General features: G+C 37.8%; 1 pseudogene; it reads left to right on the forward strand.

The window, feature by feature from the left end:
- The first annotated feature begins 19,307 nt into the window (after window positions 1-19,307).
- Window positions 19,308-21,328, forward strand: LOC118020201 (annotated as a pseudogene).
- The last annotated feature ends 50,761 nt before the right edge of the window (window positions 21,329-72,089 follow it).

Raw genomic sequence — 72,089 nt, forward strand, 5'->3', positions numbered from 1 at the left:
CTTTGTATTACTTCTATATTTCTCAGTGAAATCCAAAGCAAGTTCACCTACTGAGAATGTCAGAAGAAAAGCAAAGAACAGAAAATATCTTCTCTGGAAGTGGGACAGTGATTGAAATGTAGAAAGAGGGTAGAGGAAAATGTAGGAAATTGCATTCTTAAAAAATGGAGTAAGATTCACATTTCCATGTCTCCATGTTTTGTTCAAATCATTAGCTTCACAGAAGACCTATGTATTTCACAAAGGGCTGAAAACCCTGAGGAAGAACTAAACTATCTGTTCCAATTTTGGAATAAACTAGAATATGAGTTCCATGAGAGAAGGAACTGTTGTCTGTTTTGCTCACAGCTAAATCACTGTGTAAAGAACATTGTTTGTAGAGAATAGATAGAGGGCAGAGTTCAAAATTATAAGCTCTCAAGGAAAAAGAATACACAAAACTTGGAGTTTTAATTTCTCATATTCTATTATTCTGCTTTAATTTCTCATATTCTAAAACTTGAATAGAGGTCCAAGTTAGATTAAAGGAACAAAAATTTTAGGATAAACTTCCAAGTTTGTTATATACTGAAAGACTCTTAAACCAAAATCCCTGTAAAGAGTCTGGCTTGCAACCATAATTTTTTTATTAAAATGTTTTATTTATCTACAGCAGCAACAGTAGAAATTTTAACTATTTCTAATTATTTCATAGAAATGGATGACTTTGTGTGGTTACGGAATAGAGACAAACAGAAGTTCTGCTACTCTTCAACCACTGGAGAATATTAATCTCATTCTCTCCCAGAAAGCTGGTCAATAAGCGTCTGAAAAATATATGATTTTTTCTAGCAAACACAGCAATGAAAATAAAAGCAATAATGCAACATTTTCATCTACTAAAAAGACAATCAACATCCCTAAGCATATATGTTTCCCATATTTTTAAATTATTGTCTTAGGATAAAGTTTTCAGTATGGGATTACTGGATGAAAAGCTATGAGCAATGTTATGGCTTTGGAAATGTATAGTTAAATTACTTCTGAGAAGTGTTACAAATTACTATAGTGAGAGTATGAATTTTATAACATCCTGCCAGTGTTAGCTTCTTGGCATTAAAATGGTTTTTTTTTTTTTAAAGATTTTTTATTTATTTATTTGAGACAGAGAGAATGAGAGGGAGGAGGGTCAGAGGGAGAAGCAGACTCCCTGCCGAGCAGGGAGCCCGATGCGGGACTCGATCCCGGGACTCCAGGATCATGACCTGAGCCGAAGGCAGTCGCTTAACCAACTGAGCCACCCAGGCGCCCCTTAAAATGTTTTTTTTAATTTAATATACAGTAAAATGCACTTTTCTGGGTATATGTTCTATGAGTATAAACAAATGTATATAGTCATGTAACCATGCCACAATCAAGATACAGGACAGGTCCATTACTCCCAAAACTGCCCCTTTGTAGTCAATCCTCTCCCTACTCCAGCTCCTGGAAACACTGATCTGTTCTCTGTTCTTATAATTTGCCTTTTCCAGAATGTCATATTTTTGAGCATAAACTCCATGAAGTCTTTTGAAGCTGCCTTATTTTATTTAACATGAAGCATGTGAGATTCTCCCATATTGTTGCATGAATCAATAGTCTGTTCCTTTTATAGTGGAGTAGTAAACTATTGTGTGGACATACCACAGTTTGCTTATTCACAGTTGCTTATTTGCAAAAAAAATTGTTTGCAACTTTTGGTGATTATGACTAAATCTGCTATACACATTTCTGTACAAGTTTTTATGTGAATCAGGGATTATTTCTGTTGCATTAGTTGGTTTTGTATCTTGTGTGCATTTGTTTTGTTTTGTTTTGTTTTGTTTTAACAATTACTTATCCCATATTTATTCTGAGGTTTTTAAGTTCCCTCGGCACAAATTCCAGTTCTCTCAGGGAATTCTGGTAGCCCAATTTGAGCAACATAGGCTTAGGTGAAGCCATATCCAACATAATGTACATAAAGCTCCTAGCACTTAGTTAAAGTTTGGAAAGTACTAGAGATACAAAGATACTTGCATAAATAAAAGTGTAAAGGCTTAAAATATTCAGACTGGTCATGTGTGTTCTTTTTTAAAGAGTGTTTTCAACTTTCAAAACTTACATTGAGTGCTTCCGCTGGTTTTGAGGAAACATGTAAAAAGACACAAAAACTTCTCAAATTAAAAAATTGTCCTAAATAACTTTAAATCTGAATGATCCACATCAATTTCCAACAATCTTTGTAATGCTAAAAATAAAATAATAATTGTCCCTGCCTGCAAGGAGTTTACAGATTCTCTAGAAAAGATTTCCTTGTGTCTGGAGAGATACACAACGAGCTAGGACAGAAGGCTAAGAATTAAAAAAAGGAGTGCAACAGTTAGTAAGTACTAAAGGAGTTCCGAGTTGGGACTTGGGGGAAAGACTTGTGGGAGATAAAGGTAAGGGTGAAATTTGCTGTATTTTGAAGGAGAGACAGGACATTTCATTTGAAGTTGTAGACTTCTCCTATCATCAGTCTACGTTGGAGTGTAAAGGCAATTTAGACAGACTTTTTGCACTGATTCCTTTCCCTGTCCTTGTACAGAGCTGTAATGAATCATAACACCACCTAAGATAATTAGAAAATCCTTTTAACACCCAAATGGCCAAATATAGTTGTCTGCACATCCAGAAATCATGGTTAAGTGTCCTCTCCTAAATCTGTCTGATATTATCCACACAACAGATTACACAACACTGCTATTAAATTTGGAGAATATTAACAAAGAAGGAGGAAGGGCTAATGAGTCATTCCAAGTAAAGCCGTCTGATTCCATTTGGACAGCAAACTAATCAAAGTCAGATGTAGCTAAGTCCCAATTCACATGTGATTTTGCAGGCAGAAAATAATAGTGTTTTCTGTAATACCAAGGAGAATACATTTTTAGCAAATTTCCCAAAATATGCCCACCTGGCATATTGTATTAAAAAAATCACAAATTCATATAAAAATATTTTGGCACCAAAAAAAGTACATGAAAAAATACATATCCCTTTCTGTTTTTCATCTAGCATTCTTTTTACATTTTTATTCCTTCCTGCTTCTCCATCTCCACCCCTCTCACTCGATAGTAGAGGTCATGGAGCCTTCCCCCAAGAGGTCCTCTATGGCAGAGCCTGCTAGAGTTCACCAACATTCTTTCTGCTTTTTGCTTCCTGGGCACACAGCTAAATCCCAAACCCTGCCTTCCTTTGCTGATTGCTTGGCATCATGAAGCCAAGTTCTGGGAAAATGGAAGGTGGACTGAAATGATATATTCTGCTTCTAAACCTGGCCTATAAAAAAATCTTCCATACCCAAAGCTTTCCCATTCTATAATGATTAAGATATTGGAGGTGGCAGTACCATGAGATGGAAGCAACCTGGGTTCCAGAATAGCTGCTTGGAGCAGAGTCCCTTCACCAATCGACACTGGACTGGGACATGAGCATAAAATAAACCTATAGTGTGTCAGGCCTCTGAGATTTTAGGATTGTGTCATTACAGCAGTCACCCGAGCTTAGAGGTCTCTCCAAACACTAACCCTATACTCCCCAGGTATGTATTTTTGACTTGGCTTTTTATCAGTATACTGGATATTATTTGAGTCTATCAGTACACTCAGCAGCATGACTAATCTTTACCACCTTCATAAAAGCCTGCTACCCCCATAGCTCTATACCAACTGACTGGAACTGAACTTCTGTGTCTCGTTATACATCTGCTCTGGACAAGGAAATCTTAGCTCCAAGTCCTCAGGCCTTTCAGAAAGAAAAAAAAATCTCCTAAAAGGGCATTGACATTTATGCACACTGCTAGAGACTTCTTCCTGGATATTGTTTATTATTTTCCTTAGTCATTTGAGTATTTTTCTCATCTTTCTTTTCCTCTTCACTACTGTTGCTTCCTTCAATCAGAAAGCAAGTTTTCATTATGCAGTTAGAATAGTAAGTAATCACAATTTATTGGTGTATGGTTTAATACAGATTAATTATTTTTAGCAAGAAAACCACCATATTAAACTTCTATTTTAAAATTGTTTTAAATGTATGTATCTAGTTTTATTAGAATGTATCTAATAAAAATATCCAAAAAATATCAATGCTTATTGTAAAACTTGAAAAAATACACATAGATTAAAAGAAAAAATAATCTCTTCTCTATTCTCCCTAATTCCCATCAGCCACAACCAACTTAAACTTATTACTTTCTACCTTCAAAATTCACTTTATTGGATTTTTTATTACAAAAGGTAAACATGCTTTCTGAAACAAGTAAAACAATTCAACAGTATATGAAGATAATAATCTTTCTTTGATCCTCCTAATCCCACCTCCTGGGATTAACCAAATTAGTAATGTAGTATATATCCTTTCAACCTTCCCCCATGCTCAAATAACTGAATACAAACTTTTTTTTTCACTTTTTATGAAACATAGTCCATATTTTTTTATTATAAAGTATAGTTTACATACAACGATATCTTAGCGTCAGGTGTACAACATAGTGATTCAACAATCCTATACATTACTCAAGGCTCACCACAATAGGTGTAGTAGCTATCTGTCACTATATTGCTATTACAATATTATTGACTATATTCCCTATGCTGTACTTTTCATCTCTTTGACTTGCTTATTTTATAACTAGAAATTTGTACCTCTTAATCCTCTTCATCTACTTTACCCATGCCCCCCCAGCAACCACCAGTTTGTTCTCTGTATTTATGAGTCTATTTCTGTTTTTTTGTTTGTTCATTTGGTTTATTTTTTAGATTCCACATATAAGTGAAATGATATGGTATTTGTCCTTCTCTTTCTTACTTATTTCACTTAACAGTATCCTCTAGATCCACCCATGTTGTTGCAAATGGCAAGATCTCATTCTTTTTTATAGCTGAGTAATGTTCTATTGTATATATATACCACATCTTCTTTACTCATTCATCTATTGATGGACACTTAGGTTGCTTCCATAAATTGGCTATTGTAAATAATGCTGCAATAAACATAAGGGTGCATATATCTTTTCCTATTAGTATTTTTGTTTTCTTTGGGTATATACTTAGCAATAGAATTACTGGATCATATGTTATTTCTATTTTTATTTTTTTAAGAAATCTCTACACTGTTTTCCACAGTGGTTGCACCAATTTACATTCCCATCAAGAATGCATGAGGGTTCCCTTTTCTCTGCATCCTTGTCAAAACTTATTATTTCATCTTTTTGGTACTAACCATTCTGACTGGTATGAAGTGATACCTCTTTGTGGTTTCAACTTCCATTTCCCTAATTATTAGTGACATTGAACATCATTGCATGTGTCTTTGGCCATCTGTATATCTTCTTTGGAAAAATGTCTCCTCAGGTCCTATGCCTACTTTTAAATCAGATTGTTTTTTGGGTTTTTTTTCATGTTGAATTATATGAGTTCTTTATATATTTTGAATATCAACCTCTTATTGGACATATCATTTGCAAATATCTTCTCCCATTCAGTAGAATTGTCTTGTTTTGTTTTGTTTTGTCTTTTCGTTTGTTTGTTTTTGGGTTTTGGGTTTTTTAATGGCTTCCTTTGCTGTGCAAAACTTAACTTTGGCATAGTCCCAATAGTTTATTTTTGCTTTTGTTTCCTTTGCCTGAGGAGACATATCCATAAATATGTTGCTAAGGTTGATGTCCAAGAGATCACTGCCTATGTTTTCTTCTGGAACTTTTATGGTTTCAAGTCTCACATTTAGGTCTTTAATCCATTTTGAATTTATTTTTATGTTAGAAAGTAGTCCAGTTTCACTTTTTATATTTAGCTGTCCAGTTTTCCCAGCACCTTTTATTGACGAGACTGTCTTTTCCCCATTGTATATTCTTGCCCTATTGTATATTTCCCCATTGTATATATAGGTTAATTGACCATATAAGCACAGGTTTATTTCTGGGCTCTATATCCTCTTCCACTGATCTATTTTTGTGCCAGTGATTTTGATTACTATAGCTTTGTAGTATATCTTGAAATCTGGGATTGTGACAGCCCCAATTTCATTCTTCTTTCTCAAGATAAATTTGGTCCATATTTTTTTAAGATTTTATTTATTTATTTGAGAGAGAGAGAATGAGAGACAGAGAGCACGAGAGGGAAGAGGGCAGAGGGGGGAAGCAGACCCCGCGCTGAGCAGGGAGCCCGATGTGGGACTCGATCCCGGGACTCCGGGATCATGACCTGAGCCGAAGGCAGTGGCTTAACCAACTGAGCCACCCAGGCGCCCTGGTCCATATTTTTATATATAACTTGCTTTTGTTACTTAAATACAGATCATGGATATCCCTCAAGGATAGCAGATACAGCTATAATTCATGCTTTTAAATAGTGATCTCATATTTCATGGTAGGAATGAAACAAATATACATAAAAGGCTTAGAAAGTCACCTGAGAAACAGTAAAACAGTAAAAATCCAATAAATATTTGCTATTGTTATCATTATTATTATTTTGTGTAGTTGGCTTTAAAGATTTTATTTATTTATTTGAGAGAGAGAGAGAGAGTGTGAGAAACAGCATGAGAGGTGGGAGGGTCAGAGGGAGAAACAGGCTCGATCCCAAGACTCCGGGATCATGACCTGAGCCAAAGGCAGTTGTTTCACCAACTGAGCCACCCAGGCACCCCTGTATAGTTGGCTTTAGAAGATAAAATATTTAGAAAGCATTTTATCACAAGTGGCTAGAATATATATCACTTGGGTCTAAAAGAAGTGTGCTTCAGTTATCTGAAAAATCTGCTTATATGGAATTTCTCACTCTACTGAAGTCAAATTAATGATACATTAGTGTCCCCATTTCATAGATAAGGAAACAGACAAAGCTGAAATGAGGAGCTGATAGCCCCTCAAGAAGTCTATCCTAAATTCCAGAACTCCTGCTCACTAATAAAATCTACAGAAGGATTTTATTGTTCTGTTTGCCCCTCTGCACCATTCTTTCTTGAATGGTGTCTTCGAGTATTTCTTGCCAATCTGGTCTTCCTGTAGCTGTCTTCTTATATCCTTAATTTCCTTAAGTTTGTGGTTTAAAATATTCTGACATTTCTTCCACTCACTATTTATGGGATATTAAAATCAAAGGGCATCCCTTACAATCTAAAGATTTGAACAACTTTCCAAATAATCATTTGGGAGCAGTAAATCTCTTCCAGAATCTATTGAGACTATTGAGCTATTCTCCATAAAAAATGCATGTGTGCATTTGTGTATAATTTCAGGGGAGTCATGTGGATTTCCCCTAAGCTACTGATATATCAGTGAGAGCATCCATGAACCACAGTTTAAGAAGCTTTGATCTAAAGACATTAGTAAGGTATGACTTCCTAGAGAAATAGATTGTACTTTTTCATTTGTCTTCTTTCTAAAAATCAATTGCTAATACCACACATCCAGTTTATGTCCCCCAGAACTGAGCCAGAATCGTCATCATATGTGTCTATTTTCTCTAATCTGTATGTTTCTATAGCTATTCTTGAATTGTCAAGGCATTCTTAGATTTGACCCTCATGTAATTGTAGAATCTGTCTTCCAGGATTATTTTCCAAAATTTAATTTCTGTTTGGGATTCGATTTTTAGCCAACAACTCATATATTCAAGATATAATACTCTCACAGAGTTTTCTCAAATGATTTCAGTTCTGCTTCTAGCTTTACTTTCTCCATAGTGTTCCTGGAGAATGAAATGCCCTTTGCTTAAACCCAATTATGTTTTGTTTGCTTAGAAGAATCTATGGTTGTAGGCCACACATCAGAAGAAGAAACACATCTTATAAATTGCTAGAATTTGGTTTATTCATTAAAAAGATGTCAGTTATACATCTCCCCAAAAATTTAATCTATATCCCCATCCTTAAGTTTTCTAAATTTGCTATAAATGGTATTTATTTATTATATTTTACTTATAAAATAACATTTTATTTATAGATCTATTTCATTTTCCCTAAAAAATTGACCAACTGCCCTAAAAGACAGAAATGGAGAAACATATGATCCATGAAGGGAACATAAAAGTTAGGGCTTAAAGACACATTAAAGATTGTTAGTCGAACACCTTCATTTATGTATAAGGAAACTGGGGCCTAAGGAATTTCAACAGCTTGCCGAGGTAAAGACCTAGTGGAGGAATTGTGATGGACAGAATTGGTACAAAGAAAGATGCAATGAAATGCTTGGTTTGCCAGTTTTTCTTTAATGATGAACACAAAAGTTTTTCACATCTAAACTTCTAGTGTGGCAAATAGTTTCTTCCTAAATTCATTGTCTCAAAGTCCATTTAGTTATTCTACTCTTTGGAGAGGATGGAGGAAATATGATCAAAATTTCCCCATCTATACAAGTCTGACTGTGTTCTTTACTAACATTTCTGTTTAAGTTTCTTAACATACTGTTGCCAGAGGGGAGGGGGGTAAGGGTATGGGCAAAATAGGTGAAGGGGATTAAGAGGTATGAACTTCCAATTATAAAATAAATAAATCATAAATCACAGGGATGTAAAGTGCAGCATAGGGAATATAGTCAATGACGTTGTAATAACTTTGTATGGTGACATATGTAACTACACTTATGGTGGTGATCATTTCATAATGTATGTAAATGGAGAATCACTATGTTGTACGCCGGAAACTAGTATAATATTGTATGTCAACTACACTTCAATTAAAAAAAAAAGGTCTCAGGGCACCTGGGTGGCACAATCAGTTAAAGCATCCAACTCCTGGTTTCAGCACAGGTCGTGATGTCAGGGTCATGAGATCGACCCCCACATCAGGCTCCGCACTCAGCATGGAGTCTACTTAAGACTGTCTCTCCCTCTCCCTCTGACCCTCCCCACTGCGTGCGTGCACTCTCTCTCTCTCTCAAATAAAAAAATCTTTTAAGAAGTCTCTTAACATGCTAATAATAGCAACCTTAAAATCTGAATAAATATAGTCATTCATTGGGGAGAGTCCAAAAGCTGGTTTTTCTTTATACAGACTATAAAAATTTCACTTTCCTGAGTGAGTTAAAAGCAGGGATAGAGATGAGAGTTTTACACCCCAGTATTACTTAAAATTCCTGCTGATTTAATCTCAACCCCTTATTTCTTACTTCCCCTATCTTCTTTTCAATCATCATCTGAATCCTTGAAGAATTCAATGAAATTTTTCCTTCTTCTCTAAGCCTGTATCAGCTGCTATTTTGGCAGTGATGTGGCATGCTAAGGAATGGAGAAGATTTAGCAAAAGTAGAAGATTTAGTAGATTCAGTAGAAAGTTGTTTTACTAGAACATAAAGTTGTTTTACTAGAAAGTTGTTTTTATCCAGCACGATGAACTACCCCAGTGTCTGGAACCACCAGGCCCCTAATGTTAAATTACCACAAACAGACCCGTCATCCCATGCCTTTGAGATATGGCCATATATAAATATATTTGTTCATTTTCTTGATGGTTGATGCAAAGCCATAAATTTTTATCAGAATCTTTTTTTAAGATTAAAATGGGCATATTGTAGGTTAGACAACTTAGACATCCATAGGACTGGCATTAGACTTCACACTTCAGTGTTAGATGTTTATTGAACAGTTTTTTTCCCAGGAAAATAGAAATGGGGCTGCTCATGTTCTAATGTTGACAAACTCTGAGTGTCATTATTACTTTCTCCTAGAGTAACTATGATTTTACCTTTCCTATAGCACCAAGGACAGTGAATAGCCTTCTTTAATGGTAGTAGCTTGTAAACACTGAGTTGCCAGGGGCGCCTGGGTGGCTCAGTCGTTGGGCGTCTGCCTTCGGCTCAGGTCATGGTCCCAGGGGCCTGGGATCAAGCCCCGCATGAGGCTTCCTGCTCAGCGGGAAGCCTGCTTCTCCCTCTCCCACTCCCCCTACTAGTGTTCCCTCTCTTGCTGTCTCTCTCTCTCTCTCTCTCTGTCAATTAAATAAATAAATAAATGAAATCTTAAAAAAAAAAAAAAACACTGAGTTGCCGAGAACTTAAAAATCCACTCTCCAAAGGTTGCACTCTTATTATGTCTTACTATCAGCCAAAAAAAACCCCAAAAAACAAACAAAAATACTACAAAAATCCATAGCTTTGATAATAACTTTAATGCATATCATCTATCTCCCTATAATTACTCCCAAGAAACCCTTCTAAAAGACTTATTAATTAGCACCATTATCACCTTTTCTTATGAAACACAAAATTCATGCAGTATGTGCGTCCATCCACCCATAATAGTCTTAAATAGGGCCATTTAACACCTGGCTGCCAGGGGAAGTTGAAATATCCTGCCTGGCATCTGGCTGTAACATAAAAACCATTACAAATTATCAAGCATGTGGTTAACTGGTGAACTGCTCTCAGACCTTCAGTAAATGACAGGAAGCCATTAACTGCACAGCAACAGATTAAGGTTAGCAAGGCAGGGACCAGAACTGCGGGATATTCAGGTGAAACAGCCACCTCCACTGACTTAGAGTTAGGCCATATGGGAAACCAGTCTTCCAAGGACCACTGACCACCTGTAAAGAGCACAAATGACCATATCCTACCAATAGCAGAAGAGGACATTTTCAAAGGTCAGCTGTCATGGCAGTTCTGAAAATCTTAGACAACACAAGCTTGGCTCTCCCTGAGTCCACAGAGTATTTTCACCTTTTGCCTTTTTTTTTTTTTTTTAATTCTGGTGGGAAATTGGTCATTTGAATGTCTTCAGAAAGACATGTACTCCCCCTCAGGACCAAATAATTGAAGATATTTATCTCTTTTACACCTGACAAGGTGGTTATTTTAAGAAAGAGATTTGACAAATAAAAATGCAAAAGAAAGAATAAGAGTTTGGTTCAAGAAAGCCTTTCCATGTCATACTTTATAAATAAATACAATGAATGGAATAAGGCAATGGTTTGTTGGATCTCGAAATCCCAACCATCGTTCATAAAGGGTCCAAAAGACAGCTGTGAAAACCTCAAGCAATAAGAAATGTGGGGCTAAGATCAATAGTCTATCTATTTGTGGAATAGGCACAATACTTTCCTTTCTGAACACTGTTAGCTTTTTTATCTGAGCACCTGTCACTGCCCCCTGATGGTCCAGGGATTCCTGCAACAGAGCCCTTTTCATCCCCCCCAATAAACACTCACAGGACCCCTGTCCCCAGGGTCCTGCTTTCTTCTTTCCAAAATTACAAAAGAAGATTTAAAAAAATTTTAAAAATAGTTTATATATGACACTAATTTTCAAGCCAAAACAATAGTAACAACTACAACAAATGTTTATAAAACGTGGTCATTTTAAGTAAAACAATCTTATATTTATGGATTCTACTCACATTTTGTTTCATTTTATTTTGGTTGTGTGTGTGTGTATGCACATATATGTATGTGTGTATATGTATATATATTATGTCATATATATATATAATCACAGTAGAAGCCACCATTTGTTGAATACTTACTAGATTCTGGTGTTCCTACTGCATCATCGAATCACAAGGATTCCACTGGTTATTTTACAGATGAAGATACAGACTAAAACACATGCTCTTGGATCTGGATCCTGAAAAACAAGGATATATGAGGTACAGAAAGATGAAAGAAGGAAGAGAATGGAAAGATATAAGAGGAGTTCAGGATAAATGATATTTTTCTCCACAGGGTCTGGACAACTTTCTTAAATAGGGATTTTCTTTATGAACTTAACGTTTAGAGAGGTCAAGTCCAAGGTCACACAATAAATGCAAAACCCACAGTTGGACCCAGATTCATCTGAATACAAAGCTTCTCAGTTGTTATGATGGTGATTATAATAGAATTTGGCCAGAGGACCCAAGAACCCCCAAATCTTGTCCTCAACAAGCCACCTCTTCTCCCATGGGGCTCCTTAGAGAATTTTATACACAAACAAAAATGGCTGGCAGAAGAACTATTGATGCAAGCTGAAGTTTTTTTAGCTTGCTGAGCTAAGCTGGATGACACAGAGACTTTTTGTGTTTGGGCTGGAAGTAGCCTAGAGAGAGACACAACAATCTACAGAGCATTTTTCTGGGTCCTCAGAAAAAGGAAATGTGAGATGCAGGAAGAGTAAAAAAGGAAGAGATGGCGAAGAAAAAGAGTTGCTGCAAGAGAAAGAGCTCTTCTCTACATCATGGGTACAAGATCTAGACAACTTTTTTATTTTTATTTTTTAAAGATTTTATTTATTTATTTGTCAGAGAGAGATACAGAGAGAGAGCACAAGCAGGGGGAGTGGCAGGCAGAGGGAGAAGCAGACTCCCCACAGAGCAGGGGGAGCCTGATGCAGGGCTCTATCCCAGGACCCTGGGATCATGACTTGAGCCACCCACGCACACCTAGAAAACTTTTTTAAAATAAGAAGTTTCCTTATCTACTCCCTTTCCACCTTTTTTCCTTCATTTGGCACCCCTTTTCTTGGGACCCCATGGTTCCCATCTGCAGCTTCTAAGACCTTGACTATATATATATATACCTGATCCAAACTTTAATTCCCACATGTCCTCCCATCTGAGGGTCTATGATTCAAAACTACCTAAATCCTTCCCCCTCTCTATTAGAACCTAAGCCTTTAGTTTATCCTGTTGGATGTTGGAGGAAAACACTCTGACTGAGAGGTTACATAGTATGGTGATTAAGAAGGTGTCTTCTGAGCTGAAATCAAAACTCTACAACTTATTAACCATGTAAACTTGCACAAGGTCCCAAACATCTCTGGGCCTCAGTTTCAATATCTGTAAAAGAGGGATGATAATTATAGTGTCAATCTCATTCACTTGGCACAAGAATTAAACAAGTTCATATGTAAAATAGATTTATAACAGTAGTTGGCACAAAGCAAACCTATGCAAGCATATGATGTCATTTAATTCATAGGAAGATAAAACAACTGACACCTTCTCTTAATAATCCTAGAGTTATCCAAATTTATTTTAAAAGAGGATATATATTAACTGCAGTTAATCATTAAGTAGAAAAAAATTCAGTTGCTACAGTGTATGAAATAGAAAAAGTCAGGTCCTGTGTAGGGAAAACACTCTTTGTGTAAGTGATGGTGAGGGGGAGGAGGGTGGATATAAAAGCAGATATTTTAAGGATGAGAGGTAACATATGACAGGCATTGTATATAAGATAAATGCAAAAATACTTGTAAATACTTTTTTGTTTTTCAGATACTATCCTTTTTTCTACTTCTAACCTTATTTTCTCTGAAAATTCTTTTTTTTTTAAGATTTTATTTATTTATTAGAGAGAGAGCACATGAGAGGGGGGAGGGTCAGAGGGAGAAGCAGACTCCCTGCTGAGCAGGGAGCCCGATGCGGGACTCGATCCAGGGACTCCAGGATCATGACCTGAGCCGAAGGCAGTCGCTTAACCAACTGAGCCACCCAGGCGCCCTGAAAATTCTTTATTATGTTTTTCCCCAACAGCTTCCAGGGAAACTGAGAGATTATGTTGCCAGCTTCAGTGGGATAGAGAATCTATGGAGACTCTTACTTTCTCTATCATGGGTAAGTTGACTCTTAGAGATGGGGAGGTCAGGGGGTTTAAGCTACTCAGTCACTTCAGTCTTTGCATTCAGTGGTAAGTAAAACAACTCTAATATGAATAAATCAAATCGAAATGATGATTTCTATAAACACTGACCACATGTGAGGGGAGGGGAAAAGAGAAGGGCCATGCCCAGAGAAGTGGGTGGCCAGGACCTGAATATCTAGAATAGAGATCATACACCCAACCTGAAATGACATTTTATACAGTGCATTGAAGAGCATTCAGCAAGTTAATAATAATCTGAATAAAATAACAAGCTTCAGCAATGACCATAACTTGGCACATTTCACTAAATTAGATTTAGCCATTTATCTTCATTCTAAAAATTTTCTCTAGAATGTCCTGTAACATTTCCTGAGAGGCAATGAAATAAAAAGAATCTTACATACTCTCAACCTAGATTATAATCATCATTTCCCTTATGCACAAGATACACAAGTGATCTTTTCTCTCCACAGTCATACCCACTGATGGGTCTTCCTCTGCAAAGGATGCTGTGTGTTCCTCCACTTCTATATCATTTTTTTAAAAGATTTTATTTATTCATTTGAGACACAGAGATACAGAGAGAGAGAGAGAGCGCATGAGCAGTGGGAGAGGCAGAGGGAGAGGAAGAAGCAGACTCCCCGCTGAGTCAGGAGCCCAATGTGGGACTCGATCCCAGGACCCTGGGATCATGACCTGAGCCGAAGGCAGACGCTTAACCATCTGAGCCACCCAGGCGCCCCATATCATTTTTATTTAATTTGACTCAATAATTAACCAAATCAATTTGAGCCATTTTTCCTACACTAAAGATTCCAGACCTCTCACTCAAATACTTTCTTCATTTTGTAGACAATGTACGCCATTTATAACACTAGTCTGACCTACTTTAGGAGAAGTAATGCATAGTTTTGCATTAAAATCTAGGTAAAAATTACTTAATGGGACCAAGAGGACAGATCTTAGCTTATGAATTAATATTTTACCCATCCCATTCTAACTATAATCAAAACATCTACCCTCACTGTATATCCATCTTAGTTTTTATCCTTGGATTTTACATACCAATCAGTAAGTGATAAGTTATGGTGGTGGTGGTGATGGTGGTATTTATAATAGCATTATAATTCCATCAAGGAAGAGGAACACAATTAAATTATAGTATAACAGAAGTTCATTTCACCACTCTACTATCAAATCTAGTAAAAATCTTGAATCTGTGGCTAGTCAGCACAAAGTAAAATGGAAATTTGGTACTAGACGGTTGAATAAATTAAAAAGTCAAATCCAAATCAGACTGCCAAAGTCTATTTTGATTTTGGCTTAAATTATCCTGTTGTCTGTCTATGTTGATCAAATTAACAGGACCTATGCCAACTTTTGACTTAGAGCTATGTACACACAGCTTATGAGTCTGGAAACATAGCTTTGTTGTACCTAAAGTCATTTTATAGTGAAAGTTGCCCTGGTCAGCAGCAATGGGGACATGACCAGAAAATCAAAAGGTCCCCATTGTGAATCCAGAGAGCTTACTCTCATCACTGCTGATTCAAATTCTAGAAGCTCAAACTGTGATTGGATCAGGACTCAGAAGAATCCCGAAGTTCCAGGAAACATTTCAAGAACAGCCAGAAGACTTTTGGAAAATTCCCCCTCTTCTGGAGTTTTTATAAGTCTGGATACAAAATGTTTCAACAGCATGATTGAGTAAGCCTTTTGGAGAAATAAACAAAGGCTAGTGAAATGAGAACAGCAACAGCTATTTATTTACAGCTTGCTATATAAGCAAGGAAGTCAGCCATCATCGCTTATGTTCTGGTAGAGACTCAAAGCAGACAAAGGACTTGGGAAAGTTTTATAGTGGAAAAAAGGGGGAGGCCCCCCGGGTAGCTCAGTCAGTTAAGCACCTGACTCTTGATTTCCACTGAGGTCATGATCTCAGGGTCGTGGGCTAGAGCCCCCAGACCCATGTCAGGCTCCACACTCAGTGTGGAGTCTACTTGTCCCTCTCTTTGCTCCTCCCCCCGCTATCATGCTCTTTCTCTCTGTCCAATATATAAATAAAATTTTTTTTTAAAAAGGAAAAGCATCAGGTATGTCCTGATTGTAGTTCTGTTGGCATAAGGAAGTTGTAGAGGGCTAACTAGAAGTGGGGTGTCCTATGTGATTGATTAGGGAGCATGTTTGGCTTTCTCTCGTTGGTCCTAAGTTGGAAGCAGAGACAATAATTAGAGAAGCTGTCAGTTATTAATCAAGTCCTGGCCAATTGGAGATGATTGTTATAGAATTCATTATTTGGCTTTCTGAATTATAACTAGAGACAGCAGTCTGACTTCCCAGAAGTCTAACACAACAGGCTGGCTTCCTTGGCTGTTTATTGTAGATAAGGGGGGATAACCCAGGGTGGTTTGCTACAGGTTGTGGGTCAGAGTTCTACTTTTATATATGGTCTGGCCATGCCTGTTTGCATATTCATTTTCTCACTCCAAATATATTTTCCCAAAAGGAATATATCTATGCATATTGCAACAAAATAAAGGAAGTTAAGGAAACACATAACACTAAAAAATTCCATGTCCAAAATTTTCCTTGCTTGTCACTTTAATGTTTCTATTAGAGAATAAGAAAGGTGCATAGAAAGAAACTGTTCTCTGGAATCTCCAGTGAGGTACAGAAATTTCAATGGTGTTTCTCTTTGTTTATCTAACAACAAAGAGACCCAAAAATGCAATGGCTAAAACAAGAGTCTCTATCTCATAGCAATCCAGACATTACTAGCTGATCCAAGATCATCATCACCATCATCACCATCTACCTTCCTATTTACCTAAGATAGGACTTCTGCCTTCAAAGCCACTCATGACTCAGGTTCATTCATTCTTATTGTTCTTATTGGCTCTTGTAAGCTTCTCTCATCTGCATGGTCACGGCTAGCTTACCACCATGCCTAGCCCATGGAAACAGGGAAAGAGAAGTAAAGAGAAAGAAACTTTCTTTAAGAATATGGTGTGGAAGTTCTACTCACACTCACATTCCACTGGACATAACATGGTCTCATGGCCACACAGAGGTAAAGGCCTTGAGAAATGTAATGTCCAGTGCACTGCTAATTTGAGTAAGAAGAATTAATCACCAAAAGGATGAAGGGGAAAATAAATAAAAGGAAAATAAACATTCTTTGCCACAGATATTATAATGGCTATATGCATTTCAAATGCTGAGAAAGTTATGAAGGAGCACAGAATACCTCTCCCTCTTTGAAGCATTGTCCTGTCAAGCCCCTAAGACTTGGTAATGGGTTGCAGACAAATCCACATCTGCTTTTTATCTTGGGGATTCCAAAATGTCTCAGGCATTTGATATAGAAAGCTTACCACCAGAGGGTTAAGAAGTAGTGAAGATGTTATCTAAATATTATTTAATGCTTTCTGGGTTGTAAAAAGAAAACAGAAGAAAAATCTTTACTTGTTTTCTGTCCCTGAAAATTATTTCAGACCTAGCAAAGAGAAGAGAGTCATGCCAGATTTTTATAAGGTCCTAAACTATACCTTTCTTAGATATTTTAACTTTTTCTTTTCTCCTTTATACCTAAAAATCAAATAATAATCTGTCTAATGAATTTTGGAGTACTTAGAAAAATGCAAGTGTAAAAGATACAAAGCATTATTCATAATTATGTCAAAGAATTTGGATGGTTCCAGTCTGACTCATAAATTATTGGGTTCCCACTTAAGCACCAGACCTCTGGAATTATGGCTGTCCCAGCATTAAGAATGTTGTTCCTGTACAGTTTACACTTGCCTAACTATCAACCACCTCCACATCTATTGTCCTAGAGTGTTTTCACCTCTCTATTAGGTGACATATAGAACATATTTCATGTTAGTGTGCCTTTGGACATGGATGAGAGATCCAGGTGTCAATGTATAGAGTAAAACCTTGATCCTCAGTGCTTCAGGGAAGAATCTATTATGGGGGAAGAGCTATAAGAGGGTGAGTACTTTGAACTTCACATGTATAAGACGCCTCAAATTTAGACTTTTGAAACTATCTCCAAATGAAGTCATGCATATGGATATTTTATCTGTATTTATGTATTTTCAAACACCATTTTTAGAACTTTGACTTTTTTTTTTTTAATTTTTCAACTCCCTGGGAGCCACAAATGTTTATTGGATAAAATACTCCTAAGATCCCACATACACAAGCAATACAAATATGACTTTTTAAAGTTAAATAAAAAAGACAGATAAAAAGATAAAAGGAAAGGAAGAAGGGGAAGAGGGAGGGAGAGAAGAAGGGAAGAAGAAAAGCAAGGAATGAGGAAGGCAGGTGCATAATGGGATGGAAAGTACATAAACACTTGCAAATAATACTGCAAGTATATGCCTGGGATCAATAGCTCTTGTATTTGCAGAGCTTCACATCTATATTTGTAGATAAATAACAACGCTATCCTTGTTTTCTAGGCATCATCTTTGTTTGTTCCGAAAATGACAGACAGAACTCATCCATCCTACCTGGGGTGTTGTGTTGAATCAGATAACAACACTGCATTCTAGTTTGGTACAGAACTGTGAGAGCGGAGATAGAATGGATGATATGCCCAGCACCTGTGTTCCATTACCTTGGCTTCTTGTGATGGGACATATATGCAAGATGACTGACCAAGGGGAGAAATTCAGGCTATAGTCATGATTGGGTGATTTTATGTGAAGATAAATGGTCTCCATAGACATATGTCCCTTTGACCTCATACACATAATGGAGGTAATGATTGATGAGCAGACTTAGAGAAATATTAAGTCAGCCACCATTTCAGAAACAAACTCCCCTTCCTTCTGTGCATTAGAACAGGGATTACCAATTTGAGATGACACTGGGGAGAAAGATCTAGAAGAATTACCTGGAGGGCTATTTAAAATTGTACATTATCACCATTACCTACCATTGAGAACTGCTTCTAACCCCCTAAACTCCTAGAGATCAAAGCTCTTCCATGTGCATGACTGCATTAAAGCAGAGTGCACTCAAGAAAACTGCAACATGTAAGACTCGTAACAAGCAGTCTTTTCTGTTTTAAAAAATACAAGAGAATATGCATTAGCTATAGTAGCTTTATAGGGAAAAAAAAGTCCTATAATTTAGTTAAGGGGCTCTCTACCCAGTCAGACATTAAAAATCTCCTAAGGACCTTTTAAAATAAATGCATGCTCAGGCCCATCCCAGACCAACTTAATCAAGTCTCTGGGGGGAGAGTTCAGCCCTCTATAGTTTTTTACACATTATCCAATACCCTGGCAATCATAGGCAATATTGAGAACCACTAAATTCGACCAAATAGTGTAAGGAAATCAGTACTTGATCAGAAACCTGACCTAAATTCTAGTCCCAACTCTGCTATGAATTTGATTTGTGGCCTTTAGTAAGTTACCTCAACTTTGGATTCTTACTTTTCTCAAAGTTAAAGTGAGAGAATTGGATTAGATCATTCAACAAACAATAGCTTTCTAAAGATACATCAGACACACATCTTAATATGCCTTAAAGACTCCCTATCCCCTTCACTGTTTTGGCTCAAGTGTGCTACCTTCCACGTCCAATTCTTCACTTCAGCCCTAATGAACTTATTTTAGCTCCTTGATCACCTGCAAGCTCTTCTCTGTTTCCCAGTCTTCAAACATTGTAACCTCTCATTAGGAAACACTCTGGGGGCGGAACTTTCCAGAACGCTCAGTGAGACGCGGAGGAGCGGTGGCTGCCCGAGCTGCGCCCAGCAACGCGCTCCTTCCTGCTCCCCCACACCGGCCTCGGCCCTCTCACCGGCTGTAGAAAATGGTGAAAGAAACCACTTACTATGATGTTTGGGGGTCAAACCCAATGCCACCCAAGAGGAATTGAAAAAGGCCTACAGGAAACTGGCCTTGAAGTATCACCCTGATAAGAATCCAAATGAAGGAGAGAAGTTCAAACAGATTTCTCTAGCTTACGAAGTACTCTCTGATGCAAAGAAAAGGGAATTATATGACAAAGGAGGAGAACAGGCAATTAAAGAAGGTGGAGCTGGTGGTGGTTTTGGCTCCCCCATGGACATCTTTGATATGTTTTTTGGAGGAGGAGGAAGGATGCAGAGAGAAAGGAGAGGTAAAAATGTTGTGCATCAGCTCTCAGCAACCTTAGAAGATTTATATAATGGTGCAACACAAAAACTAGCTCTGCAAAAGAATGTGATTTGCGATAAATGTGAAGGCCGAGGTGGTAAGAAAGGAGCAGTCGAATGTTGTCCCAATTGCCGAGGTACTGGAATGCAAATACGAGTGGGGTGGGAGGTGCTCCACGGGAAGCCTGCTTCTCTCTCTCCCACTCCCCCTGCTTGTGTTCCCTCTCATGCTGTGTCTCTCTCTGTCAAATAAATAAATAAAATCTTTAAAAAAAAAAAAAAAGAGTGGGGTGGGAGGGATGGGGTGACTGGGTGATAGACACTGGGGAGGGTATGTGCTCTGGTAAGCGCTGTGAATTGTGCAAGACTGTTGAATCTCAGATCTGTACCTCTGAAACAAATAATGCAATATATGTTAAGAAAAAAAAAAAAGAAGAAGAAGAAGGTAGCGGGAGGGGAAGAATGAAGCGGGGGAAATCGGAGGGGTAGACAAACCATGAGAGACGATGGACTCTGAAAAACAAACAGGGTTCTAGAGGGGAGGAGGGTGGGAGGATGGGTTAGCCTGGTGGTGGTTATTGAGGAGGGCACATTCTGCATGGAGCACTGGGTGTTGTGCACAAACAATGAATCATGGAACACTTCATCTAAAACTAATGATGTAATGTATGGGGATTAACATAAGAATAAAAAAAATATAAAAAAAGAATTCATCAGATAGGACCTGAAATGGTTCAGCAAATTCAGTCTGTGTGCATGGAGTGCCAGGGCCATGGGGAACGGATCAGTCCCAAAGATAGATGTAAAAGCTGCAATGGGAGGAAGATAGTTCGAGAGAAGAAGATTCTAGAAGTTCATATTGACAAAGGCATGAAGGATGGCCAGAAGATAACATTCCATGGTGAAGGAGACCAAGAACCAGGACTGGAACCAGGAGATATTATCATTGTTTTAGATCAGAAGGACCCCACTGTTTTTACTCGGTGAGGAGAAGACCTTTTCATGTGTATGGACATACAGCTGGTTGAAGCACTGTGCGGCTTTCAAAAGCCAATATCTACTCTTGACAACCGAACCATCGTCATCACCTCTCACCCAGGTCAAATTGTCAAGCATGGAGATATCAAGTGTGTGCTAAATGAAGGCATGCCAATTTATCATAGACCATATGAGAAGGGTCGCCTAATCATCGAATTTAAGGTAAACTTTCCTGAGAATGGCTTTCTCTCTCCTGATAAACTCTCTGCTGGAAAAACTCCTACCTGAGAGGAAAGAAGTAGAAGAGACTGATGAAATGGACCAGGTAGAACTGGTGGACTTTGATCCAAATCAGGAAAGATGGCGCCATTACAACGGGGAAGCCTATGAGGATGATGAACATCATCCCAGGGGTGGTGTTCAGTGTCAGACCTCTTAATGGGGCCAGTGAATAACACTGCTGGCATTTTATATGCAGTAGTGAATGAGTGAAGGACTATAATCATAGCTCACTACTTGCTATTGTTTTTGTTTTAATATTCAACTATAGTAGTGTTTTAAAAGTTAAATGAAGAATAAACTCAAATATAAAAGCTCTGACTATGCCCTGTATGTATGATGACTTCAGTGTGCAAGATAAAGTTTAATACTTGTAAAAACTACTTAAAAAAAAAAAATCTCCCCTAGCATTTGTTAGGCCATACCTTGTAATTAATTTCAGCTCTATGTATATGAAACAGCTCAGACTGAAATGCTAGGTGTATGTATTGACTTCGGTGTATGACCCTTAATTGTTAAGCTATGAAGTTAAAACTTGTATTTAATTGGCAGTCAGACAAAGAATTTGTAGAGAAGTGTTGGTCTATAGTTAAGTGGAATTCATTGTGATGCCTCTGCATTTATTGCCTCAACTGCTACTTGAAGATGGCATGCTATGTAATTTAGCCTGTGGTATCATTGATAGAAAGGATACCTCTCTAAAGAAGGGGTTTATCATATGCTGCTGTTTGAGGGCTTGCACTTGTAGAACTGCATTCCCTTCTGCTATGCCATCTTTTATATATATATATATATATATATATATATATATATATCCTGGTTATACCTTTTTTCCTTCTCTTTGGACCATGATAAGCTTCAGACTAGTGACTTCGGGAGCAGGGTAACTTAGAGTGAAGAGACATTTACGTGGAGACATTAATTTGCATGTATGCGATAGGAAGGTGTTTTTTAGGTATGTTACAGGCTTACTTTAAACCATTTAACTTCTGCTCCAAAGTAACTGTAATTTAATGTTGGTAGTATAGCAAATTATGATGAATAGCTTTAATTGTATGTTTAAAAGTCATGTTCACAAGCTTAAATCTGGGTATCAGAATTAAGCAAATGAAATGTATGAATGTCTCCTTAATATACTGATTACAAAGCAAAAAAAAAAAAAAAGGAAACACTCTGGGTCCTCCCCCTCCTCACTTAACCCAGTCAATATTACCTATCTAACCACATACGCTTCTGACATAAGGCTGTTCTTGGGGCCATAAGGATCCTTAAAAGGGCAGAAGATGAACATTAATGGACCCCTGTACAATAAGGCAGTGCAGTCATGTAATAAAGAATACTCAGAGCTAGATCTTCCAAAATTTGGGTTCTACCACGAGGTCCTGGTCTATTTAGAAAGCTGACTAAATACAACCCAGTAACTTCAATTAATAATGCCTCTAAGTCTCAGTTACCCCTTTAACTGACTCATAAAGTCATTTCAGAATAAAAGGCAATCACAGATAAGAAAACCCTTCAAAAGATTTTTAAATCATGCACCTAAAATATCATTAACACATACCGGAGGAGCCGAGATAGAATGCAGATCTTTCTAAGCATGCTTTGCAAAGAATTGTGGCAGCCAAGAATTTCCTGAGATGGATGAACCTGTCATAAGAAGAGTCTTTTAAGGGATGACCATGAAGTCAATTTTGAAACAAAACATGATATAAATTTGAGTTGTCCATATTATTTCCCATTCTCAACAACCACTTCTTCTGAAAGGTCATTTTTTAGAAAGGTCAGGGAATGGAAATACATGCATCAGAAGAGACTGAAACAGAGGATCTTCTTTCCCATAAACTCTGCAAATGAGTACTTCAAGGTCCCAGTGAGAAAGACCTTTAAACTCTCCCTGCCTTCTACATCAGGATAATAACTGTGGGAAGTAGTGGAAGTGCAGAGCATATTTTAAAGAGACAATGGGGGATCTAGGAGCAAGGAGAAGAATCTTGTTACACTTTCCCACAAATGCCAGGCAATTTTACTAAGAGAGCATGTTATATGATCATAAGATAGATGCAGGGCCTATAAGAAGTAATGTGCCCTAATTTGTAGAGGAGGAAATAAACAGAGCTGATCTTGATTCACAATGGTGCTAATAGCCACCCTTTCTAGGACTTGTCCTTTGAGTTTTTAATAGTGGCGGGATTATTCTCTGAAGCACCAACATATGTTAAGCAGCTGCCTAAGTTTAAGGGGCAGTTACAAGGTCATGGGACAGTATCTTTGAGTAACCACCTGGCCCTGAGCCAGCAGGAACTCACATGCATGACCTCATTTGCATCATGCTGTAGTTAAGTCTAGCCAAATGATAGATATTTCATTCCTTCTTTGCCCTCATTCTTTCTAATTAATCAACCCTTATTAAGAGTCACTAGGCACTAAACTTGGGAATAAAGAGAGTTATAATCCTGTCCCCCTCAAATGCTTACAAGTTAATGGGGAGAAGAGAAAGCGAAACACCAAGTTCCATACCAAGCGTAGTGAGAAGTGTGGATAAAGGTAATAGAACCCCCTAAGGGAGCACAGAGAAGGAGCACATACACACTTTTGTAACTCTCAGGGCAAACACAGAGCTTCACAATCTTTAAACCCATGTTCCCTTTTGATAAACATTCACATTTCAAGTCTCTCCTACAAAAAAAAAAAAAAAAAAACAGAAACAAACAAACAAAAATGGTTTTAGAAAATCCCAAAGGAGCATGCCTCTATTGAGAATTTCAGTGTTTTGTTTTCTTACCAACATTTACTTTTCATACTTTGAATTACTCGAACAATAGAATTTTCTTTTTTCCAAATTAAAAAAAAAAAAGATCATATTGAATATACTTTTTAAACTATCTAACCCATGATCATCCCGTATCTTTCACACAAAATTCCACTAAGCTTCCTTGACAGGAGGATCTTGTGCATTCTCCTGCTAATTACAACTCAGGAAGAATCCCTGGGCTTAGAAGGGTGTCAAGGAAATAGCAACCTCCAGCATTTAGACCAAGGATTCTCAACTTTGCTCCTTAGAGGTTTCAGGAGCACATTTAAAATATTCTAATGTCCTTCCCCACAACAGACCAAATTAAATCAGAGTGGTAGGGTGAGGTTAGCACCCAGGAAGAAGGCATTGGATTTTTAAAAACATCCTTGCTTATTTTAATATGCAGCCAGGCTTGAACATCATTAATAGAAATATAAGGCTATCTTTTCTCTTTTATTGGTTCCTGAGATTTTCTTAGTGGTGCTTGGACTCTCCTGATTTGATTCTTCTTGGGGGAAGCAACTCATTTCTATTCACCAGTGCTCATAACCTCATTGATAAATGATGGCAATCACCTTCTATCTGATCTCCTTATGGTAAGCCTCCTTACCTGCACTTGGTTATACATTTATTCACCCATTCAGTTCAACAGTCAATAATTCACCGTCATTGAGCACCCAATCTATGTTCAAGGTAGTGCTAAGGATATACAGTGATGAAAGTTCACAGCCACTGCCTTTAGGAACTCCCAGTCTAATAGCAAGATTGCACTCTAGAATAGAGGAAGTGTGCCAGCAGGTATAGATGCACAGGAGGGGAGCAATTACTGTGCCTGGGCACGGAATTAAAGGGGACATCTCAGGTCCACCAAGGGAAATAATGCTTCAGCTGAGTATTACAAAAAGTAGACATGGATTGGCAACTGTCAACTCCCTAAAAGTCCAACAGAAAAATCTGAAGATCGGAGCTAAACTTACTAGACATACTGCAGTAAAGGATAACACCACTTTGTCAAAGGCTTAGTAGTGTCTCAGAAGGGTGAAGGCATGGGATGATAGAGGATTTTGAGATCCAGTCTCAGTGCCTTTAAAGTGGGTCTAGGAAGTCATAGAGCTAGATGGGAATGAGCAGAGTTTATGACATGCCTGTGGATTGGTTTTGAGGCTAGTCTAGATGATGAATCTGTTTGTCTCAGTAAGTAAATTATTTTAACTAGTTCATAGTCAGATCTTCCAGGAACATATATTTCCTAGAGCAAACATCTAAGTTATTTTTGCTTGTTCTCAGTAGTATTTTTTTCTCTTTTTTAAAAGATTTTATTTATTTGACAGAGAGAGACACAGTGAGAGAGGGAACACAAGCAGGGGGAGTGGGAGAAGGAGAAGCAGGCTCCCTGCTGTTCAGGGAGCCCGATGCGGGGCTCGATCCCAGGACCCCGGGATCATGACTTGAGCCAAAGGCAGACGCTTAACGACTGAGCCACCCAGGCGCCCCCTCAGTATTATTTAATATAGGGACAAGAAAATATGTCCAGACCCAGTAGTGTGTAACCAGGAATGTGAAATGTTAGTTTCAGTACTCACTAAAGGAGATGAAGAAGTGGAGAGAAGGGGACAATGAAATCAGTATGTGCAAAGACAAAGCAATAAAAGCAGCATATTCTCTAAAAATCTCCTTCTTCTGCTTTCTGAATCAAGTTCAAACTTTTCATCTTGATGTTTCAGAACTTCTAGAATGTGAATCAACTTCCATCTAAAGCATTATTTCCTATTCATTACCTACAATGCAACCAAAAAGAAGTGGTCACCATTCCTAATCTTTTGTGCCCAGCCCTATTTGTGCACCTTCACATATGAGGAATCAAATCCCAGTTCTATCATTTCACCAACCATGTGACTTTGAGCAAATAACTTGAAAATTTTGTGCCTATTTCTTCAACTGTAAAAAGGTAGCTGTAAAATATCTTCCTCATAGACAGATAATAAGAAGATAATCTGTCAATAAACAGGTATCTACTGAGCACCTTCTAGTGTCAAGCACTTGTTCTAGGGGAAAAGACTGCCTGCATTCAAGGAACTGACATATTTTCAGGTATGTTGTGAGGGAAAATATTGAATCATGTGATAGAGGATGACTGTGTGGAAGAGGCAGCTTACTTCAGCTGGGAGATTTCAAATGATGCCCATGTTCTTTGAGAAAGGGACCATGAGAATGCCTTTTTTTGTGATACATGGAACATTCCTTCACATTGTTGGCACTGAAAACCAGTGAGAGAATGAGTGAACAATAAGATACTCACATTGTTACTCTAGAAAATGTAACAAGTAGTTTTTATACAAAAGTTTTCCCATGACTTTTTTAAAGATTTATTTATTTATTTTAGAGAGAAAGAGAGAGAGCACGAGCAGGAAGGGCAGAGGGAGAGGGAGAATCTCAAGCAGACTCCATGCTGAGCATGGAGCCCAATGTGGGGCTCAATCCCACACCCTGAAATCACCTAAGCTAAAACCAAAAGTCAGACATAAAACCAACTGTGCCACCCAGGTGCGCCCCCATGATTTAAAAAATCATCTTGATGAAGGTTTTAAGAAGTTGGGTTCAGAATAAGTTGTTAATATAAATATAAATTATTAGTATAATTATATAATTAATATAGTTAATATAATTATATATTATATAATTGAATATAATTGTTAATAATAAAAATGCAGTTATAAATTTGTTGTCAAAAATTAGATGCAGAAATGAGGTTTTTGTGTCTGAGAAGTAGAGCCTGTAAGAGGAGTAAGGCTTTATCCTGCTAATAGGGAGAGCTTTTTTGTTCCTGAAATCAAACTAAATTACACAATATTTAATGTATTGCCCCCAAATTGATAAAATGTAAGCCCTCTCCTTCAGGCTTACACTAAGAATTAATAGTCTCTTCTTCACAGAGCAATAAGCTCATTACCACAGCTGCTTTTTCTAGCCATGGGGAAGAATGACAGAATAATTACATTTTCAAAAAAATAATATGTGATGAAGAATGTGTCCTTGTGTTTGCATGGAGAAAGTATCTGGACAAATGACATCAAAATATAGAACCTAGCTTCAGTGATCTGAATGCTAAAAATTTTCCATACCTTACAAAAAAAGAAAAAAGGTAGTTTAACTCTACCAATTCTTTCTTCAACTCTGTCCTTACAATATGCTTTTAAAGAAAAAAAAATACATGTATAATTACTGAATAATAACTATGTGCCAGGCACTATACTAAACACTTTATGTTAATTACCTCATTTCATTCCCACAATAGCCCTAAGGGGTGGGTACTATTTTATCCCCTATTACATGTAAGAAAACTGAGGGTCAGTAAAATTAACTGCCACATATGCCTGAACATAAGAGAACCCAGAATATAGGATGCTCTTTTGATATCCAAATGAGAATACAAACAAAATAGCAATGAGGGTAAAGGCCTGATTGAGTATATGTATACTAGTAAGAATGTAAATTTTAAAAGCCAAATATGTACATATTTGATTTAATTAGTTACATACTTATTTTAAATCACACATTCTGTAAATTAATGCATTACATTAAAAATACTACTTTCTTCTATCCTCAAATTTCATGAAACAACTTTATTCAAACTCTTCACATGCCTCTTAATATCAAAATCCTACTGTTCACTGGAGCCACGTTTCTGAGACAAGTAACAGTTTTACAGAAATAACATCTGTATTAATCAAGTTCTCCAAAGAGCTAATATAATGTATATTATATATATGCACACTATATAAAATATAAAATACACACTCACATGCTGAGAGAGAGAGAGAGGAGACTTATTATGAGGAATTGGCTCACACAATTATAAACGCTGGTAAGTCCAAAATCCGCAGGGCATTCCAGTGGTGTGTGAGACCCACAGAGAGATGTTCCAGTTGAATGGCCATCAGGCAGGAAGAGCCAATGTTGCAGATAAACTCAGGAGGTAATTGTCTAGAGAATTTTTCTCATAGAAGGAAGGATCAGTCTTTTGGTTTTATTCACCCTTTTGACTGATTGGATGAGGCCCACCCACATAATGAAGGGTAATCTGCCTTACTCTACTGATTAAAATGTAATGTAATCTAATATTAAAATCTACCAATTGAAATGTTCATCTCATCCAGAAACACCCTTGCAGAAAATACTCAGAAAGATGTTTGACCAAATATGCAGGAACCCCATGGACCAGTTAAGCTGACATATAAATGTAACCATCTCACCATCTTAACTTTTAAGCTGTTTGAGACGTAGCACTTTTTGAATATGTTTGTTACACAGTTATAATAAATTTTATTGTGGAATAAAATCACAATTGCATAAAAATATTACTTTTTTTCTATTTAAATGTAGGTGTGTGTTTTGTGATTTCCATAAGGTAACCACTCAGAGTATTATTTTTAAGCAGTTATTTCCTAATGTGGTTGCATATTGAAATGGCCTAGGAAGTTCTTTTTGTCTTTTTGTCTTGTGTGTGTGTTGTTTTTTTTTATATACTGCTCTGGTCCCAGCCCCAGAGAATCAGACTTAATTGATATGGAGTTGGACCTGGGCCTGGGAATTTTAAAAGCTTCCTAGATGATTCCAACCACTGTTTTTAAAGTAATCCTTAAAAAACTCTTTTAAAAAACATCCACCTCCTGCCCTTATGAAGTCCTCCCCTAAAAAGAATCTAAATCTGAGCTATTTCTGTAGCTCCTTTTTGTCATTCCCACTGGGTAAACTCCAGAAGCTTCCTAAACTTGCATTAAATGAAATAATTTAGGGTTAATGTGCCTCAATCCAACAGCAGCAGAAGCACTAATACTTTTGATGCTTTGACACCTTTGGGTCCTACCGAATTCATAGTGCAATAGATTTTTTTTTTTAATGTTTATTGACTCATTGGCTCCCTTGGGGAAGTCTTCTCACCCAAGGGACTATAAGTCCAAGGCATGTATCATAGTCTATTTATCCATTAATCTACTGAAAGACATCTTGGTTTCTTCCAAGTTTGGGCAATTGTATAACACTACTATAAACATCCATGTGCACGTTTTTGTGTGGACATAAGTTTCACTTAAATACCAAGGAATATGATTCCTGGGTGGTAAGTAGAAGTATTTAGTTTTATAAGAAAATGATAAACTATCTTCCAAAGTGGCTCTACCATTTTGTATTCCCACCAGCAATGAATGAGAGTTCCTGTTGCTCCACATCCTCAGCAGCATTTGGTGTTGTCAGTGTTCCACATTTTGGCCATTCTAATAGGCATGTAGTGGTATCTCACTATTGTTTTAATTTGCAATTCCCTAATGACATATGATCTTGAACATCTTTCCATCTGCTGTATGTCTTCTTCTTTTTTTTTTTTTTTAAGATTTTATTTATTTATTTAACAGAGAGAGAGATAGCGAGAGCAGGAACAGAAGCAGAGGAGTGGGAGAGGGAGAAGCAGGCTTCCCGCGGAGCAGGGAGCCCGATGCGGGGCTCGATCCCAGGACCCTGGGATCATGACCTGAGCCGAAGGCAGATGCTTAACAACTGAGCCACCCAGGCGCCCCTGCTGTATGTCTTCTTTGGTGCGGTTTCTATTAAGGTCTTTGTCCCATTTCTTAATGGTTTGTTTTCTTATTTTGGGTTTTAAGAGTTCTTTGTGTATCTAGGATAATAATCCTTTTTCAGATATGTATTTTATGAATAGTTTCTCCCAGTTCCTGGCTTGTCTTCTCATTCTCTTCCCATTTTAATTATAATGAAGTCTACCTTATCAATTATTTCTTTCCTAGGTTGTGCCTTTGGTATTATATCTAAAAAAATCATTGCCATACCCAAGACCATCTAGCTTTTCTCCTATGTTATCTCCTAGGAGTTTTACAGTTCTGCAATCCATATTGAGTTAATGTTTGTGGTGGAGAGAAGGTCTTTATCTAGATTCTTTTTTTTTTTTTGTCATGTGGATTGTCCAGTTGCTCTGGCACCATTTGTTGAAAAGACTATCTTTGCTCCCTTGTATCACCTTTGCCCATTTATGGAAGATCAGTTGATATTTATGTGAGTCTATTACTGGCTCTCTAATCTGTTCCATTGATGTATCTGTTTATTCCTTCACCAATACCACACTGTCTTGATTGCTATGTCTTTATAGTAAGTCTTAAATTCAGCCAATGTCAGTCCTCTGATTTTGTTCTCCTTCAATGTTGTGTTGGCTATTCTGGATCTTTTGCCTCTCCATATGAACTTTAGAATCAGTTTATCTATATCCACAATGCTATGGAAATTTTTATTGAGATATTATTGACATATAACATGGGCTATGGAATTTGTATTACATTTGTAAGCAATGGAGCACCAGTAAAATAGGTAGAAGGAAGGGTGACATGTACATAGTGAGCTTTAAAAAAGTAATTTTTGGAACTGAATAGATTAAGAAAGTACTACAGTAGGAGTGGAAAGATGGTCCTATTTCCCTCCCTCCCTTGTCCCTTGCTTTGCACTCCCCCTTTCCCCAATTTACTTTTCCTTAATCTAGGCATAACCTGTGTTCACTTTCATCCTCTACATGGGACCTCTCTGTCAAGACTTGGCAGAAAAGCCAACATAATGTGGGAGGGGTATTGTAAAAAAAAAAAAAAAAGGAGTGGGTTAATAATAAAAACGTAGAGTTTTTGTATGCATATGAAGTGAAGTTGTTATCAGCTTAAAATAGACTGTTATAAATATACGATGTTTTATGTAAGCTTCATGATGACCACAAAGCAAAAACCTATAGTTGATACATGAAAAAGAAAGAGAAAAGAATCAAAGCATACCACTACAGAATATCATCAAATCTTAAAAAGAGACACAGAGAGAAGGATAAATGAACAAAAGAATTATAAAAACAACCAGAAATCAATTAACAAAATGGTAACAATAACCCCATATCTTTCAATAATTACCTTAAATGTAAATGCACTAAAATCTCCAATCAAAAGACATAGAGTGGCTAAATGCACTGGGGAAAAAAAAGAAAGAAAAGAAAGAACAAATTATTTGATGCCCAAAGAGACTCACTTCAATTTAAGGATACACATAGACTGAAAGTGAAAAGATGAATAAAGATATTCTACACAAATAGAAACCAAAAGAAAGCAGTGTAGCTATACTTATATGAAACAAAATAGACTTTCAGCAAAAGACTGTAACAGGAGACACAGGGTCATTCTATAATGATAAAGGGATTGCTTCACCAAGAGGATATAACATTTGTAAATATTTATGCACCCAATATAGGTGCACCTAAATATATAAACAAATATTAAGAGATCTGAAAGGAGAGACAGACAGCAATACAGTAAGAGCAGGGAACTTCAATACCCCACTCTCAACAATGGCTGGATTATCAAGACAGAAAATAAATAAGGAAACACTGAACTTAAAGGACACATTAGACCAGCTCACTTAACAAACATATACAAAACATTCCATCCAACAGCAGCAGAATACACATCATTCTCAAATGCACAAGGAGATTCTCCAGGATAGATCAAATATTAGACCACAAATTATATCTGATAAAGGATCAATATTCAAAATATATTTTTTTATCCTTCCAAACTTCTTTTTTTATTTATTATGTTTTTAATTTACATTTTGTTAACATATGATGCAATATTGGTTTCTGGAGTAGAATTCACTGTTTCATCACTTATATACAACACCCAGTGCTCATCATAACAAGTGCCCTCCTTAACACCCATTACCCTTCTAGCCCATCTCCCTCCATCAACCGTCAGTTTATTCTCTGTTGTTAAGAGTCACTTAGGCTTGTTTCCCTCTCTCCTTTTTTTCTTTTTCCCCTTCTCATATGTTCATCTGTTTTCTTTCTTAAATTCCACATAAGAGTGAAATCATATGGTATTTGTCTTTCTCTGACTGACTTATTTCACTTAGCATAATACACTCTAGTTCCATCTGTGTCATTGCAAATGGCAAGATTTCATCTTTTTTGATGACTGAATAATATTCCATTGTATATATAGGTATACCGCATCTGCTTTATCCATTCATCAGTCAATGGACATGTAGTCGCTCTCCATAGTTTTGTTATAGTTGAAAATGCTGCTATAAACATTGGGGTGCATGTACCCCTTTGAATCTGTATTTTCGTATCCTTTGGGTAAATACCTAGTAGTATAATTGCTGGATTGAAGGTAGTTCTATTTTTAACTTTTTGAAGAACCTCCAAACTATTCTCCAGAGTGGCTGTACCAGTTTGCATTCCTACCAACAGTGCAAGAGGGTTCCCCTTTCTCCACATCCTCACCAACACCTGTTGTTTCTTGTGTTGTTAATTTTAGCCATTCTGACAGGTATGAGGTGATATCTAATCATGGTTTTGATTTGTATTTCCTTGATGATGAGTGATGGTGAACAACTTTTCATGTGTTTGTTAGCCATCTGGATGTCTTCTTTGGAAAAGTGTCTATTCATGTCTTCTTCCCATTTTTTAACTGGATTATTTGTTTTCTGGGTGATAAGTTTGGTAAGTTCTTTGTAGATTTTGGATAGTAACCCTTTATCAGATATGCCATTTGCAAATATCTGCTCCCATTCTATAGGCTGCCTTTTAGTTTTGTTGGTTGTTTCCTTCCCTGTGTGAAAGCTCTTTATCTTGATGAAGTCCCAATAGTTCATTTTTGCTTTTGTTTCCCTTGCCTCCAGCGACATGTCTAATGCATTTAAAAAATTATACAACCTGGGATGCCTGGGTGGCTCAGTCAGTTAAGCATCTGCCTTCGGCTCAGATCATGATCCCAGGGTTCTGGGATCAAGTCCAGGATCGGGCTCCTTGCTTGGCGGGGAGCCTGCTTCTCCCTCTGCCTGCTGTTCCCCCTGCTTGTGCTCTCTCTCTCTCTGACAAATAAATTAAATCTTAAAAAAAAAAAATAATTAAAAATAAAAAATTATACAACAGCAAAAATTCTGATTAAAAAATTGGCAGAAGAACTGAAATACATTTTTTCCAAAGAAGACATAAAAGTGGACAACACGCTGGACTCCAGGAAACAAAATGACGGTTACAGAAGGGAGGGGGGTGGGGGTTGGGGTAGCCGGGTGATGGGTATTAAGGAGGGCACATGTTGTGATAAGCACTGGGTGTTATACAAAACTAATGAATCATTGAACACTACATCCAAAACTAATGATGTACTATATGTTGGCTAACAGAACATAATAAAAAAATAATAAATTTAAAAATAAATTTAAAAAATAAAATAAAATAAATGGCACATGAAAAGGTGCTCATTATCACTAATCATCAGAGAAATGCAAATCAAAACCACAATGGTATATTACCTCCCACTGTTAGAATGGCAATCATCAAAAAGACAAGAGATAACAAGTGTTGACTCGAATATGGAGAAAAGGGAATCTTTATGCATTGTTGGGGGGAATTGAAGTTGGTACAGCCACTATGGAAAACAGAATTGAAGTGCCTCAAAAAAATTAAAAATAGGACTACCATATGACCCAGCAATACCACTTCTGGGTGTATATACAAAGGAAATGAAAACAGGATCTCGAAGAGATATCCACAACCCTTGTTTATTGCAGCATTATTCATAATAGCCAATACAGAGAAACAATCTTAGTGTTCATCAATGGATGAATAGATAAAGATGCGAAATACACACACATGGAATATTGTTCAGACGTGAGAAAGAAGGAAATTCTGCCATTTGTAACAACATGGGGTGATCCTTAGGGGCATTATGCTAAGTGAAATAAGTCAGAGAAATACAAATACTGTATATTAATTATATGCAGAATCTAAAAGATGAACTTGTAAAACCTAGGAGTAGAACATTGGTTACCAGGGATTATAAGGTGGGAAAAATGGGGAAACATTGGTCAAAGTGTACAAACATTGGTGATTATAGTTAATAACAATGTATTATATACTTGAAAGTTGCTAAGAGAATAGATCATAAATGTTCTCACCACACACACACACACACACACAAATTATAATTATGTGATGTGATTGATAGAGTGTTAGCTAATGCTATGGTGATCATTATTTTGCAATGTGTAAGTGTATCAAATCAACACATGTATGCCTTAAACTTTCACGATGTTATATGTCAATTATATAACAATAAATCTGGAAAAAATGAAATATTCTGTGGTTGCTTTTAAGTTTTTCTCTTTATCACTGATTTTAAGTAATTTGATTATGGTCATCTCGGTGTAGCTTTCCTCATGTTTTTTGTGATTAAGTTTCATGGAGCTTCTTGGACCAATAGGAACTTGGAAATAATTACAACCATTATTTCTTCAAACATTTTTTTCACCCCTCATTCCCACTGCCCACCAGTTCTAGGATTTCAACTACATGAATGGTATACTATTTAGTATTATCTAGGCAGAACCAGCTAGATAATTTGCAGGGCTCAGTACAAAACTAAAATGAGGAAGCCCTTATTCAAAAATTGCTAAGAATTTCAAAAGGCACCAATGGAACATTAAACCAAGTGAGTGCTCCTTCTGAGTACAGGGATGATGTGACAAGAAACATAGCTCATAGGTAATCAAAACTTTTTTCATAGTATTTCAGTCTTTTTCTCATCCTTCATCTTGGATAGCTTGTGTTGCTATGTTTTTAAGATCAGATATCTCTTCTTCTGTAGCATCTAAATTGCTGTTAAGCTCATCCAATGAATTTTTAATTTGGGGTACTGTATTTTTAGTTCTATGAGTACCATTTGGTTCTTTAGTATTTCTTCCATTTTTCATTATGTTCATGTATTCCTATATATCCTTAATCATAAATTAAGAATAATTAATGGTTGAGATATTCTGTCTAGTCAGAAAACCAATGTTTCTTAGCACTATGTAATCTCCAGAATCTCTTGTTCAGCTCAAAAGAATAAAGAAAGAAGAAAAAACCTGTAGCTGTTCTTTGCAAGACCTCAGTCATCCTGTGCATGTGCAGCTTAGCAGCCAAAACTCAAGAACCCCTTTGAAGATTCCTCGTTCCTCAAGCTCACTTTGCTCATTCTCCCTAAACACCTTTAGCATTTATTACTTTGTTTGACATTTATTATATGTATCATGGACAGGAATCCAGGGAGCAAGTACAATGGTTTATAGTACTACAATTTTTTTTTAAGTAGGCTCCATGCCCAGCATGGAGCCCAATGCAGGGCTTGAACTCAAACCATGAGATTAAGACCTGAGCTGAGATCAAGCGTCAGACGCTTAACCGACTGAGCCACCCAGGTGCCCCTACAAATTTTTTTTTTTTTTTGGAATACCTTCTCTAAAACTTTTCCCCCAAATTACACAAAAATTATCTACCTCTTACTTATAATAAATGTCATTCCCTGGCAAAGCAAAAAAACATGCTATACACTTATGAAAATGACAGTTCAAATCAGGCCCAATGTATGTAATAATTTTTGTCTTCGGTATATAAATATTTGCTTAGATTTCATTTATATACATAGCATAATCATGTATTTTTAAACTATGTTAAAGATTGGAATAAACTCCAACAGGTTTATTCATATATGCTATGCACCAAGTTTCTAACATATTAGAGAACACCAACTTAACAAGGGCTGTTGAGCGAACTGAACTTTGTTTAGTGCTCAGAATTCAGAACCTCCTGCCAACTCTGTGCACATATTTAACCTTCTTTTCAGTGTGGAGTTGATTACTCTTTGTTCTATTCTTTTTATGAATTTCATATGTTTGCTTCTATTAAGCTCTATAAGAGTGTCAGTATCATTCATTAAAAGTTTCTTCATACCCAACAGCCAAAACAAACTAAAGAAGTAAACAGAAGAAGGTAACTGTCATCCATAAAACCTAATTTCAGATTGTTAAGTTCATCAAAATTGTCTCATTGTTCTCATTAACTAGCTTTTTTTAAGTAAGTGCTAAAAATTTGAATTTTTCAAATGAATTATTAATAAAATACTGTATTACATATTTTATAAGTCTTATATATTAGAAATCCACAGTAGATATAATTTTTCATCAAAAATATTTCTCCTTCCAAAAATCGTTTTGATTAGTTTTGAAAATCACTATTTAAGATGAACAAAAATCTTCAATGTTCAGAGAAATCCTAGACTGATTCTGGCCTAAATATTTTGTTTTTTTCCTGGACCTTCCTGTCTTTTTCTTTCTTGTCTTTCTGTAAACTCTCTCCCTCATTTCTACCTCCTATGACATGCAAAAAAAGCTACTTTTTCATGAAATTTTCATAACCATATTTCTAATAATAGCATGGATGTAACAAAATTTAATGAACATTATTCTATTGATATTTACTTTGTTTCCAATATTTCTTCATTATAATGAGCACTATCATTAAGATATTCAAGACTATAGAACAGTTCATATTTTATATTATTTTCTCATGACAGACTCAAAGTAATGGAGTACTACATAAAAACTACTATTACTGGGGCACCTGGGTGGCTCAGTTGTTAAGCGTCTGCCTTCAGCTCAGGTCACGATCCCAGGATCCTCGGATCAAGCCCCGCATTGGGCTCCCTGCTCAGTGGGAAGCTGCTTCTCCCTCTCCTGCTCCCTCTGCTTATGTTCCCTCTCTCGCTGTGTCTCTCTCTGTCAAATAAATAAATAAAATCTTTAAAAAAAAACTACTATTATTTATTTCTTAAAAGACTTTTTAGCAAATCATTTTCAACAGATAGTGAGAGCCACTTCAAATTGGAAAGCAAATACTATCTTATGTTATCTGCTCAAAGTTAATTTCACAGAAGACCCTCTGCCTATTAAGTAATAGATTTGAACTTGTTAGACATTTGTTTTGCATTCCTTGCTCCAAGAAGACTTGCCTTACTCACCCTACTGCCACCCCAAGACTGGGGATATATTCCTTCTTATGTGCCCTCAGGAGCCCCTTTGTTTTTACATTTCATAGCTCTAACACTGCTTCATAATTGCTCTTGCATATGTGTGCTTGCCCCTAGATTTTATATACCTGTCACCAGGGCTTTATCTTGTTCACAGATCTATTTCCCAGAACCTGGAACAGTGTCTGGCACAGAGCAGAGATGCGAGAATTTATGCTGAATCGAGTAGTTATCTTTATTAAAGAAGTAGATATATATATGTAGAGGACTAATTCTATTTATAATCCCACAGCCAGCCTCCTTCACTCCAAAGTAGGTGACAAGGGGTGCCTGGGTCGTTCAGTCAGTTAAGTGTCCAACTCTCGATTTCAGCTCAAGACATGATTTTAGGGTCATGAGATCAAGCCCCACGTCAGGTTCTACATTGGGCAAGGAGTCTGCTTGAGATTCTTTCTCTCCCTCTCCCTCTGCCCCATCCGCCACCCCCAAATCACACACACACACTCTCTCTCTTTAAAAAAAAAAAAAGAAAGAAAGGTGACAAACAAAAACTGCTAGACAACTAATGCGTATAAAAGAAACCTTGAGAATATACATCAGGCCACTTAGAGATGCTGACTTTCCCATTCTAAGTTTGCCTCTGACAGGCAAATCATTTATGAATAAATTTTTTCCCTTAATTTTTGCAGTAAGGAAATAAACATGATGTCTCTAGAGCACTAGCATGAACATCATGCTCTGAAATTTGACCCCAGAGGGAGAGGTCAGCAAGGGAAAACTGTCTTCTGAGACTTATATGCTAGTCACTTTTTATTTTATGGTTGCTATTATTTTCCCAAAGTAGGTTATGTAGCAAAAAAATATATCTTTTTAAAAATTAATATCAAACAACTCTGATATGCTTTTTTGCATTATTAAAAGTCAAGCACTAAATAGTCACCTTCTGGCTCGGAAACTCCTTCACCTTCTTTTAATAAGAAAGTCACAGAAAGAGATGTCTGTATCAGTTCCCAGAGAGAAAACTAGTAAAGTCCAGGGAAGACCACGGTGAAAAGATGCCTACTTTGGCAGTGAGTGGATAAATTCTTCCTGTAAGTTTACTTTCACTTGTAGACTGTGTTCAGGCACACGGAGGGTGGTCAAGGGCAACAAGGAAAACGAGAATCTGAGAACTGGTGCTGGACAAAGTTTGCTTTCCTTTGAATTAGTCTACAACACTCATTAATCTTTTGCAAAAGATTATTTTGATGCCCTCAATCAATTCCAAGTGACAACGTATTCCCACAGACAGGTTTTTCTGTGTAACATTTACTAATGTTGCAATAATGTTGCTGTAATGGAGTTTTAGAAAGGAAGTGTTACTTCTTTCATTATATATTAATAAAGGTTGATGCATGCCTCAACTGTTTCCTGATAAAATATGACTAAAAGTGAGCTTAAGTAGACAGTAAATTTAAATCATCCACTGCCTTCAGGGACACCAGTTTCTGAATCTCATATTTACCAGTGAAATTATATTAAATGGTGAAATAGTAGTTCTCTTGGTTTTTGTTTGTTTCATACCACAGAGTGCTGAAGCACTATGTCCATCAGTCTGTTTCTTCCTTCTGCCAAATCTGTTTCTCAGAGTTTCTGGCAGTACAGAAAGAAAGAACCATAGATGATTGCTAATGTGTTGGATTATTAAAAATTAAGTCACCCAGAGTTCTCGTTTAAATTCATCTTCCAGGAAGGCATTCCAGGAAACCTGAAGGAAAGACAACTTCTTGACCACATTAACTTTCAGTTGCTTCATCCAGAAGGTTGAAGGCCTGTCTCACAATCTGGGCATTCTTCTTCTTTTTTTTTTTTTAAGATTTTATTCATTTATTTGAGAGAGTGAGTGAGAGAGAGAGCACGAGCCGGTGGGCAGGAGCAGAGGGAGAGGGAGAAGCAGACTTCCCACCGACCAGGGAGCCCGATCGGGGCTCGATCCCAGGACTCTGGGATCATAACCTGAGCCGAAGGCAGAGGCTTAACTGACTGAGCCACCCAGGCACCCCACTATCTGGGCATTCTAATGGCAGTGTAAATTACTGACTCTAAAAGAATAATCAACTTAATAAGGGACAGCCAACTAAATACCTGGAATAAATTAAGCTCGATATTAATGATACTAGATAGTAGACAACCAGTATGACTCAGAATTCACTCTGCATCATGTATATCATCAACAAACGTGTCTTTTATCATGGTAATTGATCTGGGATGTGTGAACAAATTTTAGGACAGGTGGGTAAAAACTATATCAAAAATAACAACAAACTGCAAAGCTTCCGGAAATATAAACATCTGAAGTGTAGCCCCTTTGTTATGCCCTAGGAAAGGCAGAAGATCCCAAGATCTCTATATAAAGATGTTTAGTATTCTACATTCATAGCAAGAACTGGTGATAAGATGCTGTAGTAGAAATCATCAAACAACTTCCAGTTAGTATTCTGACATTAATTGGGTGACCTTGTGGGAAGTTTCTTAGCTCTCTGACATAACCCAATTTTGTTATAAAATCAGTGGATTTTGCTATATGCTTTACATCTTCTCACAGCTATAAAGCCCCCCAAATTCTGCAATAATCTATTATGAAACATGCAATATAAAAGTGTTATTTTATTAACTGCTGAACTTCAGCACTTTGAATCGTGCCCGGTACATAGTAAATTTTCCATAACTACTTCTTGAATGAATAGAGGCATAAATAAGTGTTTGTTGAATGAATGCATATATAAATATGTATCCTTTCAATTTCTTACTAACTACATTATTATTTACATTCAGGGACTATGTGGTGAAGAATTTTTTGAAAACTCCCAAAGTACCATGAGCTAAAATCCATGGCACAAAAAAAAGTTACAGAATAAAGATGATATTTTCTAACATTTTTTCCTCCATAAAATACCTAGAGATTAATATATGAGCAACCACATGCAGTGCAATAGACCAAGATCAGTGAAAACTGATTAGTGTTTGGGGAAAAGAAAAAAGTATACAAAGTCCCTTTTTTTAAATCTTTGAATCTTTTTTTTTTTTTTTAAGATTTTATTTATTTATTTGAGAGAGAGAATGAGAGAGAGAGAGCACATGAGAGGGGGGAGGGCCAGAGGGAGAAGCAGGCTCCCCGCCGAGCAGGGAGCCCGATGTGGGACTCGATCCCGGGACTCCGGGATCATGACCTGAGCCGAAGGCAGTCGCCCAACCAACTGAGCCACCCAGGCGCCCTAAATCTTTGAATCTTTTGAACAAACATTTCCCAGCCTTCTGAGTTATAAAACATGAAATTAACAAATTCTGAGACTAGATATTCAGACATCTAAACTACAAAGGAATCTTATCGTGGCCTTAGGCATGCCTGTTGGACTCCTATTATCCATATGCCTCATATGTGTATTTCAATTTGAAACTAGGAATATATGGTGACCACAGGAGAAATACATCTCGTGCAAGCTGACATCATGAGTTAAGTGCTGGCTAATGAGTTGATTTTTTGAGTGAAACCATTTGTATTTGTCTATTTAAAGGTTGGAACATGCATGTTAAATGTTGGTTTGACTAGAATTAGTGCCAAGCTTTTGCTGTTGACAATAAATACTTATACATTCAACTTCTACTTAGAGCCATTTCTTTTCTATGATTATAAAGTCATTTCATCTGTATAAAAGAGAGAATTTAAAAGAGGGCAGTAGAAACAATGCAAGTAAAAAGGGGGAAGACTTACAGAATTCAGTGTGCAGAGGCCTCATAGAGTTTAGAAAGGCAAATGAGTAGACAGAAAATAATTTTAATAAACTGTCATTTGTTGAGTGCCTACTATGTGCAATACATTACATAATACTCATAACAATCATAAAAAAATAGATATTATCACCATCTCATAGATGAGGAAGTTGAGGCTCAGCGAGATAAAGTAATTTGCTTAATGGCCAACGGTTAAAAAGTCAGATTTAAATTAAATTCTATTTGACTCCACAGTCTACAATTTTGACCACATTGAACTTCCAAAAGTCTTTTTGGAACCTTTCATATATCAGTAATATAGTTACAGTGCCTTATGCTGAGAAATCGTGATTTTGATTTTGATTTACACCTTGGTTGTCAAGGCTGATCACTTTGCTATTTTATTACATATGTTGCATTTATGAGACCTTAATTAAAATGTACTTAAATTTCCATATATTTTAGTATTTCAGAGCAGGTAAAACTTTAAAGACTGAATTCCAGTTTTTAGAGCTGAGCTAAAAACGTGCCTTTGACTTCCTGCCTCTGCCTTTCTAGTCACATCAATCACAGTATCAAATCCATACCTCTCAGAGATAATAAGCTCTTTCACAATATAGAACCACTCTGTGCATGTGCATGTGGGTGTGTATGTACTTTAAATGTGAGATAGGTTGACTGATCGATCAATCTATATCTATATTTCTATTTTTATCTACATTATATTTATATAGCTATAGATAGATCAATCAATCTCACATTTCAGAAATAAAAATTGACGGCATTCTTTTGAAGAATCCATAGTTTTTATTTCCATTTGTCTTCTTTAATCTTATTTCCTTCCTCCCAACAGAATTGAGGTCCCTGGACTTTTCAAATGGTTTCCTCTGTGTTTCTTTCATCTCCAATCTCTTAATTGTGGCCTCTCTTCCTCTCTTCATCCCCTACACCCCTACACCTTCCTCACTCAACTGCAGCACCCCAGCCTCCAAGCTGTTCCTGAAACATGCCAGGGTGCTCGTGTCTGAGAGTTTGCATTTATCATTTGACTTTTGCTTTTTCCTGGGATAGTCTCTCTCTCACCAGATATCCACAGAACTCACTCTTTTACCTCTTTTAAGCCTTTCGTCAAATGGAAACAGCTCAATGAGCTTTCACTAAAAACTATTACTTTAGCAAACTGCTCCCCATAACCTACACTTACCCTGCCCTACTCCTCTTTTAGCATTTATCACCTTCAAACATACTAAATAATTTGCTTTTTATTTTGTTCATTGCTTATTGTCCATCTGCCCTCTATACAATGAAAGCTCCATGAGGACAAGGAGCTTAGTTTTCTTTATTGATATATTCCATAGTGCCCAACACATAAAAGGCCCTCGATAAATATTAGCTAAATGAATGAACATTTCATTTATATAAATTCTTAGAGTCAAGTTTCTTAGTCAAAGAATGGGTAGATTTTAAAATTCTGATGCTTCCTAGTAAACTGAAGAGTTTATGCTTATTATAAAAATTACCTAAGCCAACTAAAATTATGACCTTAAAATAGAAGTGCTTAAAACTCTGCAGGCTTGGGACGCCTGGGTGGCTCAGTCAGTTAAGCGTCTGCCTTCGGCTCAGGTCATGATCCCAGAGTCCTGGGATCGAGTCCCGCATCAGGCTCCCTGCTCCACGGGGAGCCTGCTTCTCCCTCTGCCTCTGTCTCTCTCTGTCTCTCATGAATAAATAAATAAAATCTTTAAAAAAAAAAAAAAAACCTCTGCAGGCTTCACAGACAACTCCCTGCCTTAGTATTTCCGCCTCCTGTGACCACCAACCACAATCATCTACAAAACCACAAAACCCCATCACTGAGGAGCAGCAAACATTTCTAACTCTGATCTACTCACCCAACAGAGGTGCTTAAAACTAAGGTGCAGACAACCACTGTTCTAGACACAACAGTCCTAATCCAGGTGTTTTGTTTTATGGACCTTCTTTTATATGCAAACCCCAGAGGTACTGTTCTCACCTTCCTTTTCTAGATTTTATTCTTCGCTGGCTTTGACATACCTGGTTCCAACCCATGATCCTAATTCTTATCCTGGGACCGCACCTCTGCTAACCCATCTGCCTGATGGGACTTGGACTCCTCTTCTTGCCTATTTCATCCATATCCATACACTCCAAATTCATAGTCCCCATGCTCTCACTTTCTATAGAGTACATGCTATATAATTTATCAAGCTAGATGGACATGCCCTCAGTTGTACTCCATATTCAAGCAAATATAAATCAAATATAAATGGAAAAATTTACATTTGTAAAATTATAAATAAATATATATAATGTGTATATGTTCCTACTATCCTTCCCTGTCAGGGTCCTTAACATATTATTAATGCATGTATCTATATCTCCTTCTCCCTGTTTTTCTAAGCCTGGCTCCCATTTAATGTTCCCTGCACATTTCAGAGAGTACTTTGTCTCCTTTGGTGTCTCTCTGATTACTGAGAAGAGTTAAGCTTGTTCTTAATCGTGCTCATTGTTTTGACCCTTTGAGTAAATGGGACAAGGAAAGTAACACTTGGCTTTCCTTGTTATGTGCCCTGTGGTTATCTCTTCTGCCACCGCGTGGCAGTCCACCTCCACAGGCCTCTGTCCCCATTGTGTTCCCGTGAGCTCCATCCCCATGCAGGGGGGGAAGCTCAAAGTGACACCGACGTCCTTCTGTCACACTCTCTAATGACACAATCAACAAAAGTGCCACGTTAACCCAATTAGATGCAAATATATTCAGATGTATCTTTAACTCCCTCGTGTGCTACGACCCAGCATGTGTGCATTTTTCTCAAAGCGTATTTCCACACATTTAGTATTCACCATCATAGTCTTGTACTAACTCCATCTCTGCAAGTTCCATTCCAACCTAACCTTTCTCTAACAAGAAGCACAGATTGATACTGATTGAATGGGCTCTCTTAGATTTCCTTGCTATTTTCGCTTCTAAGTCTTTCTAAACTTAAATCCACTTGCTTCTGTCTTCTACCTGTGGTGTTCCCATTCCCTATTAATTCCTGATGACCTTTCCAGAAGGGTCCCAAAGCCAAGCTTAAAGGGTGATAGAGTTGGTTTTCATCGTTCCCTATCTCTTCTGGCTTCCAAACTGGACTCGGCTTCCTCACATGGGCCATCATTCCAGCCCCCACTCATGTGTCTTCTCACATCCATATTGGTGGCATTTATTCTCCACTTTGAAACATAATGCAACCACAATAAAAAGCCTTCGGTAAAACACCTCGGTCTACACCACCACCACCATCAACCCATCAACCTGTGGCCTCTATCTCCTTTGCTTAACCAAAGATTAGAAGCCTCAGACCAGGGAAAAGGTAAAGATCACGCAATACAAAACCAGCAGGGACCTTTTTGGAATAGGTGAGTAAGGCTGTGTTCTGTAAACCGTATTAGAAACAGAACATCTGACTTGATATGTTCAAATCTGGTTTTTCTTTCTCTTTTCAGATATATTTCAAGTCTCCCCACTCTCACCATTATCTAAAATGTGAGATTTTGAAGCCAACAAATTATCTTTTCAATCTTTTCTCCTGGTTGACAATATGTGCTGCAGTAAATCAGGATTTGATAGCACGTAGTTAGCATCATGCCGTTGTCACCTGGATACAAATCTTGGTTCCACAATTACTTATTTCCACAGCCCACTATTTTTGACAACTTGTGCAGATTACTTGGGCTTTCCTATTTGTAGTTTCCTAATCTGATAAATGAAAATAAGTGGAGGGGAGTGGAGTGGATCCTGAGATATCTGCAGAAGATATCAATCACAATCTATCCATTTTGCTCCTCAGCATCCATTTGGATCATTTATCTGGTGGAAAAAAAAAAAATCTGTGCCCCCAATATAGATGACAAATTATTAGCTATTACTTTATTGCAGAGTAAGACCATACTCCAGCCTAATTTATAAAACATTAGGTATGACCGACACCCTACATACAAGACAGCAGGAGGAAAGAGCAACAACTAATTAACATGCAGTTTAGGTGCTATGGTCACTGTCTTTGTAAATACTTACAAAGCCTCCATGGATAATCACAACTTCCTTTTTCCACAACCAAGTTATTTACCTTACCCTCTTCATTTCTATAGGATCTGAGTCCTTATTGGTTCAGTCACTGAGTTGCCACAGTTTCCCACTGACCAGGACTATTGGACACAAGAGTACTAAAGGATGTCCTAACAAATTCCCTAGGTCCCAGGCATAGTCCTCCTTACCCTGATCATGGAGCAGAAACCCATTTTTCCTTGACATTTGGGCTCAGCCACACTGGCAAATACAATGACCCCTTTCTTTGCCTGTTGCTTCATTGGTATGAGAAGCCCAGAGTAGCCAGAGTGTGGTCTTAACTGTCAGTTCTTCAGAACTATAACTAATTTCCCTGATGGAAGCATTGCCCTCTTGAGCATTCAGACTTCCAAATCTTCCAAGCCTAAGAACACATGTAGAGGAGGCAAAAACAACTTTAATATATTGTTTGGCACAAAAGCAAGAAGTGCTCCTCTCCACCATGCATGGCAAGAAGGTGGTCATCTGTAAACCATGAGGGAACTCACCAGAACCTGACTATGCTGGCACCTTGGTGACCTCGGTCTTCCAGCCTCCAGAACACCTGAAATTGTGGAAAATTAATAAAAGCAAATCTATTTAGAATAGAGTTGGGAGGCCAGCAGGTGACACACTCATGCCCTGCCACTCATCAACTATAGACCCCACAGGAAGAGAAGCACCTTGAACACAGACACTTCTTAGTATCCCAGCAGGAAGAAGAAAGGTTTTCCTTCTCACTCAGCAAGAGCCCAGCCAATGAGGAACAGTCACAACTCAGTGAGAAACCACTCTACTTCGAACTCCCAGTTTCCTCCAGTGGACTTTTTATTTATAACATCCTTCCCAGGTCCCCCTCTTCCTCTATAAAAGAGCATTCCTCTCCTTTGTCTGGGGGACTTGTCTATGGTTTTGCTATAGTTTGCTTGTCCTTGATGGCCATACTTTATTATTCCCAAATGAACCCATTTTTGCTGGTAAAAATAAAAATAAAAATAATAAAAATAAAAAAAAATAATAATAATAAAAGTAAGAAGGGCCAATCTCTCTTTGTATCCCAGAGCCTCATATTCTGATGAAGGGGCAGACTAACATTGGTGGGCTGATGGCTCAAGGCATACACCACAATCTTTAGGATAGCACCCAACCTTCCAGGTTGCCACCTCAGAGCTGGTACTGCGACTGCTTCTGGCTCACTGGACTGAGGTAAAATCAGTGAATGCTGTGGGCATGACCCCATTGCTACCCTTGCCTTGATATAAAATATGCCCTAATGGTGAGGAAATGTTTTGTGGAACAGCGTGGTGCCAGGTATAGCACTCTTGGTAAGTCTCACTGGTGGTGCAGACAGAACCACTGTGGGCAGGCAGACAAATCTGTACCCAGAACATGCGTCTATTCTGATGGGAGCACAGCACCGCCCCTGCAGTGTTGAAAGAGGCTTGATGTGACCAGTACATCACCAGATGACTGTCGGGTCCCCCTGGAGAATGATACATGTCCGGGATCAGCTTTGGTGAGGGGAAGTCCATGTTTGTGAGCTCGTGCAGAGCTACACACATTTGTGTGTCGATCTAATAGACACGCTGTGAGAAAGTGGCAGATGGAGAGCCATCTTGCCAACATGATTACTGGGGCCTGCTCCACAGAGGATGCTCCACGGAGGAAGCACAAATGTCTCCCCACGGGGTGCTCACTGTGAAAAATGCATCACAGACCTCTCTCCCACACCTCCTAGCTCTCAGACTCCAGCCTGGTCCTGAGTCATATCTGTCCTGTGACTACAGAAGGTGAGGAATCCATTAAAACTGTTACTGAGAACTTCTGATTCTCTACTCATTTCAGTATTAGACATTCAGGCACTTTGATTTTTCCTTTCCCACTTCCCCTGACGAGAAGTTTATTTGTAACTGTACAACCTCAGAATCTCACTTTAGGGGTGTAAATTTTGAGGCTACTCTTGAAGTCAATTACTCTGTCAGTCAGGGCACACCCATCCAGGTAACTGCAGAGAATTAAAGAGTTAAAGTTGTGGGTAGAGTTTAAGGAAAGCAACAAGGAATGAATAGATATTAATGTAATCAAAGAAGGTGGGAGCCAGGAGGGAGAGTTTTCAGGGAAAGATGAGAACACTTGTTGAAACCTACTTTATGCCACTCTTCTTATTTATATTGGCTTATCTAATCCTCACAACAACCTTACAGAGTACCATTAGTATTGTTTTATAGGTAGGAGCTTCCCAAAGTCAAGGAGCTTACCCAAAGTCACACAAATATTGAGCAGTCGAGCCAGAACTTGAGTGCAGGAATTTCTCACTCTAGACCCCTTCCTTCCCACTGCCTCATGCCATATCAGAAGTGCTAGAAATCTCTTCTCTCCTGGCACACACCCACTCCCTACCCCTTCTCTTCTTCTATCTGGTTCCTTTTCTGACTTTCATCCCATTACTTAGTTGGCCCAATTTAAACCACTGAGCTAAACACTGACTCACCTCAATTCTGTTCCTTTCCTCCTGTCCTCTGCTCTGCCCTGGGCTTTCAAGAAGACATAGAAAATAAAAGTCTCAGATAGAAGCTTTGCTGATGAACATCTAAAAATATTATTAAACACGCATACATTGATCTTGTCATTCATTGAACCGGTATTTCTTGAGGTCCTACTTTGTGCCATGTATATGTTCTGGGCAAAGAAGAATACATTAGTGAATAAAATATATTAAAACCCCTGCCCTCATAGAGTTTATATTTTATTAAGTTGGGGAGACAGATATTACGGAAGAGGAAGACAATAAACAAAATAAACACAAGTAAATATATGGTGTGTTAGATGATAATAAGAGGGATAGGAAGTGGGCGGGGGATGGGAAGGGAGGCAGGCTGTAACTTTATTTTTTTTACTTTTTTTAAGATTTTATTTATTTATTTGACAGAGAGAGAGCACAAGCAGGGGGAGCAGCAGAGGGAAAGGGAGAAGCAGGCTCCTGGCTGAGCAGGGAGCCCGATGTGGGACTCCATCCCAGGACCCCGGGATCATGACCTGAACCGAAGGCAGATGTTTCATCAACTGAGCCATCTCTGTGTGTGTGTGTCAAATAAATAAATAAAATCTTAATAAATAAATAAATAAATAAATAAATAAATAAATAAATAAATAAAATGGCCAGGAAAGTGCTCATGGAGACGATGACATTTCAGCAAAAATTAGAAAGAAAGAGGGAGTCTCTATCTATTTAGGTGGGAAGAGCATTTCAAGCAGATGGAACAGTAAGTGAAAGACCCTGAGGGAGAAGGCTGCCAGGCATCCATGAGAAACAAGGAGGAAGCCAGTGTGGCTAGAGAAGAGTGACTCAGGGGAAGGTCAGATTAGATGAAGTTAAGGAGGTAACAGGGGCCAGATTGTGCAATGCCTTAGAGCTTCAGGAGTTTTACTTCTACTCTGAGTGAGATGCAAAGCCATAAAGTGTTTAAACCAAGAAAGGACATGATCTGACTTCTGGAATTTTTGGTTGTTGTTTTTTTTTAAGATTTTATTTGTATATTTGAGAGAGAGAGAGAGAGAGAAAGAACATGAGCAGGGGGGGCGCCTGGGTGGCTCAGTTGGTTAAGCGACTGCCTTCGGCTCAGGTCATGGTCTCAGGGTCCTGGGATCGAGTCCCGCATCGGGCTCCCTGCTCGGCGGGGGGTCTGCTTCTCCCTCTGACCCTCCTCCCTCTCATGCTCTCTGTCTCTCATTCTCTCTCTCTCAAATAATAAATAAATAAAATCTTTAAAAAAAAAAAAAAAAAAGAACATGAGCAGGGGTAAGGGCAGAGAGAGATGCAGACTCCCCAGCAAGCAGGGAGCCCGATGCAGGGCTCGATCCCGGTACCCCAGGACCATGACCCAAACCAAAGGCAGATGCTCAACTGACTGAGCCAACCAGATGCAGCCACCCTGATTTCTGTTTTAATAGGATCACTCTGGCTGCCTATGTAGTATGGACTGTGGGAGACAAAGGCAAAAGCAAAAAGATGGGTTAAGAAGCTATTGGAAATGCATGCACGCACACACACACACACACACACACACCACACTCACTCCAATCTACTTATAGGAGTTCATTTATTCTTTCTTTCTGTCATTTAATAAACATTTATTGAGTCTACTATGTGCAAAGAACTATAAACGATATTTTATAAACCCTCTAGCCCACTGCCCACCCCTAACCGAGAACTTGAAAAGGGGACTGCTATAGACTGAGTGTTGTAATCCCCTAAAACTCATATGTTGAAACCTAATCCCCAACTTGATGGTATGTGGACATGGGTCCTTTGGGAGATGACCACAGTCTGAGAACAGAGGCCTCATGAATAGGATTTATGCCCTCACAAAAGAGGCCTCAGGAAGGTCTCATGTACCTTCCACAACATGAGGACACAGTGAAAAGACTCTGAAGCAGGCTCTCACCAGACACCAATCTGCCAAGGCCTGATCTTGGAGCTCCCAGCCTCTGGAACTGTGAGAAATAAATTTCTGTTGTTTATAAGCCACTCAGTCCACAGTATTCTGCTATAGTACCCCAAACGAACGAAAACAGGGCCTCTCTGCAAGCATTGCACAAGCATCTTGCCTTCCAGGAAGACCTGACAAAGCCTCGAAAGAATTTTTGTATCTTTAGTGCTTATCAAAGTAAAGACACACGACAAAAAGAGACCAACTTTCTGGATTGCCACATAATCAGCTTCCGGCATTTGATATTGTTCCCAGAACTGCTGCACGTTTCCAAAAAAAAACCATAGTATTCATAGAAATAAGACAGCAGCCCTTAAAAAAGGCATGGATAATATCAGCAATTATTTTTACGGCAAGAGGAGCTTTCCATGTAATTCAAGAAAGAACTGCAGTCATTTTTGCTATTAGAAAATATACATAAAAAAAAAGAAAATATACATAAACATTATTCAAAGTTTCTACATCATAAGGTTCCAGGAAAAGGAACTTTGTTTTTTAAATACCACTGAAATAATCTGAGGGCCCAAAGCTCTGCAGTAATCCTGACGCTGTCCAGGATTGAGGTTCTATAACAAGACTCTCGAATCAGAAAGTAAACAGAGAAGCATGGGGCAAAGTCACTGAACTTCTTAGCTTTAGCAGGTTTCTTGTATTGAAGCATCACACAAGAAAAGCATGGACCTTAGAAATCATATATATGCTTACTGCTCCTGAGATCTCAGGAAAATGAAACAGATCATCATTTCTATTATAGCGTCCTCCAGCTTGAAGTAAGAGGTTTTTAGGAAGGGAAGAAATAAACAAGATTTTGGGGGAAAGTATGATGTTGGAGGTTGCGTACAATCTGTCTTATACCTTGATGCCTTGTTAATGCAGTTTTCTTTCCCATCTCTCCTCGATTGGCTCACTCTTAATCATCCCTCAATTTCCTCTGGGGCACATCTCCCGCAGAAGTCTTCACTCAACATTGAACCTCTCTAGTATTTGTGTGTTCATCTTATCACTTACCAGGTGTAGTGATTATCCTACCCATGAGACCACAAACCCCTTGATGAAAGGGATCTTACTCATATTTGTACCCATTGAACCCAGCATGGAATTTAACAAACAATGTGATCAATAAATGTTGATTATGTGAAATGGATTAAAGACTCAAACATAAGACTTGACATCATAAAACTCCTAGAAGAAAACACAGGAAAGAAGCTCCTTGGCAACGATTTTTTTTAGACATGACACCAATAGCACAAGCAACAAAAGCAAAAATCTAGAGAGTATAATGCTAAGCAAAATAAGTCAGTCCGAGAAAGACAAATATATGATTTCACTCATGTGTGGAATTTAAAAACAAAAAAAGGGGTGCCTGGGTGGCTCAGTTGATTAAGTGTCTGCCTTTGGTTCAGGTCATGATCCCAGGGTCCTGGGATCCAGCCCTGTATCCCGGCTCCCTGTTCCTCGTGGAGCCTGCTTCTCCCTCTCCCTCTGCCTGCTTCTCCCCCTGCTCGTGCTCTCTCTCTGTGTCAAATAAATAAATAAAATCTTAAAAAAATAATAAAAACAAAACAAATGAGCAAAAGGGGAAAAAAGAGACAGACAAACCAAGAAACAGACTCTTGGGGCACCTGGGTGGCTCAGTCAGTGGGATCTTGATTTTGGCTCAGATCATGATCTTGAGGTCCTGGGATCGAGACCTGCATTGGGCTCCACACTCAGTGGGACATCTGCTTGAGATTCTCTTTCCCTCTGCACCTCCTCCTGCTCGTGTGTTCTCTTTCTCTAAAATAAATAGGTGCATATTTTTAAAAAATAAAAATAAAAGAAACAGACTCTTAACTACAGAGAACAAAGGATGGTTACTAGAGGGGAGATGGGGGAAATAGGTGATGGAGATTAAGAAGTGCAGCTTTTATGATGAGCACTGGATGATGTATGGAATTGTCCAATCACTATATTGTACACCTGAAACTAATATAACACTGTACGTTAACTATACTCAAATTAAAATAAAAAGAAAAAAACAAACAAAGCAAAAATCAACAAGTGGGACAACATCAAAGTAAAAGCTTCTGACAGCAAAAGACACAATCAACAATATGAAAAGGTAGCCTAACAAAATGGGAGAGAATATTTGCAAAGCACATATCAGAAAAGCAGTTAGGGCGCCTGGGTGGCTCAGTCGTTAAGCATCTGCCTTCGGCTCAGGTCATGATCCCAGGGTCCTGGGATCAAGTCCCACATCAGGCTCCCTGCTCGGTGGGAAGCCTGCTTCTCCCCCTCCCACTCCCCCTGCTTGTGTTCTCTCTCTCACTCTCTCTCTGTCAAATAAATAAATAAAATCTTTAAAAAAAAAAAAAGAAAAGCAGTTAATATCCAAAATATATAAAGAAATCACACAACTCAATAACAACAAAAAAAAAAGTCTAATTTAAAAATGGGCAGAAGAACTGAATAGACATTTTTCCAAGGAAGATATCCAAATGGCCAATAAATACATGAAAAGATTTTCAGCCTCACTAACCACCAGGGAAATGCAAATCCAAACCACAGTGAGATAGGATTTCACACCTGTTATAATGGCTATCATCAAAAAGACAAAAGATAACAGGTGTTAGCGAGGGTATGGAGAAAAGGAAACCCTGTATACCGTTGGTGGGAATGCAAACTGGTGCAGCCACTATAGCAAACAGTATGGAGGTTCTTCAAACACTAAAAATAAAGCTACCGTATGATCCAGCAATTCCCTTTTAGGTATGTATCCAAAGGAACTGAAAACAGGATATTGAAGATACATATGCACTCCCATGTTTATTGAAACATTATTCACAATAGCCAAGATTTGGAAACAACCTAAGTGTCCATCAAAGGATGAATGGATAAAGAAGATGTTGGGTTGCCTGGATGGCTCAGTCGTTAAGCATCTGCCTTCGGCTCAGGTCATGATCCCAGGGTCCTGGGATCGAGTCCTGCATCGGGCTCCTTGCTCAGTGAAGAGCCTGGTTCTCCCTCTCCTTCTGCTGCTCCCCCTGCTTGTGCTCTCTCTCTCTCTGACAAATAAATAAATAAAAATCTTTAAAAAAAAAAAAAGAAGAAGAAGATGTTGTACAAACATACAATGGAATGTTACTCAGCCGTAAGAAGGAATGAAATCTTGCCATTTGCAACAACATAGATGGACCTAGAGAGTATGTTAAGCAAAATAAGTCAGTTAGAGAAAGACAAATACCATATGATTTCACTCATATGTGGAATTTAAGAACCAAAGAAAATGAACAAAGAAAAAAAGAGACAAAAAACAACAGACTCTTAACCATAGAGAACAAACCAATGGTTCTCAGAGGGCGGGTGTGTGGGGGAATGGGTGAAATAGGTGAGCACTGAGTCATGTATACAACTGTTCATCATATCGTACACATGAAACTAATGTAACACTGTATGTTAATTATACTGGAATTTTTAAAATAGACAAGTTAATAATAATTTTAAAATAATAAAATAAAACTTCTAAAGAAAGAGAAAAGAGAAAGCCACCATTACATTCAGCATTGTTATTTTACTATGACTTCTTATGTGCCACATTTCTCAATAATATCTTTCTCTTCTTCCCTTGATTCCCCCCACTTCAAGATTTCCAGTTTGATAGATTTTCTAATCCTTTAAATCCAAAATTTGGAAACTGCCAAGTGACTTCTCCCTTCTCTCCTCAGTCCCCAGAATATTCAATCGATTTCCAAATCCTGCCTTTCTCCCTTCACAGACGCCCTCGTACCTATCTTTTCCTTTCCACTGTACTGTACTGTTTATTTGGAACCTGAGCCCAGCTATTACAATACCCTCCCAAAAGGTCTCCCTGATTCTGGTCTCTTCCCCCTCTGTGTACAACAACAAGATTACCCTCTTATATCATCATGCCTCATCCTTGCATAAAAGACCTTCTTTTAAGATTTAAGGTCTTCAAATGTAAAAGGCTCCTTTATCTGATCTCCAAGGCCGTACCTGATCTGTGTCAGTTTGCAAACCGGGGACTTCCTGGATGGCAGCTGAGACGGCCCCCTGCACACGCGGAGGGCAGGGAGAGACCGCGCAAGATGCAGGCCACTCCAGAATGGCAGCAGGGGGTTTCGCGCGGATGGGAGCTTAAGAGGCCCATCTTCAGTTCCACCAGAGGACTGACTGGGTTTCCGCGCTCATGCACCAGAATCTTAAAAGTTTGTAGAGAAGCCTTAACTGACATGTACAGTCCTGATCTCAACACCTCACTGGCTCCAGGCTGTGTCCTTGAAAATAGCTCCCACTGTGGGATGGGTAGGAGAAGGTACATTCCAAGGCCGAGGCAGGCGGGGAGAAGCCTCCTATTGCCCGCATCCAGCTCGAGGGTCAACCAGCGGTCAAGTCCTCTCGATGACCGCCTCCCAACAATGTGGCACTGCCTACGTGGCTGTCTTTTCCTCCTCATTTTCTGCCTCAATCTCTGTGCTGCTTCAGCCAATTGGGCCTTTTTAAGTTCCGCACACTCGCTGATTTCTTTGCCATAGCAGGACCGGGGTGCCGACTCTTCCTTTTTGCCTTTATGATCTCCCCTGGGACCTTTAGGGGGCTGGTTCTTTCTCATTTTCCAGTTCTGAGTCAGATATCACCTACTAAGCCTTTCCTGAACACCCCTAATGAAGTGACTCTCATTCACTGGTTATTCTCCATCTCATTACCCTGGATTTTATATTCTTAGCGATTGTAGCAATCTCTGATTATCTTGCTCATTTATTTCTTTACTTGTTTATAGTCTAGTTCCCCCCACCAGAGAGTGATCTCCACAAAAATAAGAATTTATCTCTTATTTATTGCTGTACATACAGTTCATTGCATAGTTCCAGCTTCACAGAATGTGTTAATAAATATTATTGAATAAATTTTCTCTCTCTCTCTCAATAAATGAATAAAATCTTTTTTAAAAAAAAAAGAAAAGAAAAGAGCTAGATGTAAATGCCTTGATATATGCAGCAAAAGACTGACCCAGGTTATCTCTAAGGCTGAGGTTATCTGAGGTTATCAGGAAAAGTCTGAAATTTCACATCCTTTTATGAAAACATTTGCCAAAAAAAGTATATGCAGACAGCAATCATTTGAAATGTGACTACTGACAACTCATTTTTCTTCAATAATTTGTGTAAGGTCAAGAAGTCAGTTCTACAAGAACAAAGTCTTATATCTATAAATTGAAAATCTCTTTGATTCCTCTAAAAGTAAATTAAGAAGCTAAAAACTTTGAAATATCAAAAGAATTATGTGTGCCCTTTACATAAAATGTGTGGGCAAAATTCTGGTCTGGGGGTTAAAAAAATTAATATCAGCATGATTCATAAAATAACTTCTCTTAAAACCAGTGAGGCCCCTAGAATTATGTTTCTAATGAAAAGCCTTAGGGAAATCACTGTGTCTAGCTGAGCTTTAGGGCATCCCAGCTTTCCCTCACATGTGTGGCCAGGGAGATATGTTCCTCTTAATGAGATACTGCTTCTAAGGATATTTCTCAGAAGCCACTTCAGCAGTTTTTTTTTTTTTCTTTTGCAGTTTTAATCTCCACATAGCAATAAGTCTTTTAACTGTATCTGACAAATTTACCCACAAATTTTTGTCATTTTATAAAAATGTTGCACATACATTTCAAATTGGCTAAAATGCAACTGATTTTTCCAAACTAATAACCACCTAACTCAAACCAATTATTAGAAAGTTAACACAATGACTCATTCCCTTACCTACTTCAATGCTTTACTCAAATGCCACCTTTTCAATGAGTCCCTCCTGAGCACACTACCTAAAAATTGAGTTTCACTGCCCCAAGCATACACAATCTCCCTCTCCTGCTTGATTTTTCTTCATAGCATTTATCATATTCTAAGAACATACTGTGTGTTTTATTTATTTATTGTCTGTGTCAATCCTACTAGAATTAAGAATTAATTAATTAATTAATCCTACTAGAATTAAGTGCCCTGAAGGTAGGAATTGTGGTCTGTTCACTATTGTATCTGAGGAACCCAGAAGAATATCTGGCATATAGTAGGTACTCAATAAATATATTTGCTGAACGAATGAATGAATGAACAGACAAATTCTCTTCCAGGAGACCTTTAAACTCAGACCTGACAGACCACTTGTGATAGAATCTGTGCCTGCTAAACGATACAAGCCCAGAAAATGATCTGGCACCTCTGTTGGCCCCTTCTAGCTCCTCCATACAAACCCCAGCAGGAAGCCTCACGGATACAAGCAATACAAGATATTATCAGGGAATTGCTTCTGTTTTACCTATAAATACATCTTCCTGGAATAAGAAAAGAGAGATGGCAGGTGGGTCAAAGCCTTGTCCAACACTGTATACTCAACAATAGCGACAAAACCTTACCCAGAATTCAACAAGAGCACGGGGTTCATAAGCTTGTCTCCTACCTCAAAAGAACTATGTCTAACACTTTCCAAATTGTACTTGGTGTAAATTGTTTGGATAACCTAACCACAAGGTTAATATAATAGAACTGCCAATATGCTAGTACCCTGGATGAAACAATAAAGAAAACAGTGACGTGATCATGGTTAAGCCTTAAACAACCTGTTTTGCTTTAGCAACCTCTAAAAGCCTGTTTTTAAGAACTTAAAAATCATTTGTAACAAACTGGGCTCTGTGACTTTTTCTGGTCTTACCTATTACCGACAATTAGATTGTAAGAGATTGATGATGCCCCATGGTTTGTGTTACTGCTTTTAGAGGACTGACAGAACAGAAGTGGTTTAGGTCAAATATATTATTTAGAACTGCAATGGCAAGTGGGAATCAAGTTCAAATAACAAAAGTATAATGCCCAAAACCAAATGCCAAGACTTAAGATTCAGGGTTCAACAGACAAAATTAGAATTTACAAAACCTATTCACAAACTTTCTTTTTTTTTTTTAAGATTTTATTTATTTATTTGACAGAGAGAGGGAACACAAGCAGGGGGAGTGGGAGAGGGAGAAGCAGGCCTCCCGCAGAGCAGGGAGCCCGATGCGGGGCTCAATCCCAGGACCCTGGGACCATGACCTGAGCCGAAGGCAGACGCTTAACGACTGAGCCACCCAGGCGCCCCTATTTACAACCTTTCATTCATTTATTCAATCAAGTACTTATTTAGTGCCTCTATGTACTGTGGACTGGTAGTGCAGTCATGAACACTGCATTCCTGCTCACCTATTTCTTGAAGAATACTTCCTTCAGAAAACCCTTAATTACAGGTAAAATTCAAATCAGATATATAAGTTTCAGACAATCCAAAAGCATAATCAAAGAAATGGGAAAGAGATTATACAGATCAAGGCAAAATGAGAAGCTGCAATCGTGTCCCTAAGTCAAATGAAGATGATTCACAGAAAAAAATAAAATTAATATCTGGGTGCCTGGGTGGCTCAGTCGGTTGAGCATCCAACTCTTAGTTTTGGCTCAGGTCATGACCTCGGGGTCCTGGGATCAAGCCCCAAGTAGGGCTCCACACTCAGTGGGGAGTCTGCTTGGGGATTTCTCTCCCTCTCCCTCTGTCCCTCCCCTCCTCTCTAAAATAAATAAATCTTCTTAAAATATCAAATTAATATCAAAAGTACTAAAGAAGAGGGGTGCCTAGGTGGCTCAGTCAGTTAAGCATCTGACTCTTGATCTCAGCTCAGGTCTTGATCTCAGGGTCATGAGTAGAATACGTCTCAACAAGGAAAAAACTTATGACAATTAGTACTGGTCTTTTTTAACAAGTACAGTATTTAGCATCGTATCTTCCCTTGAGGACCCTTGACAGTATGTATCTCAGCCTTTCTTTTTCTTATCAATTCAAAACAAATGTTTTTCTCCATACATGAAACAAACAAAAAATGAGCCATGTCTAACAGTGAAATAATACAGGAATCCTTAAACTTTTCTCATCATACAATTCTCTTTTCTCATCACCACGGATACCACCCCACCTTGTATTCTACTGGATGGTATAATGGCAAAGAGCTTTGGACCAGGAACCATCATGTCTGGATTTTAGTTCTGGATCTACCACTAATCATCTGTGTGAACTTTGTGTGAACTGTGACAAATTACTTAGCATATATTGATCTCATTTTTCTCATCTGCAAAATTGAATAATATCTGCCCTAACTACCTCACAGATTGATTATAAGGGACAAATGGCATAATGTATTTGATAATTACCCACTAAATTATTTTAGGGCAAATATAAGTCCAATACCTATGTTTTTCTTAAAAGTTATATTGACATTCAACAGTGTAAGCAAGTAGAACATGTGATTAATAAGATATTACTGTATGTAATTAAGATCTCAGTCATATGTCTTTTTAGATCATTATGGTAGACTTGAACAAAAGGATTTTTTAGTTGACATTCTATCAAGACCTCCAGAAGTTAAAGATTGTTGGGTGTATTATCTACCTAGTTATTTAAAAACAAAAAGCAAAAAAACAAACAAACCCTCATCCTACTTTGCAGTGTTAAATTAATTGGACAAAGAGGCCCTTAGCCTGAGACAGTTCTTTTTTATTTATTTATTTGGTTTTTTTAAAAGACAGATGGTTCTACTGCTTTGGCAGCCTACATAAGCAAACTCAGACCTTAGCCTGTAAATGCCTCAAGGTTAAAAAATCAAAACTTAGGGACAATTGATCACAAATAGCCAATGAGGCTTTTCAAATAAGGCAGCCATGTAAGCTATAACCAACCAAATAATTTCCTCACCTTCCTTCTGTGTCTTCTCTATAAAAGTTTTACCCCTACCTCCTGTCTGTGGAGCACTCCTAACCACTTCTAGTTTGGTGCTGCCTGATTAGAACAGACATTTGTTCAAATAAACTCTTAACATGATTAACATGCCTCAGTTTATCTTTCAACAGCAGTATGCCTCGCATTTTAATACAGAAATCCAGGAGTCATTCTAGACCCCTACCTCTCCATTTGCTAGTCTTCCTCTTATTTTGTCACCAAGTCAATTGTTCTTGATATATGTGCCAAATATGTTCACTTCTCTTTCTCTCCATGGTCGTCATCCCATCCAGGGCAAAATCATGATATTTATGCATCCCAGAATAGTTAATAATTCGGTGCCACTCAAAAAATATCCTTTAAATATTTGTGAAATATTTGTTTAGAAAAAGGCAAAGTCTTACAGGGGAAATGGAAGACAGCAGCACTCTCTCTTGTGCAATTCATTTCTATCCCTATGAGACAAAAGGGCTCATCCATTTGATATGGTTACTATCGATTAATACTGGGACATTTTTCTTGTCAGAAGGTGGGTGGAGGTAATTCACACTTATCCCAAGTAACTAATCCAGTATTTCTTCAAACCACATGAATACTCTTCCTTAGGAGAGTTTATTAAACAAAATTTTCTTCACGTTGAAATATACACAGCCATAGTTTAGTACCCTTTAGTGAATGGCACTCTGGGAAACTACTTGGGTGGTATATCCCTTCATCAAAGTCTAACTTTCATCCTAGCGATCCTTAATTCTCAGCTGGACAACTAACTTGTAACTTCTCTTCTTAAATCAGTTCTTGAGCCCCTCTCCAATTCTGACACCAATTACAATCTGTATCTTTTTTCCGCACTACTGAGCAATTCTCTGACACCAGCTGCATGTCCTACAATTCAACTCAATTCTGACACTCTCTACTTGGAGACAGCACCAGATCCCACAGGTTAAGGGCTCAGTCCTACAAGACTTCTCTCCTCACCCATCCCAGATGCCAATTGCAATACCAGGTTGTTACCTGTGCTTCTGACCAACTGGCTATAAATGGAAAGTTCCAACAACTCCCTCTCTAGGTTTGATTAATTTTCTAGAATGGCTAACAGAACTCAGAGAAACATTTTACTTACTATATTACCACTAATTATGAAAGGATATAACTTAAAAATAACCAGAAGGAAGAGACGCATAGGGCAAGCTACGGGAAAACAGGCACTGAGCTTCCATGCTCTTTCTGGGTATTTGTCCTGAATCCCCACATGTTCACCAACTAGAAGCTCTCTGGTCCTTGTTCTTTTGTGTTTTTATGGAGGGTTCATTACATAGGCATGACTGATCAAATCATTGATCATTGGCAATTGATTCAACCTCCAGCCTCTCTTCCTTCCCCAGGGGTGGGTTGGGAGGGAAAGGGACTGAAAATTACAAACCTTTAATCGCTTGGTTTGTTCTCCTGGCCACAGACTCCATCCTTAGGTATTATACAAAAGTCACCTTCTTAACATAACAAAAGACACTTTTATTGTTCTCTTCACTAGGAAAATTCCAAGGGTTTTAGGAGCTCTGTGCCAGAAATGGGACATATACCAAATACATATTTCTTATTATAAATCACAGTAGCACACCCTCTAATCCTTTTTCTACACTGCAGACAGAGTGAGCTTTACAAAATGCCTATATGTTACTCTCTTACATAAAATGTGCTGATGGCTTCCCATTTATCTTAGGATAAAACAGAGTGCTAAACAATGTCTACAGGCCCTCATTATCTACCTTAACTGCTCTCCAGTTTCATCTGATGCCCCTCTTCGAATGCCAGACCCACTTCTTCCATCTCCACCAGTGTGCCGTATTCCTTCCAACCTGGGGCCTTCTGCACATGCTGCTTCTGTCTGGACTATTTCCCCAGGCCCACCCCTACCCCTCCACATGCTTTGCTTATGAACTTTATTCCATGACCTTTCTGCCTAGATGACATTCCCATAATGTAGTCCTTCAATACAATGCTTCTCTTCAAAGTACTCATCCAACTTATTACTAAATTGTTAATTCTCTACATATATATTTGATTTCTACTCACTCTTCTGAAATACATGCTCAACAAGATAAAGGGCAGGCATGATATCTCTTTTATTCATCTTTGTGCCTCAACACCTACTATATCTTATATAATATGCCATCCCCAAGCTCCTGAGACTTGAATATGATTTTTAATGACATCACTTCTCTCCTCAGGGCACCTTTCCCCTACTCTCTATCTCACACAATTTTTCTACCTGGAATGCTCCTGTATATTCATCAAGGTGAAACTCAAATATCACCTTGTCATTATCATAGTTTTACCCTACCACCCACAGGAAGCAATGACAAATTCTACTTCATTGATCAACAACTTGATACATAGCTTATTAGAATGTGTGACAAATTCTATGGCAGGTATTTCTATGGGCTTTACTTCCCATATAAAACTGAAATCCTTAAGCACATAAATCATCATTGAAGTCATTTATTCTATTCCTCAAATATCTGGCTTTCTTCTTTCTGAATATTTGGTTAATTTATGCTTCCCATCCCCTCAAAGGCAGCTGTGATCATGTCACTTGCTTCAGGCAATGAAATATAAGTGAAAGTGGTCTGTGTCTGGAGTCATGGGGGTGGGGCCACTGAGGACCTTGGTGGCATGACTCCCACATTGCAGAGTCTGAGGGGTGAGACCCATGCTAGGAAGAGGAAGAAGGAAGAAACGAAAGAAGAAAAGAAAAAGAAAAGGTATCCATATCAGCCTACACCTCTCATCTCCCTGCTTTCATTCTCCTGACTAATTCAAAATTAGACATTTAAGAGTCATCTTTTAAAGTTCATTCCTGCGACACACCTGGCTGGCTCAGTCACACGAACATGTGACTCTTGATCTTGGGGTTGTGAGTTTGAGCCCCACATTGGGTATGGAGATTACTTAAATAAATAAAACTTTAAAAAATTTAAAGTTCACTCCTGCATTACTTGTAAGATTGCCCTTTGTTACATATTATCTTTTCAAAGATGCTTGCATAGCAAACAGCTCTACAGACAGTGTCTCTCTTCAGAGCAAGGGACAGGTTTGGAAGATAGAGATAGCAGCTCTCTCTGAATCAAAGGACAGGTATGCTTACTGCCTTTTATGAAATACTCAGATTCTCAAAGCTAAAGATTCCTCTCCTGTAACATAATACACTACATATACAGGTGTCATCTGTCACTCTGGGCATGGACTCCAGGAATGGCACAAAAATGTTGATTGATACTGTGGCCACTGCTATTTCCGGGAGTAATAAATTGACCTTGGTCTCTGACTCAGGAGTCTCATGTCTTCCACCATCATTCACGAGACTGTGTCAGGTTAACTTGTTAGTTGTAAGTAGGGTAAAACCTCAGACTCTTCACAATTCTTAAAAATGAGATAGAGGTTCAAGAACAAACATTTCCATAAGTATTGCTAATAACACAAGTGTCACTCTATATGTTTTGATATATTACCTCTATTACCCTGTGATTCTTCCTTACTAAGACAAAACAAGTATAATGATAGTCTCAGGAAGCATGATGATCAACAGAAAGGCAGAGACATGGCTTTTGAGTTTCAAAACCCAAAACATTTAATTTTCAAGGGTTTGAGTTACTGAGGTCCCAAAATCTGAACTTTTAAAAGTATAAAATGAGGGCACCTGGGTGGCGAACTTGGTTAAGGCTCCAACTCTTGGTTTCAGCTCAGGTTGTGATCTCAAGGTTGTGAGATGGAGCCCGCCTCCAGCTCTGCACTCAGCGCGAAGTCTGCTTGAGATTCTCTCTCCTTCTCCCTCTGCCCTACCTGCTGGTGCTCCCTCTCTCTCTCTAAAATAAATAAGTAAATTTAAAAAATAAAAAAATGAAAAAATAAAATGTATGATGTGGCATGTGTATACAATGGAATATTATTCAGCCACAAGAAACAATGAAATCTTGCCATTTGCAACAACATGGATGGAGCTAGAGATATAATACAAAGTGCAATAAGTCAGTCAGAGAAAGACAAATACTATATGATTTCATGCATATGTGGAATTTAAGAAACAGAACAAATGAACGAAGAAAAAAAGAGGCAAACAAACAAAAAACAGACTCTTAAATGCAGATGTTTGCCAGAGAGGTGGTGGCTCGGGGAGATGAACGAAATTGATAAAGGGGATTAAAAGTACACTTATCTTGATGAGCACTGAGAAATGTATAGAATTGTTAAATCATTGTATTACCCACCTGAAACTAATATAACACTGTATGTTAATTGTACTTCAATAAAAAAATGTTAATTAAAAAATCTTTTAATAAACGAAATGTATGTTTTAAATGATAAATTAGAAAGAATAAAGGAAAAGACTACATAAAGACTCCCTTTTTTAAAAAGATTTATTTGAGAGAGAGAGAGAGAGAAAGCACGAGTGGGAGGGGCAGAGGGAGAGGGAGAGAATCTTAAGCAGACTCTGCACTGTGCACCGAACCAGAGGCGGGGGGGGGGGGGTGCGTGGCTCAATCTCATCACCCCGAGACCATGACCTGAGCTGAAACCAAGAGGCTTCACCGACTGCGCCACCCAGGCACCGTAAGACTCCCTTTAACGGTGGGGCCTGTGGGAAAGGGGGAGGAAGAAGAGAAGACTGTGAAAGCAAGAAGGCTATATGCTGTTGGTCCCCTAAGAAAGAGTCCTTAAAGCCTGGGGAGTGGGAGGCAGAGAAACCCTGGAATCTGGGTGGTGGTCTGAGAAGAGGGGTGGTCTGTGTTCTCTGTTTTCACATAAAACAGAGAAGACTTGACAGCTATGTCCTTCTGCAGCATAGGAGAGTAGTAAACAGAATACCTGCCAGATTTATCTAGCTGGAGACATTCCACCTTCATCCTTGGATCCAGGAGTAGAGCTAAAGTTTCCTTACATACCGAGTGGGGCTCAGAAGCTGTGAGATTCAGACACACATGTCTCAATGAACACACATGTGTTCTAGTGACACTCACGGACTGATTACTGAAAGTGAGAAAAAGTGGTGTACGTCTCAACTAATGTCGTGTGCATAGATGACAATAACCAAGAATGAAAAAAATCCTCTCAACCTCCTAGTAAGCCCTCTAGGACTTAGATACAATACAGGAAAAATGCATGCAAGAGTGGGTACCCCTTGAAATGACTAAACTAAGATTTAATCTTCACCAGCAGGCAGTATAGGAGTTCAAGAAAAAAAAATGAGGAGTGTTTTTTTATTTATTCTTGTACATCATGGCCCTGAATTCCTAAAACAATCAATTTTAAGGATGCATTTACTGTGATTCATCATTTAGGGGAAAAAAAAAAAAAGGGAAAACCATGCCTTCTTTTATGTTCCTTGCCAGAGTCTCCTGAATTCTTCAGCTCTCATTATTGATGGATTCCCAGAACTGCAGTGAGGTTGAACCATGATGCAGTCCACCTGTCATTATTTCTACAGCAAGGGGATTTTTAGAGACTAGCTCTAGCTAAATAACTGGGAGTCATATAAATAATGGAAACTATTCCCCACCTTACTCTGCCCTCCTCTGTCTGTAACTATTTTGCAGACAGAGGGAATTGGCAATTTCAACTTGATAAACATTTCCTCTTACAAGTAGATAAGATAGATTTTATTTACAAAAGCATCAATTTCACATGTAAAATTAATACCTATACTGTATTACTCAGATCCTGTATTTTCTGAATCTCTCTGCATCCTTTCAAAATTGTACCTTAAGGGGTCCACCTTCATCCCAATGCATTTTGAAAACAGAAATGTTCAATGAAATTGGAAAACTACATAAATTTGCAGTCTTCTGTAAAGCTTTTTCTTCTAGAAAAAATTCATCAGTTTTTATAACAATCAAGCAGCAATTCCAAAGGTTAAATTATTTGGAGAGGGGGTTGTTTGTTTTTTATAGTAATGTTTATTTAGGTAAACCAAAGATAAAATTACTTTTAAAGTTTCTACCAAACCTGGGGTGCCTGGGTGGCTCAGTTGTTAAGCGTCTGCCTTTGGCTCGGGTCATGATCCTGGGGTCCTGGGATCGAGCCCCACATCGGGCTCCCTGCTCTGCGGGAAGCCTGCTTCTCCCTCTCCCACTCCCTCTGCTTGTGTTCCTTCTCTCGCTGTGTCTTTCTCGGTCAAATAAATAAATAAAATCTTTAAAAAAAATAAAAAATAAAAAAATAAAGTTTCTACCAAACCAAGACATGCTAAAGAGGTTACATACTTAGCTATGTCCAAAAGGGAACTCAAGATGCCCAAAACAAGAGAGAAAAATTATATGATTTAAAAGAGAACTTGATATAAAGCAGTCACCAATCCCCAGGTAAAGGTTATATTTGAGAAACAAAAATAGAGAGAGAATAAAATTTTACTTCCCCAACACAAATTTTCCACAAACCTGCCTTATATATGAACATCTTTCCCTAATATCTATGACATTCTTGTATCATATTAATGTTGTAATGGTCTATGACATGCTCTCTACACTGGTTGCCCCCCCAACTCTGGTCTTCTTTTCATTCATATATAAATCTTTTAATTATCTCTTAGGCACACACACGCACACACACATACACACACACACAGGTCTCTTGTAGCCCTAACTGAAGACTCTGATAAACCCAAAAAATGTCTATAGCTCTCATCACCAGACTAGTAACACCTTTTTCATCCTCCAGTCTGTCACTTATGTCTGACCTATCTAATGGATCATGATGTTATTTGAGTGTTGGGAATATGACTAATATAATTTTCTTATTCCCAAAAGAGCCCAGCCCCTTGTTGGGACTCAATAATTGAAGTAACTCTGAAAAATCTTGCAGAGTTTAATAAAAATTAAATTCCTTGATTCTACTAAGAAAGTATTGCAATCTTCCAAAAAAGAAGAATTTACTAGAAGAATGGCCTCAGATTATATCAATTTGGTATAGGGTCTAACTTGAAGAGACACCTGTAGATGCCCATTACAACCTTGTGTTTAGGGCTTTTGGACTCTGATTTGCAATGTTTTTCATTATGAGAGGTAAAAGAAAACTTAATTTAGCTGTTCCCGAAGCCCTGTATTTCAAAGATTATGTTGCAAATAAAATAATAAGTTGATAAGTAAAGTGGAAATAAACCAGAAACAGATGGATATTGCCCTCAAATCAGACATGACTTTAAAAGTTTAAGACAAAGGTGATAGGCAAAAAAAAAAAAAAAAAAGATTCTGAGTTTAATATCTTCCAGAAACTTGTACAAATTATCTTGATAGTACAAAATCATTTGGCTTCATCCATCCCTGACAAAGTGTACATAAATATAGTCTGCAATATCTTTCTTCTTTATTAGCCTTCAAGATATGTTTCTCCTTGAGTAAATGCACATCCCTCCCTTCTAATCTAATCTCTCCAATTCTTTCCCAATTGTACATTTCTTTTGCCTAACATCATATCTTTGTAACCAGTTTTACAGCAAAGAAATAAAAGTTTTTAAAAAGCCAGAGATTTATTTTTCTTGGGAGAAAAAAAAAAAAACCTCACACACACAAAATGATGCATGAAGGTCAAATCAATACATCTAACCTTTTTCTGACTTCAGCTTTCAGGTAAAAGGGCTTATTTGTTCTCTAACACTTTTAAATATATATATAAATTACAAATATGAACAAGTATTTATGTTCACTGAAAATTATGTAAAGAATTTATTCTCATCTTGGTAAAACATTTCTAGTGCAAACATGTTAATGAAACAAACAAATGATGTTAACCCTATAATGATGGAGATGATAATGACGATGATATGATGGGACGTTAAAGACCAGGTTTCATACCTAAGCATCTCTATATACCAGCTGTGTAACCTTAGTCTAGTTACTTAAATTCTGAACCTCAGCTTCTTTATCTTTGAAATGCTGTTGTAAGGATTAAATAAAATAAATGAAGCTCCTTAAAGAGAATCATCTATTAATGTTAGTTTCCCTCAGTATCAGTTAGATTACTTGCAGTCATATGTTACAATTATCATGGTTTGCCCAAGTAGGGGTTTATTTTTTTCACCTAACAGAAGACTGAGGCACAAAGTCCAAGGCTAATAGAGTGCTTAAGGAAGCCATCCAAGACCCAGGCTCCTTGCTGTTCTCTGGTCTACCCACTTTAGTAAGTGGCTTCATCCTTATGGCCAAAAGATTGCTGCTCTCCTTCCAGACAACACTTTTTTCCCCCAGACAACACTTTTGATTCATATTAGCATAGTACCTTTTTACCTTTAATCTTTACTTTTAATATTTTTTACATTTGCTTTTGACCCCCTTTACCTTTAATTTTCTGTGTCTTAACATTTAAAATGAGTTTCTTATAGACAATATAGGTGGGTCAATTCTTCTGAACACCCAGAAGATGGATTGCTGGATTATATGGTAATTTTATTTTTAGTTTTTTGAGGAACCACCATACAGTTTTCCATGGTAGCTGCACTAGTTTGCATTCCTACCAACAATGTACAAGTGTTCTAATTTCTTACCAACAATATACAAGTGTTCTAATTTCTTACCTTTACTTACTTTTTCTTTAATATCATAGCCCTTGTAACTGGTGTGAGGAGAAATTTCATTGTGGTTTTGTTTTGTTTTGCATTTCCCTGATGGTTAGTGATGCTAAGCATCTTTTCATATACCCATTGGCCATTTGTATATCTTCTTTGGAAAAATGTTTATTCAATTCCTTTGCCCATTTTTAAATCAGGTTATTTGTGGGATTTTTTGGTTTTGTTTTCTGCTGTTGAGTTGCAGGAGTTCCTTGTATATATTGGATGTTAACACCTTATGATAAGATATATGGTTTGCAAACATTTTCTCCCAATCCATAGGTCTTGTTGTCATTTTGTTGTTTCTTTTGCTGTGCAGAAGTATTATAATTTGATGTAGTTCCACTTTATTTTTGTTTTTGTTACTTGTGTTTTTGATGTCCTGTCCAAGGAATCCTTGCCAAGACGATGTCAAGAAGCTTGTCCCATATGTATTCTTCTGAGTGCTTAATAGTTTCTGGTCTTATGTTTAAATCTTTCATTCATTCTGAATTGACTTTTGTGTATGATGTAAGGTAAGAATGCAATTTCATTATTTTACATGTGGATATCCAATTTTCTCGACACCATTTGTTGAAGATACTATCTTTTTCCCATTGTATATCCTTGGCTCCCTTGTCAAAGATTGGTTGACCATTTATGCATGGATTTATTTCTGGGCTTCTAAAATGTTCCAGTGGTCTAAATGTCTATCTTTATGCCAGTACCATACTGTTTTAGTAACTGTAGCTTGGTAATATATTTTGAAATGAGGAAGTGTGATGTTTCCCATTTTGATCTTCTTTAAAATTACTTTGGCTTTTTAAGGTCATTTGTGATTGCATATGAATTTTAGGATTTCTTTTTCTATTTCTGTTTAAAATGCCATTGGTATTTTGATAGGGAACACATCGAATCTGTGGATCACTTTGGGTAGTATGGACATTTCAAAGATATTAAGTCTTGCAGTTTGTGACCACAAGATGCCTTTCCATTTATTTGTGTCTTTAATTTCGCTAAGCAATGTTTTATAGTTTTCAGTGTACAAGTCTTCCATTTCTTTAGCTAAGTATTTCTAAGTATTTTGTTCTTTTTGAAATTATCATAAAGTATTATTTTCTTAATTTCCTTTTTTGAAAGTTTATTGCTGGTGTATAGAAATGAAAAATTTCATATGTTGATTTTGTAGCCTACAACTGTATTGAATTTGTTAGCAAATTTTATTGTATAGTCTTTAGGGGTTTATACATATAAGATCATGTTATCTGCAAACAAAGAAAATTTTATTTTTTCTTTCTGATTTGGATGACTTCTATATCTTCTTCTTGCCTAGTTGCTCTGGTTAGGACTTCCAGTACTTTATTGAATAGAACTAGTGAAAGAAGGCATTCTTGTCTTCTTTCTGATTTTAAAGGAAAAGTGTTCAGTTCTTCACTGTTGAGTATGATTTAGCTGTGGGTTTTCCACATCTGACTTTTATAATATTGAGGTAAATTCCTTCTATAACTAGAGAGTGGAGAGTTTTTATCATGAAAGGGTGTTGAATTTTGTCAAATGATTTTTCTGCATCTATTGAGATGACCATGAGACTTTTATCTTTCATTCTGTTAATATGATGTATGAAATTAATTTATTTTCCTATTTTGAACCATCTTTTCATCACAGGGATAAATATCACTTGATCATCGTGTATGATCATTTTAATGTGCTATTGAATTGAGTTCTCTAATGTTTTGTTGAGCATTTTTGCATCTGTATTCATTGGGGATATTGGCCGAGAGTTTTCTTCTTTTGTGGTGTCTTTATCTAGGTTTGGTACTAGGATAATGCTGGGCTCATAAAACAAGTTTGGAACTGTACTTTCCTCTTCAATTTTTTGGAAAAACTTAAGAAGAATTGGTGTTATTTCTTTAAATGTTTGGTTTAATTCACCAGTGAAGCCATCTGATCCTGGGGTTTTCTTTTTAGAGTGTTTTTGATTATTGTTTCAATATTCTTATTTGTTATTAGTCTGCTCAGGTTTTCTATTTCCTCACAATTCAGTCTTGATAGGTTGTATCTTTCTGGGAATTTATTAATTTCTTCTAGGTTTTCCAATCTGTTGGTATGTAATTGTGCATAATTGTTGCTTATGATCCTTTTTAAAATCTGTGACTTCAATCGTAATGTCTCCTCTTTCATTTCTGACTTCGAGTCTTCTTTCTTTTTTTTCTTAATTAGTATAGCTAAGGGTTTGTCAAGTTTGTTTACCTTTTCCAAAAATCAGCTCTTTAGTTTCATCAATTTTGTTCTAGGTTTCTATTCTCTATTTTATTTATTTCTACTCTAATATTTATTATTTTCTTCCTTCTGATAACTCTGGGCTTAATTTGTTCATCTTTTTCTAGGTCCTTGAGGTATAAAGTTATATTGTTATTTGAAATCTTCCTTCTTATTAACGTAGGCATTTATCACTATAAATTTCCCTCTTAGTACTGTTTTTGCTACATCCCAAAAGTTTTGGTATGTTGTGTTTTCATTTTCATTTATCTTGAGATATTTTGTAATACCTAGTTTCCCTTTTGATTTCTTCTTTGGTCCAGTGGATTGTCAAGAGTGTGTTGTTTAACTCCTACATATTTGTGAATTTTCCAGCTTTCCTTCTTTATTAATTTCTAGTTTCATTCCATTGTAATAAGAAAAGATACTTGGTATTATTTCAATCTTCCTAAATTTGTTTTGTGACCTAACTTGTGATTTATTCTGAAGTATATTCTGTTTTGTAAATGTCTGTTAGGTTCATTTGGACTATAGTGTTGTGAAAGTCCACTGTCTTTTTATTGACTTTCTGTTTCAACGTTCTACCCACAATTAAAAGTGGGGTAGCGAAGTCTCCTACTACTATTGAATTGCTATCATTTCTCCCTTCAGATCTGTCAATGTTTATTTTATATATTTAGGTGATCTGATGTTGGGTCCATATATGTTTATAATTGTGATTATCTTCCTGATGAATTGACCATTTTATCATTATATAATGACTTTTTTGCAACAGTTTTTAACTTAAAGACTATTTTGCCTAATGTAAGTGTAGCCACTCCTGCTTTCTTTTGGTTATCATTTGCATGGCATAACCTTTTCCACCTTTTCACTTTTAGCCTATATGTGTCCTTAAATCTAAAGTGAGTCTCTTATAGACAGCAAATAATTAGATCTTGTTTTTTTAATCCATCAGCCACTCTATGTCCTTTGATTGAGGAGTGTTTGTGCCCCACCCCCACCCCAAATTCCTATGTTGAAACGCTAACTTCCAAAGGTGATGGTATTAGTAGGTGGGGCCTTTGGGAAGTGATCAGATCTTGAGCGGGGGTAGCTCTCATGAATGGGATTAGTGTTCTTATAGAAGAGACCCCACAGAGCTCCCTAGTCCCTTCCCCAAGTGAAGATACAATAAGAAGTCTGGAACCCAGAAGAGAACCTTCACCTAAACATGCTGGCACTCTGATCCTGGACTTCTAGCCTCCAGAACTGTAAGAAACAAATTTCCATAGTAAGCTACCCAGTCTGCGGTAGTTATTTATAGCAGCCCAAAGGGACTTCTGAATTCTTTATCAGGCAATTCATATATCTCCATTTCTTTAGGGTCAATTACTAGAGATTTATTTTATTCCTTTGGACATTCTTCATGTTCCAGTAGCTTTAGGTTGATGTCTGCACATTTGAAGAAACCATCACTTCTATCAGACTTTATGGACTGGCTTTGACTGGGAAAGACCTTCATCAACCTGGCTCAGGCATTCAGCATTCAGTCTCCACCCCCCCACCCCCCACTCCCCCCACCCTCCCGCCTCCGTTTTCTGAAGAACCCATAACCTCTTGCTCCCTCTGGTGTCTGACTGTGCTGGTTCCTTTGGCATTTGCTGTGAACAATAAACAGAAACTGGCCGGCAGGGAGTGCACTAAAACTGGAGATGTTAAAGACATGTTCTACTTCCCTCCCTCTTTGCTGGGGGAAAGCCTTTTCCCAATCTTGCTTTAGGGAGCTTTCTTCCCTTTTTCCTTTTTCCTACCTGTTTAAGGCATCCAGACAATGACAATTCTTTCAGCACTCAGTGAGAAGCAAGACAGAAACCGGCCCTTTGGAGTGCACAGTAAAAGAGAGGGAGGCCAGGTGCATGCTCCACTCTCCTTCCCCTCAACACACAACTGTAGAAGTCACAGGCTGAGCTGACCTCTCCTGGCACCGAGCTGTGCCAGTTTGCGGGGGTTGGGGCTGACACAGATAAAATGAAATTGCTCTTCTTACCCATTTCAGTGCAGCTGTTTTCAGTTTTATATTTGTCTGAGGTGCTGCAGCTTCTTAATTAGATTCTGGACTTCTCATAAAGATAGTCTGGGACTGCCTATTCCACCATCTTTCTGACATCACTCAGAAAACTCAGTTTCATTTAACCCAGTATAGCCAAAATCTTATTTCAGCTTGTAATCAACATGAAAAAGTATTAAGTAGATATTTTATATTCTTTTTTACATACTAGGTCTTTGGAACCTAGTGTGTACTTTACATTTATAACACATCTCAGTGTAGCTACTAGTCACTTTAGAGACAGTACAGCTCTAGATCTTCCCCCCGCCCATGGCCATCCACAGATCTTAAGTCTTTTCGCAGGGGGCGATTCTCTTCATCTGTCATTCTTAAGGTCTATAAGTGAGGTAGACATTATAGAGAATGTCTTTCCTGGAGCTACATGGTTTCACAGCCCCCTCATATTTTATGTCTGTTTGGAGCTTTATGTAACTTTAGAGGTTGAGTAATCATAGTCTGTTGCTTAAGTTTGTGTATCTTTGACAATAGAATTCCCTCAAAAAATAAGCATTGTTTCCCTTCAATTCCTTATAAAACAATCCTATTCAAAGACCTTGTATAGACAGTTCCTTAGGATATCTTAGGAGAGACCTGAACTTAGAAGAGAACTGGGGCCTCCGTATGATGCTTGCATTGGCTTTGGTGACAGACATAGAAGTGGTTGGCATTTTTATCCTATCAGTCAATATAGATTGCAGGCTAAGATAAAGTGTCTCCCCTATTAAAGATGTACTTTTTGGGGTGACTGGGTAGCTCAGTCGGTTAAGCATCCAACTCTTGGTTTCAGCTCAGGTCATGATCTCTTGGGTTGTGGGATCAAGCCCCACGTCAGGCACCTTGCTCAGTGGGGAATCATGAAAGATTCTCTCCCTCTGCTCCTCCCCCCTCAAAATAAAAAAACATATCTTTTTTAAAAAATAAAATTAATAAATAAAGACGTACTTCCTTCTCCCTTTGCTTGCAGTAAGGTGGCCAACCATCTGACTTGCCTAAGACTAAGAGGGTTCCTAGGATGTAGAACTTTCCATTTTAAGACTGAAATAATCCCAGGCAAACAGGGATGAGTTTGCCACACTAGTCTGCAGATAAGTCATATCTAGACTTGGGTTTTCTCAGGATTTTTTTTCCCCAAAGTTCCATCCCCACTGTATTTTAGGATCTGTTATTTATAGCAGTCTGCTTCCAGGTTTTAGATGTTCTTTTAGTTATAAGTTGTATCTGAATGCATACATCAGAAACATAATTACAGAAGCTTAACTAAACAGAGTATTTTTCTCAATAACTAGAAGTATGAAACTAAGTAGTCCAAGTCTGCCATGGTAACTCCATAAAAGCATAAAGGATTCAAGTTCAAT

This window comes from Mirounga leonina, unplaced genomic scaffold (assembly GCF_011800145.1).
Source record: "Mirounga leonina isolate KUSES-001 unplaced genomic scaffold, KU_Mleo_1.0 Mir_173, whole genome shotgun sequence".
NCBI classification, from domain to species: domain Eukaryota; kingdom Metazoa; phylum Chordata; class Mammalia; order Carnivora; family Phocidae; genus Mirounga; species Mirounga leonina.